Source organism: Camellia sinensis, chromosome 5 (genome assembly GCF_055761805.1).
Source record: "Camellia sinensis isolate YWXY chromosome 5, ASM5576180v1, whole genome shotgun sequence".
Lineage (NCBI taxonomy): Eukaryota > Viridiplantae > Streptophyta > Magnoliopsida > Ericales > Theaceae > Camellia > Camellia sinensis.
In genome coordinates, this window is record NC_138965.1 from 130,223,679 (window position 1) to 130,295,767 (window position 72,089).

The 72,089-nt window shown below is 37.8% G+C and overlaps 1 pseudogene across 1 annotated transcript; it reads left to right on the forward strand.

Moving 5' to 3' along the window:
• Positions 1–23,949: 23,949 nt before the first annotated feature.
• On the forward strand, positions 23,950–25,830 carry LOC114296896 (putative UDP-rhamnose:rhamnosyltransferase 1 pseudogene; annotated as a pseudogene). The gene has a single exon (XR_014330134.1). The product of XR_014330134.1 is annotated as a putative UDP-rhamnose:rhamnosyltransferase 1 pseudogene (transcript).
• The last annotated feature ends 46,259 nt before the right edge of the window (positions 25,831–72,089 follow it).

The window sequence follows — 72,089 nt, forward strand, 5'->3', positions numbered from 1 at the left end:
CTTGGTGTATAGTGTAGGGAAAAAGAACATACCATTCTTCTGGGATGGCCCCCCTTTATATAGATGGGGGGGTGTGGTATTTGTTTGGGCTGGACCCATTGTAGGCCTTGTTTAGGTTAACCCCCATAAACTGATATATATTTTTTTCTGGCTCCCACAATTGCCCCAAAACTTTCATTGTCTGCGGTAGAAGGAATGAGAGTTTTTTTCTTGCCAAGTTACGCTGTTCAAATAGCTGTTAGGTGTTTTGATAAAGAACACTTTGGATAAATGAATAAAATGTATGAATGAATGACTGCATGTGTGCTTGAATGTATGCATGAATGTATGTATAAATGTACGTATGTCTTGAATGTATGTATAAATGTACGTATGTCTTGAATGTATGTATAAATGTATATAAGTCGATCATAGGATGAGGGGGGTGAGCTAAAACCTAGAAAGGAATACAAACAAATCATAACGATAGACCACGGTATTCTAACCCCCAGGTATGGGTGTAGGCCGCGATATTCTGACCCCGGGGTATGGGTGTAGGCCGCGGTATTCTGACCCCTGTGCATGGGTGTAGGCCGCGATATTCTAACCCCCGGGCATGGGTGTAGGCCTTTGCTAATGGCGCTCTGTGCCGAGTGCGAAGATTGCGTTGTAGTCGAAGACTTTTACTTATTTTAAGTGGCAACCAAGTGCCAATATGGCAAGGACTTTGAATAATGCATCCTGTACCGAATAAGGTGGACATGTTAACCACCAATAATATTGCTCCGCTTGTATGGAATTGCCAAGTAGATATTGGGCCAACTATTTAATTGCCGAGTTGCAAAGTTTGCGTTTAGTCTAAGGTAGACTTGCCCCATTGCCCTATGTTGCAGGGAACATTCAGCTTTGGTAAAACTGATGGCGCGCAAAAATATGCGAACTGCCGACTGCCAAGTGTGTAATGTATTGCCCCAAAACTGGCGCTTGCTTCGAGCTATGTGAAGAGGAGCGGGAGTTTGTAACTCAAGTAAATGTCGTCGTAATAATTGGACCAAGTTGGCCGAGTATGCATATATAACAGAGGTGCCGAGATGATGATCAGCTGATATGCCCCAATGGAAAAACGAAAAAATGACTAAGATGTCCCAATGGGCAATAAATGGCCAAGGTAATTCAATGAATGATTAGGGAAGACGGATGATTATTTCCCCACCCCAAGGTCCTGCTGTTGAAATTGCGTGCCGATCGGATAGGATTTGACCGTTGATTTTGCATGTAATTGTTTTGCTGAATTATGTTATTAGGCAAATAAAGTTGCCGAATACTATGGCCAATGTTGCGGCATAAAGTTGACAATGCATAAAGTTGACAAATAATGTTGTTTAGCTGAAAGGAGTTGATGCACGGCCGAATAATGTTCATGCATAATGTTGAATTAATAATGGTGCCAAATAATCTTGCCGAGTAAAGGTGATGCACTGCCGAGTAACTAGTGTCAAAACATCGGTGTCTTTCGTATATAATGTGATTGTGCCGAAAAGTTGGTCAGCTACACCTGGGTCGGTGACTGTGCTGATCTTTTAGTCGGCGATTTTTCTTAACTTCGCGGTGTGTCGGCATCACTTCGGAGTTGGATTTGCTAAGAACATGGTTGGCAATGGTTGCTAATTTATTGAAGTTGAGATTCTTGTCCAACATATATTTGTCCCATTGCTTTTGAATAAGATTGCTTATTCGGAAGGAATAAAATTGACTTGGGCCAAAATTGCCGAATAGGCCGATAACAATTTGAAACGGATTCCGTGCCCCTGTTTGGTGCCGTGGCGAAATTGGAATGAAGTCGAGACAAAGTAGGGTGCTTAGCGATATGCAAAGTGAGCCATTGCGCTCAATTTTTGAATAAAATCTGCAAATTTATTTATTTATATTATATATATATATATATTATTTTTATTTTTTTTGTAGCTGAATTTGCAAATTCTGACTGTACGGATGGACCCGGAATGCGTTAGATAGCTAGAAAGGACTATTGGATCGCTGTGATCAGACTCCTGATGGCGTAATTATAGCCAAAATGGATCTAACGGCTCATATCAACAGGGTGTAATGCAACCACGAAGCACATGTTTATTTCTTCATATCTTGCTGGATCGTCTTCTCCAGCAAAAGAATTCATTTTCTGGGCAAACTTTGAGCGGCCCATACGGCTTCGTTTGAGCTCCGATTTTGACGCGGTTTGTTGCGTTGGACTCATCTCAATGAGTTCTTCACGGTGGTATGGGAAAAACTTGAGTTTGTCTGCTTCGAAAATTTCAGTTGTTGGAAAATGTGAGCGGTATCGCAATTTTCAGCATACTTTGGTTGCTTCTTGACTTCTCGGGTTGGTGGGTTTGGACTCTTTGAACCGATACGAATCCTGTGGTATGTTCAGATGTGGATTTCGGCAAGCCAAGATGCTAGTTCTATGCCAAGTTATTAGTGCCGAATAAGTCACAAAGTTGCCGAATATTGTTGCGGAATAATATTGTAAACTTGTCAAATAAGGTGTCGAATAAGAAATGTTGCGGTGTAATTTTTGCTAAGTTATAAGCCGAGTTGATCATATGCATGCAGCGTTCATAATGCCGATGAATTCTATTGCCGAATAAGTTGACATATAATGTTTTGAGCCAAATAATGTAGATAACGGGGCGGGATTGTCCGATGCTAACGTATGGGCGGCCGGGTAGTCTTGCGGCCAAGTAGTGTTGCTGAGTAAGCAATGAGCCGAATAAGTCAATAAGTTGCCAAATCGTTCATTGGGCCTGTGGATGTAAGTTGGCTCGTTGGTGGTTTCTGAATATACATAGTTGTGATAGCCGAATGTAAAAGAAATTCAAGTTGGGGTGAGTGATCGGTGAAGATGGATGATTATGGCCTAGCTCTAGGAGCCTGCTGTCAAAATTGCACGGTGATCAGACACGATTTGACTGGTGAATTATCATTTAATGTTCCCAATTGGCTGGCCTATTGATCCCAATACGAGACTTAGAATTTGCAAAATTGGACCGTACGGATGTATTTAGAAAACGTGAAATAGTTGGAAACGACTATTGAATCATTGTAATCGGACTCAAGATGGCGTCGTTTTAGCCAAAATGGATCTAACGGCGCAGATCGGTTGAAAGTTTTGCTCCGCGAAGCACTGAACAACTTCTCTTGCATGGTTTTGCTGGATCGTCTTCTTCAGCAAAACCGTCGACTTTGTGGGCAAATCTTTGACCGGCTCGTATGACTACGTTTTAGCTCCGATTTCAACGTGATTTTTTGCGTTGGATTTGTCTTGCAGCCTAGTATTCATTTCATCACTCATTCGCTGCAATCTGCCATGTCTTGGATGCCGTTGGACTGCCTAAAGTGGACTAAAAACAAGATGTACGGTTGTTGCATATGCATAACGCATAATATTCGGGCCGTATTCGTGACCAGATCCACTGAGCCGAGCTGGAGTGATGTTGAGAGGGTTAAAGAATTGCCGAGTAGCCTTTGTACGAGGTATGACACCACGGAGCAACTTTGTCGCTTTGTTGGGAAATTTGCTATGAATCTCGACACTGGCGAAGTGCACATGCAATGGCTTAAATGCCAAATAACTATTGCCGAAATGATTTAGTCGCCTTGTCTTCTTTGTCTTTGTCGAGAGCTTGGTTAGCAATGATCACTCATTGGCTCTTTTCTTATGCCAAAAATATTTCTTTATACCTTGGTCTCTTTATTTTTGCAACGTGGTCGATTGGCTATTTGATGTTGCCGAATAATTTAATTGGAGTGCTAGCGCCGAACTTCGAAGGCAGAGATGAACTGGCAAGTTGATGGGCCCATGGTGACGCCGAGTAAATAATACCATCATTTTTAGAAATCTCGATGTCGAGGTGACAAAAATTTGGGTTTGGTTTGAAGTATGGGTCGGCCTATATAATTCCGTCAGCGCCGAACTTGTTGCATTCAACGAAGTGGAGGGGCCCGATCCTGGTGGGTAATTTCTTGGTGCTTTATTTTGCCAAAAACCTTGCTAATAGATGAAATAAAGACCCACTGTAATCATGAGGTGCACGTTGCCTTTAAGCCGTGGTATGGAGATGGCAGCGTTGCCGAGAAGATAGGATGCGTAAGTGCCAGTTTTACGTGCGTTTGGCGGTGCGTGTTCGGTGCTGTCTTCTCGGCATTGTTGTTCAAACGGGCGTCGTACAAAGGGGCAGGTAATTGGAACGGCCGGTGAACGTAGAATGGTTTAGTACAAAGATCCATGTGTGGTCATGCCGAGTAGCCTTCGGAATGGTTTAGTGCAAAGATCCGTGCGTGGTCATGCTAAGTAGCCTTCTGTAAGGTTCGCCGTGGCTAGACTGGATTGAAGAGATGCCGAGTTGTGTTGCAACGATGGGCAACTTGGGGAGTGTAGTGATACCGAGGAAGGTGGAAGAGCTGCCGAACATGGTTTGCTAAACAACCTTTGTTGGAATAGTTGTGATTCTAGTGTCAACCCGGCTGTCGGCAAGACTTCTTTACGCATGCAATTTGTTCAGTTTTACCGAGATTTTGGTCGGCATCAAAATGAGTCGTTCATGACAAATGAATTCTTATGTATATATATATATATATATAGATAGAGAGAGAGAGAGAGAGAGAGAGAGATTGCCTCAGACTAGCACAAATTATGAAGTAAAACCCTTAAAAATTGTTTTACAATAACTCACAGCCCTGTTTATGTTAGTTTCATCTGGAGAAAGAAAAAGTAAAAAAGTGAAGACCAATTTTGTTTTTAACATAGGTACACAGTTGCGTTAACAATCAACTGCAAGGTAAGTGTTGAGAAACAAAGAATAAATAGATAAATGGTAGACTACATATGAACTACATATGAATTTGGCTGAGCAGTCCCATTTGTAATGCCGAAAAGATGTTGTCACCAAGAAAAGTATGAAATCCATATTTAGAGAGAATGAAAATGTAAAAGCAGATCCACATAATATATGCTGACTACTCTTCTCAGAATGTCGAGATAGATATTAAACAAATGTTTGGACCAAATCTATGAGCATCAATATATAGTGGACCAAATATATAAGCATAAATTCAGAAATGAGATTTAGAATAACAAGAGAGTTGACAAACAACCCAATAAATAGTTACTGTTGCTGAGTTGGTTGATAGACAAGCCAAATAAAGTGCTAAATTAAATGAGCCTTTCAGTTTTAACAGCTTACTCTGATCTCATTTCGATCCCGCTGAGAAGATAGTGGTGCCGAATATCCTGATTAATAAACTTTTAGAGAGAGAAAGTAAAGACCCAACTGTGGATTCCATAAAAATTGCTAGTATAGACATATGTATATCTCAAGAATTAATTATAAAATAAACTCCTTTGAGGCAAAAACTAAATAAACAATCCTGGGGTGGGTTTGGCTGAGCAACCTTTTTGATAATGCCGAAAAGAAGCTCCCACAAACATAATCTGAAACCCATTTTTAGAGAGAGAAGATGAAGATGCAAAAGTAAATCCATGAGCACTATTTTATTATAACACTTTTCATCAAGATTTACCATGAAAAATGAAAGAGATTCCATGGAGTTTGTCAGTACACACAGATATATGTATACAATTCAAGAATCGATTTTACAGTAATTTTATAATAAGTTTCATCAGAGAGAAAATTCAAAGCTTAGCTGTGGCTCGTGATAACCATCAAAGTGTTGTAGAGTGTTTACTTACAGTAACATGTTTGTTGTGTTCTTTGTTGATCTCATTCAGTCGTTCCCACAGACGGCGTCAATTGTGAGACCATGAAATATCCTCTCATATGGATTGTAGAGATCCAACGAAGAGATGAACTTGGTTCTTGTATACCTGCAAAGATGAGCATGATCGGCGCCACCCAACTGGGGTTGTCGGCCGGAGGCACTCCAATGGTGAAGTCAATCACCTATTAGGCAGAATGAAAGTGTAGAAAGTGTAGAGTGCTTGGTGTGTAGTGTAGGGAAAAAGAACATACCATTCTTCTGGGATGCCCCCCCCTTTATATAGATGGGGGGGTGTGGTATTTGTTTGGGTTGGACCCATTGTAGGCCTTGTTTAGGTTAACCCCCATAAACTGATAAATATTTTTTTCTGGCTCCCACATATTATTATTTCAAACTATTTTTATTAAGATTTCTTTTATTTTGACGTAAAATATTATTTTTTTAAAAAAAATATTCTATTCATTTTTTATTATATGATTGAACAAAATATAAGTAAAATATCTTGCATTATAATTCCAAAAACAACTTGACATTAAAAATGTGTAATTAGATTCTTTTAGTGCATTTGACATTTTTAAATAGGTGTGCTAAGTCTTCCATACAATATAAAACTTTCATTTCAAGGGTGAACTAAATGCCGAAAAATAAACATATATTTTTTTTGTGTAAAATTAATTAACATGAAAAATATTATATATCGAAACAAATGAAACCTAAATCAACTTATTCTTGGTGTAAAAGTAGAAAAATCATCTGATAGGATCTACACAATTTTTAGATAATTTTAATTAATTTTTTCTTGGTTTGAGATTCTTTTAATAATTTAAAAGTGATTTCTTTCTTTTAATTGATTTGTCATTTCCCTCTTATTTTCTTTCTTCTTAATTTTGTTTGTTGGTTTTTGTTTTTGTTTCATTTTTTTAAAATTTATAAACTGAAGCATTGTATAGGTTTTTGGTGGATAAGGAGAATGGGGCGGAGATTAATGGTCCGGGGAAAATCGTACCCTATTAAGGGGCCGTAGTGATAATATAAAAATGGTCCCTGTTGAGAAATGGGGATAGGGAGAGGGATGGAGAAGAAAAATTAAAAATAGGGATCGGAAACGAAGAGTGTAAAACTCGTCCCGTTGTCATTTCTATTCTTTTTTATCGTTTTTCTAGAGAGTTTCACACCACCACCATCTACCGCCACTGTCGCCACACCACTACTATCACCATGCCGTCCACTCACTATCATCGCCGTCATTGTTTGTCTATTATCACCGCTATCATCGTTTGGCTACTACCACTATTCACCAATCACCATTATTGTCGATATATACCCTTCCGTCACCAATCAACACACCACCACCTTCCTCTATCGCCATCAACATCGCACACTTCTTACTATCTTCTTCCTTTGTTTTCATCACTGGTGACTTTCAAATCTAGCCATTTTCAACTTTGATCTTCATCAATGACTTCAAATCTAGCTATTTTTACATGCCAATTTGATCATGACATGGTTGTCGAAACTCCTATCAATGAGATCGAGCCCCTCTCTCTCTGTATATATATATGTGTGTGTGTGTGTGTGTGTGTGTGTGTATTGATGGATCTCCATCAGTCTGTTTATAAATATCTAGTTAAACAAGATCAGTTATTTGTAAAATCCGTATATTAATGAATAAGTTTACATTGATAAATTTATCAGTATTACTTTTTTTCTTTTTTTGTATGTTTAAGTGTATTAGTATGTTCCTATCAATAAATAAGTGAGTATGTATTATGTGAGTGTGAGTGTGAGTGTGAGTGTGAGTGTAAGAGTGAGATGCTGTAATTGATTAAATAGTTTGAAAAAAATTGATGAGTGCTATCAGTAATAAATTTATCACTGATATTTATTATATTCCTCATGTTTCTCCCTTTCTCTTGTCACCGGCCACCAAATTTGAGGAGGGGGTGGGAGTAACGAGTAGTGAAGAATGATGTTTTTGCTGAAAAAATGGTTGGATAATTGTCAAAAATCATTAACATAAAAATTTTGCTAGATGTCGAAGATGGCAACAGGAGATTCGCTGACAATCAAAGATGGTGGGCAGAAATGGTTATCGGTGATCGAAATTGGCAACCGGACATGGTTGTTGATAAATTGGAGATGAAGAAAGAGATGATATTTTGGGTATATTGATAGCTAAAAAAAAAAATAACAGGATTTATAGGTAAATAAATCTAGTCAATATAACAAATCCGTAAGTGCCCCTTATATTAACTAGTATATTGTGGGGTGTATGGCTTGAATAAATTTAGACCACAAGTTAACATTCTTGATAAAATTCTAGGAAAAAAAAATCTAGGACTATAGAATTTGTATACAAAATGATGTGCCTCATTTATAATCATTAATTGAAAATCAAAATGTCCATCACTTTTATTTATAATCACAAAAATATTATTACCACATCATTTCTGCCACAACCCAAACCCGCCCCTATAAGTTTAACGTCATAACCGGCCAGTAATCCGTAGATTACCTATGGCCTCAAAGACAAAATTTCAAAATTATTTAATTTTATCAACGCCTGAAGCGGAAGCAAAACAAAAATGATGATGCCCATCAAGCTGTGCGTACATGATCAACTGCAGCAATTAAAACATTCTTAACATACTTTCATATATACATGTACGAAGACATATTTTATATCATATCTCACACACTACGTGAAGGACTCCTAACCAAGTACAAAGATTATCCCAAGCTTGACAAAACAAAACAGAACAAAGCCTCTACATAAAGGCACTCTTGGGTGGCTTGACAAAGAGGTGGACTCCTGGGCAAACTCTAATGTTGATCCTCCAATTGCTCACCTACACCTACATATATATAAATAAATAGTGAGCTAACGCCCAGTGAATAATACCAAGGTAAAGAGGTTATATGAATTAGATTCTTAATTAAGTAATTCATATTTATGCATAACACATGTAAATCTAAATCAGAACGACTTCAAGTTTAATCCATTATGTTCAAGGTGTATCAAAAGGGCAAAACAACTTCAGGTCCAAGTTCTCATTCATACAGAACGACCTCAAGTCCAAAATACTCATTCATACATAACGACCTGGGGTCCAAAATACTTGTCCAATGATATTACAGAACGGCCTCGGGCACAATCATAATACAAAACGACCTCAGGTCTATCATTTCCGTATTCATATCTATGCACATATTTATACTGAGCGATCTCAGGTCCATCATTTCCGTATTCATATCTATGCGCATACTTATACTGAACGACCTCAGGTCTATCATTTCCGTATTCATATCTATGCGCATATTTATACTGAACGACCTCAGGTCCATCATCTCCATATTCATATCTATGCACATATTTATACTGAACGATCTTAGGTCCATCATTTCCATATTCATATTTATGAGCATATTTATATTGAATGACCTCAGGTCCATCATTTCCATATTCATATCTATGCGCATATTTATACTCGTGATCATGATCGTATTCGTATTGAGACGGCCTTAGGCCCATTTCGTGTCCTTGACACACATATTAGACAGCCTTGGGCCCATTTCTAATCAACCATAGCCTTTGTCAAATATATAGAATAGCCTTTAGGCCCATTTCATATTCATTCAGAACAACATTTGGTCCATGTAATCAAATATACAGAACAACCTTTAGGCCCATGTCATATTCATTCAGAACGACCTTTGGTCCATGTAATCAAATGATTTCGTACTATTCAATTTCATTACAGAGTCTAGCACAATCAGACGAATAGGATGCTCATTCATAATTCGAATTCACAAATCCAAAAAAATTGCACATGAGTAGAATTTAAACATAGCATATATGAACATATATTTACTAAAGTATTACTCACAGTGTTCAGATGTCTGGTTCACCCTTGTAGTTGACCCTACACAATTCATAACACACATAGAAATCGGGTCACAATACAATTTATTCCGTTCTTAACTTGTTTAATTCTCTTAGGCTTCTTTTCTATTCTTTTAATTTATTTATAATGTTCAATGTATGCCTAAGAGTGCTTAGAAATAAAAGAGAACAGAAATCAGGACATGAAACAGCTTTTCAAATTTTTTTGAAACAGGGTTCCTCACTCAAGCGCAACATTGGCCACTCGAGCGGACCCCTTGGCTGGATTTCAGAGTGCTCTATGGCTGGATTTCTTCCTAAAGTAGGTCATTCCTTTACTCGATAGGATATTCAATTAAGAAGAAGGAGCAGCGATGAAAAGATGGCAAAAGATCTTTTATTATCTGTCCCCCTTATCCCCGGATCTAGCTAGCTTGAAGCTGACCAAACGCTTTCTTCATTTTTAATGAGCTTTAGCTTTCCTTGAGTTGGTCGTTGGGTCCTTAGGATCGAAGTAAACCTCTCCTTGCATTCTACGCTCGAACGGCAACTTCTCCACTCGAGCGATGAAGTCGATTTATGGTTTTTCTAGAATGTTGTTTGTGCTTCAAAACATAACTTTAAATGACACAACTTACATGTTCTGTCCTATATATCAACCATACAACTTCTAATATGGTAAAATGCCAATTCTATAGGATTTGAAGCTCAAATCTCCAAGGATTCATTATACAAGCCCAAATTATTTCAAATTCATTTCCATAACTTCATAACTTATGCACATCAATTCTACATTTCATAGATTGTGCATGCATGTGAAATGTAGACTCTAATTTCATCTCAAATAGTGGAAATGACACTCAAATTCATGAGATTCAATAAAATTATGTATGCATGTGCGATTTGGTGCCAAATTCTCCAAGTTTCAAAAATCATCTTTCTTTATTTTATGAAACATAAATTGAAGCTATAAAGTCCTTTCAAAAATATTTGTATGTATGAAATTTAATTCAAAATCAAACTAATTTTTGATTCTCAAATATAAATTGTAATCCATCTCCAAATTTGTCCGAATTTAATTTAATTCATTTTCTTCACATCAAGCCCAAATCCAAACCCACAAATTCTAAAACATGAATTGAAATTTCAAAATATAATTTCAAGACTTGGGCTCATACATGGCTTGTCTAAAACCACACAAGCTCTTACATAATCAAGAAAATATGATCAATTTTAAATCATTTACTTTACATCAAAACTCCTTTAGTTTAGAAATTAAACTCATTTGTTCATAATCTCATAATTTTCCAAGACTTGGTTCTTATTTCATTAATACATGAAATCAATTCCAAGAAATCTATGATGCATGTACAATTAGAATATTAAAACTTACAAAATTTCTTCATGCATGTAGAAATGAAACCCAAATTCATACAAGACTACAAAAATCAAACTCAACGTTACATAATTGATTCCCAATTTAACTTCCATAAATTTGAACCTAATTCCATTTATTCATCACTTTCCTAATTTCTTTCTAACTATATGAAATTGAACCCAATAGTCTCTCAATTTCAGCTTTTAGTCAAATTATTTATAAAATCTAAGTTTCAATTTCTTACCTAAAGTCTTTCAATGGTTGAATTTCTTGAGTCTTTTCTCTTTTCTACATATTCCCTTGCTTTCCCTTAGCTCTACTTCTACATTTCCAGCAAAAACTTGTTGAATTCTCTCTCTCTCTCTCTCTCTCTCACACACACACACACTCTCTCCCTCTCTATCTCCCCCCACGGGTTTGCTCCCAGCAGAACACCCTAAGGCCATGTTTGTTTAGGCGGACTGGATTAACATTCCCATGACTAATAGTCCTAGGATTACGAATCCGTTGGATTATGTATCCTATCTTAATTAATAGTCAAAGTTTAAAATAATTAGTCCATACTTCAATTGTTTAACCAAACATCGGATTAATAATTTTATTGGACTATTAGTCCAATCCCAAGCTCATGTCCACCCAAACAAACATGGCCTAATGGCCTTCATTCAAATCTTTCAACACATACACACATGCACATTTCTCATGTTGACACATATTGCACACGTGCACCTTGATTGAATCTTCCAGCACAATACCTGTATACACTCACAAATTTGGTTTCTCAGTACACCCACCAGCTTTCTCAGCACACTACACATACGCTCCCAAATTTTAGACCACTCAATTTATGATTAAAATTAACTTAATTAGGCAACACTTGATCTTAACACATCTTGAACAACACATAACTTAATTAATCATAACTAGTCACAAATCCCACATAATTTAATCAGTCTAATTTGACTTCTATTATAGCCCAATTAATTATATTTAACTTTATTATTCTGAATCAAATTTTTAATCAGACTCCAAAAGGTTTCAAATATTAAATTAAACTTATTTCCAACCTCAATTTTGGTTTCTTAAATCGTTAAGGCCTTCAATTTCATATTAAGTTTCAAAATTTTCATCAATAAATTGCATATTTAAATTGAGCACTTCATAAGTAAATTTAATTCCGAATAATTACAATTCCAAATCCTCACAATTTAATTCACTTAATTAACTCCAATTCGGACTGAATTAATCAAATCTCAACTTTACTAAACTGAATTGAATATTTTATTAAACTTCCATATGGTCCGATACTTGAAATTAAACTAAATCAACTCATCAATTTTACCTCCTTAAGCCATTTGGACATTCAATTTCTAATTCCAAATTAAATCCTTATTAAAATTAAATACGAATCAGACTCCAAAAATTCTCATAAATCCCAAATTACTTTAGAGTAACAACCAATTAGGATCCAAATCTCCTTAATCAATGAAATAGAAAATCACATACATAATGAAGTTGACTTAATCTAAGATTTATGCTAATTAAGCTTAATTAATTCATTACAAATCGTAATTTTATCAAATTTCACCGTAGGCTCCCAAAATCATGTTAAACATAGAATGGCATCATGTTGCCGAATGCAACAAACGGAACAAGGACAACGTGAGTCTCTGTCTTCAATTTTTTCCGGAGAAGAGAGTTATATTTATTGAACTTGTGAAAGTTTTGACTAGCAAAAGAAAAACAGAGCAATACTAGTAAAAAAAACATTAGATATAGGCACACCATCTGAGAATGCAAACATGTGTTGCATGACCTCCATTTAAATATTGGCACAGCATCTGGGAATGATTCCTATTCGTTTCACTATATTGCATATTCATCATTTTATGGCTTATTTTAAAAAATAAAATATGATTTATTTGTGCGTGTGATAATATATTTTTATATAATTTAGTTTTATTATTAAAATTTAGAAGATCAGCGATTGAGAAAGAATTTGTTTGAAATAGTAGACTATGAATATGAAAGATAATTTGGATGAATATCATTCCCCCACATCTTCTCCTTCCTCGAGATCCACCTTCATTATATGAGATCCACCATCGTGATATTCAATGTTGATTTTATATGGTGTTTTGACCATGTTTGTTTATCAATGTGGGAAGGGGGTTGGGTTTCTATGGCTGTGGGTTTCACCCACAGTTTGTTTGGTGGTGTTTTAAGAGGGGACAGTAATAGTCCAACGAGTTTCGTAATCCCCTCAGTAAGTGAGAGGATTAGTTTGGTTGAATTCTGAATGAGATTAGAAAAATAATGAACGAGTTGAGTCTATTTTATATAAAAATATATATATATGTTTTATTTTTTTTTACCAAGTGCACCTATTTGTTTTAATATTTGTTTTAGTTTTTTTTTTAATAGAGAAATATTTTTTTTTACTTATTTTATATAAAAATAATTTAACAATCCCATCACTAATCATCTTCCATACTATTATCATAACAAACACATTTTTACTTAATTTTCTCACTAACAATCCCCATACTTTTACTTAATTTTCTCACTAACAATCCCCACATTAACAATTTCTTTACTAACCATCCTCTCACTAACAATCATATCTAATCTAATCTGCCAAACAAATATGACCTTTAAGTAGATTTGTCGGTGTCACATGATTATATCTTGGGAAATCTTACAATACATATCTTTGTTGAGGTGTCTATCTACCATATATGTCGCATTTACGATGATTGGCTATTGTTTATGATTTATTATAGTATTAGTTATGACATAATTATATATATATATATATATATTGTGGCGTTATTGTTTGTAATTATTTTAGTTATCACTCCAAAAACATTTTGACTATATCTTATATAGTATTTGGTTATGATTTATTTTTTTATTTTTTTATTTTTGAAAAATTATCCAAAAATCCCATATCAGCATCAGTAAACCCATTTAGTCGTAATGATGTACACATACACGAGTAGATCCCATCGGTGATAACGTTATCACCAGTAGGTCCTATTTTGATTTGTATTTTGATATTATGGACGTTTGTGCCCTTTCCTTTACTGGGTCACACAAGTTTAAGGATCACGTCCATATCCATCATGTGTGATATGTGATTGTGTTTGAGAGGGGAATATCGTGAAAGATTTGATGACCATAGTCGCCGCGCAGAGGTTTTCACATATATGTAAGTTCACAGTGCGGCATAACGAGATCGCATACCCATTTTGCTATAGGATTACACCAAGTTCATCAGTGCAGCGTCGTCATCAGGTACGTCGTTGTAGACGTCCCCGAACGCCCCGGGAGGGTGAGTCCCGTTCTTGTTCATTTGGGGTTACTACAGCTCGGACTCTCGAATTTGTCACGGTTCTTAATCTTGAACCAAAGAGTCCAAATCCGGCAAATCGTTTTGAGAAACAGATTTTTTGAAAAGAAGTGCCAAACATGGACTGCTTCGCCAGATACAGAGTCGCTACCTAAATATTTTTTTTTTATGGGGGAATTTAGGAAACCCTGACTCGGTGCCGAAGGCCACATGTCCGTCATCACCAAAGTTGTCTTGGCTCGGGAGCTTGGGTACGATCGGGGAAGGTCAACTATGAGCACCCCCTTTCGCCCGGTCCGAAGATCGGCCTCTACTAACCATGATATCCGGTTTTGAAAACGTTATGTGTTCTTATTCCGGTTATTAGCCTAGAATTACTATGTTATGCGCACAGCAAACAAGTATAGACTAGATTGCCTAATTTGGAAACAAGCATTGCATATCCGTTTGTTTTGAAAAGCGCTTTGGAATTTGCTACTCGCAAGTAGGCTAAAACACAGATTTCAACGAGTTTTTCCAACTCAAACAATCCAACCTTCACCCACAGGCATTCAAACAGTTTATAACACATAAGCATCTAGCCACATGGTAAGCATGCTATCATGTTAACATTCACACACATGCGAGATGCTAAAGCATAAATACTTACATCGTACTCCGTGCCAAAACAATAAACTAGTTAACAAACATGCATGTCCTAGTTCATGTTAAAATGACTAATGCAACACAAGCAAAATGTGATTAGGATAGGCTCGGCTAATCTACGATGACATGTGAAATGCTACAACTAACACGTATTCAATTTGAAAATTGAAATACAGATGCAGTTAGAATGATGCGCCGAGCCTGGTGCATGTAAGACAAATGAATGAATGCATGCATGCATTGCATGAGGTATGCTAATTTAAACGTGCCCTAATACTAACCATCAAAGCAGGTAAATAAAAGGGAAGAAAGAAGTGGGGATTGGAAGACATACACATCACTCACACACACTTATTACAGATTTGCCCTCGCCCGGAGGGACCAAATAAATAATACAAATTAATTAACTACGCAAGCTAATTAAATATTACAAATTGCCTAATCAGTTAACAAACTAATTTAAACTAGGAAAAGCAGTAAACCGCCTCGGGAGGAGAGCCAGATGCAGCGCATGCTCGGGTCCTGCTCGGAAGTGCACGGCTATGCATAGTCTGCCTCTGTTTTCCCTGCTCTGCCTCTCTTAAGACTGCCAAAGTCTCAAGGATGCCTCTCTGGATACTGGGAATCACCACCGGCTGAGTAGAATTACCACCGGCAGTGAATTGTGGTCACCGGCACAAAATGAATCCATCGGCTGCTGATTTACTGCCGGTCGGCAATGTATACTGCCGGTCGGCAAAGAATGCTTGCAGAACCTGCAACTCACAGCAGCAGAGGACAGAACTTGCATGGCAATACAATTCAAGCAATGTATGCACCAATCATGTCCCCTATCATGTTTGTGACTCAAAAGGGCATGTGTCTCGATTCTCGAACCGCCAATCACGCATTCCCATGCATGATGGCCCAAAGAATCAAGTGTGCAACTTTCATGTCAAATGAAATGCAAACCAAACAAACGAACCAAGGCCCAATTCCTATCACCAAGTCAAGGAACAAGGCATGCATGCAAGATGCAATGCAACCTAAGCATGCAAGCTAAGGATGCAACATGGCATGGCAAGACACTTATGCAAGCATACAAGCAAACATGAGGCAATGCAAACTGATGAAAAGGTGGACTTAGACATGATTTAGGCAACTCTAAATGGGCCTAAAACAGTGGCCAAAAACCAAGGAATTGGGATCAAACATACATACACACATGCAAGTAAGTTGGACCAACACTTAGGCATTAAATAAGCAACTCTAAGGCACACTTGAAAAGGGATATCAGGGACAATTAGCATGCAACATAAGCTCTGAAAATCATGTTAAAACATGGTGCCAAACCAAGCAACAAGGCAAGCTAAACATGCAACAATGGTCCAAGCATTCAAGGCTCACCAAAGAGGCAATGGACTACACTTAGTACAACCACACATGGCAGGACTTAGGCAACCAAAAACAGAGTTTTAACACATGAAACTAAGCCCAAAAGACCAACTAGATAGCATCTAGATAGTTTGAATTTAAAGGCATGCATAAATGCTAAAACATGGAGCATGCAAGGCAAGCTTCCAAAGCTTCAAAGAGGCATCCAAGGCAAACATATGAGCATGTCAAAGGGACTGAAATAACATGTAGGGTGGTTCCAAACCACTGAAATGATGCAAGCAACACATACTACGCATTCACATACTTGAAGCATACAAGTTCAAAAACAAAGGAGCTATACTACGCATGCCAAGATCAACCCAAACAACTATGGACAGACCTAAAACATGGCAAAATGAGCACAAAACCTTCACAAGGCTAAACCTAAAACATGCTAGAGCAAAGGCTAACAACCTAAGGCATATTAAGGCAATAACAAGGCATTACATGGTAGGTATGCTAAGTATGCATGGTGTACCAAAACCAACACACAACAAGGTTATATCATGGCATAATAAGCATGGAAAACAGCCAAGACATGATCAATACACACTCTAACATGATGCTCCCTCAAGAGGCCAAAAAGGGTCCCTTTCAAGGACATCAAGGAGAGGGGGTGGCCCTCCCCTTTTGGAGACTTCAAGGCACCATCTCCGCCACTGAAATCCCTCAAGATTTCAGTGGTGAAAATGACCAAACACCAAAGTCTCGAAACTTGCACAAAAATAGCACAAAAAGGAGCCTTACAAGGCTTAGGAGGGGTCAAACGAACCCAAACCAGAAAACACTCTTAATAAATAATCAAAAGGGCTAAAAAACAGAACTTTTTTGTATTATACAATAAGCACGAAAACAGCTCTAAGATGGGTAGAAAAGCAATGCAAAAATGGGGAATAAAAGGGAAGTTTCTCAGCCTTGTAGATCACCTTCACAAATGATGCTCCAACAGCCCTCCTTGGCTTGAATCCAGCTCCAAAACACCAAAACCAGCCTCTTAGAACCTCAGTAGCTAAGGGAAGGTGAAACACTATGTGTTTGTGTGCAATAGTAAGACACAAACACAATTAAACACACACAAAGGTAAAAAGAGAGAGGTATAGAGATAGAATGTGTATGGATTCTAACCCTAGAACTCAAAACCCTAATATGGCTGTCTAAACTCTCTAAAGTGTCTAACCCTAAGCAAGGGAGAGAAGGGCTCCTCTTATAGAGCTTCTTGTCTTGTAAAGCTTACAAGACAAGCTTCTAAAGAGAGAGATCCCACCATACACGTATATGGAGGGGAGCCAAATGCAAGACAGCTGTAATAAAATATCTGCAAAAGCAGATGAACAGTAGTCGGCTGCCCAAAAATGCCATTTTGGCAAAATGGAGTGCCAGCCGGCAACAAAGAATGCCGACCGACAATATACATTGCCGATGGCAACTAAACACCAGCCGGTGGCCTCTGGCCATGGCCGGTGATGTGTGGGGATGCCTCACAAGGCATTCCCTGCCCTTCCAAGGCAAAACACAAGTGTTTAGTGCAAAACCAGACACTAAACAATCGAGTTCGGAGATCCTGAGGCAAGGCGCGTAGCCGAGACCTCCGGGAACTCCAAACGAACACAAACAAGGGTAATCACCAAGTGTTCCAGTGGTGACGTCCAAGTCTTGAGGACGGTCAAAAATGGGGTGTCTACAGTCGTCAACGTTGAAAATGATGTTGTATACTCTCTGTTTTTTCCGTGTATATGTGTGTTTCATATGCTTTCCAAATTGTTTGTGGCACCTCCACCCCCGATGCAGTTTTTACCATGTCCATTTCGCAAACTGTGTATGGGGGAGATTTTGGAGTGGTTGTGGACGACACACATACGGTCGTGGTTGTGTATTGGTAACTTCTTTCTAACATTCTAAACTGTGTGCTACGATTTTGTATGCAGAAATGGATGACATTATTATGTTGCTGCGCTGTTTCCAGTCCACCAAAGTTGCATATATTTTGAAATCTTCATACACATTTGTCGAGCTGGTTAATTTTGTGTGTGACAAATTTGTTGGGCTTTCGCCGGGTAATGTTTGCTTGTTCCTTAAGAGTCCGGGTTATAACAATTTATCCTTACAAAATGATGTAGCTATGCAAAATATGGTTCACCTTACATACTCTTTCCGCTTGCAACTAATCAACGTTATGGTTGAGTTACGTGGTTGTGTAAGTGTAGCATCCAACGATGATTTTGTTGACAACAGTCCAAGCCTCCCTACGGATGGTGTCAAACGGGGTGTTCGCATGATGGATATGGATTACGATGTCGATTTGTTGTCAAGTTATTGTCTGCATGATAAAAAGACTTTCCTATTGGCCACATGGGCTAACGAAATTACTCATGTGGGACAAAGTTTCAAAGGAGGAGCGCATGAGTTTCGGACGGTTCTTTGCAAATACGTGCTGGAGTGTGGTTTCAAATTCAAGTAGTTGAAGAACGACTAGGTACAAATTACTACTGTGTGTTCGCTGCGGGACTCGAAGGGTTGCACATGGTTCGTGCACGCGCGAGTGTTGGATGTTAATGGGTTTTTTTACCTTCGTAAATGGAACAGTGAACACATTTGTGGCATCGCTATTAGCACAATGAAGAACCGACTACTCGGATCAGACTTGGTGTCCGACATTTTCGCACAACGTATACGCAACAAGCCTTTAACTAGGCCGATTAATGTTGCATTTGATTTGAAAAAAAAAAAATTTATGGGCTTGAGATAAGTTACCGTGTTGCTTGGTTAGGTGTTGAAAAAGCTAGAGGCGAGTTATTTGGCCCTCATAGCACATCTTTCGACTAACTACGTTAGTACAGTGGGGCCGTGATGGAACACAACCCAAGTACTTACATCAATATTGATTGCGATGAGCATGACAACCGTTTCGAACGATTTTTTAATCATTCATAGCATGCATTGGCAGATTCAAACATTGTTGCTCATTACTTTTCCTAGATAGCACTTTCTTAAAGGGGAGATTCAAAAGGAATTTACTTGCTGCCACGACTAAGGATGGAAACCAAGGTACGTCTCACACTTGTAAAAATCGAGTACACAAGTCACACAACCATGATTGCCCAATTTTTCTATCACGTTAATATGGTAATTGTCACACATACAACCTTCCCCGACACACAAAGCTTACCAATATGATTCCATACAGGATTGTTTCAAGTTGCATTTGCGATTGTTGGCTCAGAAAACGCAACAAACTAGTCATGGTTTTTGCAACATCTTCGTAACGCGCTCAGTGAGGACAGGACGTTGACATTCATATCGGATTGTCATGTTGGGCTCATCGAGGCAATGCCCATTATCTTCCCGAATGCTCACCATGCATTTTGCATGCAACACCTTCAAAGGAACTAAAGGGACAAGCAGAAATATATGAACAATTTGCATCGGATTGGATTGATAGCCAAGTTCGACAACTGTGCTTATGCACCAACCATGAATGCATTTCAAGAGATGGCTGGAAAGTTCACCAATTTCGGTAAGAAAATTGCAACCGATTTTCTCAAAAATCTACCCCCACGGCATTGGATGAACGCTTATTTTAGGTGCGTATCTTTACAGGTTAAACTTGTACCTTTTGTTTTTAACATACCCCATATTGTTCTATAAGACATTACATCCACTAATGCCGCCTTTAGATAGGCCAACACCCTGTAATCCAGGGGCAACCGATATGGCAAGATGTCCTCTAATTCTACTAAATCATTCAACAACTGGATTGCTGAGGCACATCACCTTCCAATAACCAGATTCTTGGATAGTATCAAAACACAAATAATGTGACAGATGTCCACCAGAGGGGAAGCTTCAAGTAAACGGCCTGGTGTGATCTACTCACAGTCCGTTCGAGCGCAAGAGTGACGCTCGAGCGTCCAAACACAAAATGATTACCGCTCGAGCGCAAGAAGTGACACTCGAGCGTAGAATATACACTACCAGTAGTTTTACTGACAGATGACCATCGCTTGAGTATAAGAATGGCCGCTATGCATCGCTCGAGCGGAGAATACACTCTCCCAGTAGTTTTGCAGGCCTGCAAAAATACTGAGAGTTCACAAAGCCCGTTCGAGCGTAAAAAGTGACGCTCGAGTGAAGTAAAATTCTGGGTAACAAATGTTTGGAAACTAAATTACCAACCTATTTCAAACGCAAACCAATACAACCCAATAGCCAAACTCAAGAGGAAAAAGATGAATAAGACAAGAACAACAATACAGAACCATGAAATCCGAGTCCAGAATATCAAATGGGTCGGGTCTAAAACCATAATCGCTATACATTTAGGGAGTGTTTGATAACCAGATTTAGCACTTAAAATTGAATATATTAAGTGATAATCAATTAAACTTATCTGATAACCATAATTAATATCATTTAAAAATTTAAGTGCCTCTTAAAATGTAGGCTAAAATTTAATAAAATTATAAGTCATATGAAACTTACTTAATTCGGATTGAATTTATAAATACTAAATATAAATATTAATATATACTATTACAAACTCACCACCACATCACTACTGCTATTGCTACTACTACCACCACCACAACCACCACCGCTATCATGTCACCCCTACTATTACCACCATCGCTACTACCACTATCGCCACCACCATGTCACCGTCACCGTCACCACTACCATTGTCACCGCCACCACTATCATCACCATTGTTATTGTTGTCATAAGTGCCACCATCATTTTACTACCACTACATCACTATTGCTAACACAATCACCACCGCCATCAACGTTACCGCCGCTGCCGTTGCCGCTACCGCCGCCACCACCATCACAATATAAAAATTGAAATATACAATTTAAAAGTAATAAATTTTAAATTTGATCTTATACATATCAAATAATTTATTTTTAATTCAGCACTTAATTTTTTATTAAATCACTTTTTAATTTTAAAAATTCAGCATTCAATTTTTAATATTTAACTTTTAGTCTTCAATTTTTAATTTTTAATTTTTAATTTTATCAAAGATTTTATTTTAAAAATAATTTCCGTAAATAAGGAACATCGTTGTCATGCTCTCAGTCCAGCTGCTTTAACCTATCAATCTAGAACCTATTTTTATTTTTATTTTTATTTTAATTAGAAATTTTGGATTCGCGCCATACGCGTGTATAATTGCAACGTTGCCATGCTCTCGGTCCAGCTGCTTTCACCTATCAATCTAGAATCTCATTTTATTTCTTTTTTATTTCTAGAATATCATTTTATTTCTTTTTTATTTTATTTTAATAATTTTGGATCCGCTCAATACACGTGTATTATTGATTAATATTATAAGAAAATATTTAGGATACTAATTTTCTATAAAATAAATGATTAAATATTTTACATGAATGTAAGATTTATAATTTTATAAATCTCACACTTATGTGAAGCATTTGATTTTTTATTTGATAGAAAATGTGAAGCTTAACATTTTATTATTATGCGAATTATATGTAAGCAAGAGAAGAGAGAAAAGATAATCAAATATATGAGAAGTGTAAGTGATACTTTTACTCCCATAATTTTTCATTTGCATCCCACCAAAACATACTTGCACTCCCATTTGTTAGTAATTTTTTTCCCTTCTTCGATCTGTATGTAGTTCTCCCTTAATAATACATGTGCAGTCTACGTCTGCAACTTGGTACCCTATTTGTACCTAAAAATTTCTCTGTATATATAGACATAGGTATCATCTGGCATAAAAGTTGGGTTGTTTTTTTTTTACTAAATTAGTCACAAAAAGACAAAATAGGTTAAAAAATTAATAAGACAAAATATCAAATCTAAATCATAATTATTTTACTTTTTCTCTAACAAAAATTTAAAAAACACCTAAAAGAACTTTTTAATTGGGGTTAAAATAACTAAAAATCAAAAAAACAAAAAGCCAACCTAACTTTTCAAACAAATTATAATGAGTAGTATAAAATTTATTACAAATTAATAGTTATATATATGAAACATAGTATGTAAAATTATTTTGTTTTATATATATAAAAAATATTATATAAATTAATATTATATATTATGTAAATATATAATAATTAAAATATTATTTAATTTGTCAATTCATTAAAAACTGTCTAAATCATAATTTGTCAACTCACTAATTTGTTAATTCACTATTCAATTTGTTATTTTATTCTTAAACTACTCAAACAACACCCCACACGCACTTATGCTGCAACCGTTACAACACAACCCAACGCAAGAAGAAGGTTGCTGACTCCACTAACAAAAATGCTTTAGACCACTAAATTTTCAGTTACAAAGTCACACATTTTCTCTCTCTTTATTCTTTCTCTCTCAAAGAAAAAGAAAAAAAAAGTCTCAAACAACTATTCACATGGGTAAACGTACATAATACTTCATAATATTATAATTATCGAAGAAAGTGGATAAATAGGTAGAGTAATGTTAAAGACTCTAAATATTTTATTAAATTTTTCATATAGATATAGGACCCACACAAATGTGATTTGTGTGGATATATGTTTGTGTAAATCTCACACCTATATAAGAGCTTTAATAAAATATTTAATAAATTATTTACAGCAATGCTAGGTATCATGAAAAAAAATTTATGAAAATAATCATGAAAATTTTGTAACCATTGAATTACACTTAGAATAAAGCACCATGTACTAATCAAGCTAATCCAAAAATCATAAATCTTTCATAATTATTTTTAAAAAAAAAAAATTCACGATCCCTAACTTTTCTCAATTATTTAAGGCCTCTACCATTTTTCAAATAAGCATTGTATTGAATAATGATCACCAAAAAATATTTTATAATTTCCCTGAACAAACTCACATGTACCCCATCCCCCTATAATTACTGTTGGTCATTTAAATTTATTTGTAATTCCTCCTATAAATAACCATGTTAACCACGACGCAAAATTTGCGTTTACACATAAATAATGTTAAAATAATCAAAAGTTTTGTTCAAATTTTAAAAAAGTATTTAGTATTCTAAATTAGACTTTATTGATTAAAAAATTATAAGACATAATATAATAAAATAGAGCAATGTTATACATAATTATATATTTTTATTTTATTTTCTCATTTTTAAATACAAAATAAAAGGCTCATATCAATAAATACACATAGAACCTATACACTTGTATCTAAAAATGAAAAAAAAAAAAAAAGTAATAATAAGGATTCTGTATAATATTTTTCAATAAAGTATAAGTGCATGCAACTTCACTATTTAATCAATTTTATTTTTAAATCATGATTTAAATGAAACATGTTAACTAAACATATTTTAAAAATGCAATTCAATATTATTTTTAAGAAAAATGCCTCATACACTCACTGGGGTCGACCCCCAGTGAGGTGGCAGTCCATTATTGGGCAAAAAAAAACTTTTTTTTTTTTTTTTAAGTTGCAGCCAGTGGGGACGCGACACCTCACTGGGGGTGCGACCCCCACTGGGAGTATGCAGCAGTGTTATATTTTTAAAACTCCTCTCTCTTTTTTTTATTATTAATCAATTAATAAATTACTTTTTCTCTCATCTCTCCTTTCACATTTTTTTATATTCTATACATTAATTAATAAAAAAAAATTATAAATCATTCCAAAATTATTTTCAAAATTCATAATTAAACAATTTTTTTAAAATCATAATTCAAAAACTGAATTTAAAACACAATTCCACACTTCAATCATAATTTTAAAACTAAACAAAAACTGATCCAAGTTTCCTTCTATAAATGGATGATACCGTAATTAGGTTACACACTCCCGGCTTCTATCCAGACTCTTCCACTCAAGCCCCAAACAAACAATGGAGAGAGACATTCACGCTGCCCTTGTACCGTTTGTCGCATTCGGCCACTTAATTCCATTTTACGAGCTCTCCATCGCCTTAGCCAAAGCCGGTATTCATGTCTCCTTCATCTCTACCCGAAACAACATTCAGAGACTCCCTCCACTCCCTCCCCATTTGTCATCCCTCATCACCTTCGTCCCCCTTTCGTGGTCGACGGTGGGCACGAACCTTCTCCCAGAAGGTATCGAGGCCACCGCCGACATCCTCCCCGACAATTTCGAGCACTTAATGGCCGCCTTCGATCTCCTCAAACACCCCTTTAAGCAATTCGTTATTGAACAATCACCCGATTGGATCATCTCCGACTTCGTTTCTTACTGGACTGTTGATGTAGCCAAGGAGTGCCATATCCCTCTCGTCATCTTCTCTGCTCGCTCTGCCGCCACCAATGTGTTCTTCGGCCCACCAGAATATTTATCCGGTAATGGCCAGAGAAGACTGAGGTCGTCGCCGGAGGACTTGACGTCGCCGCCGTGGTGGGTCAGTTTCCGATCATCGGTACATTATCGTCGTTACGAAGCAATCGGAGCCATTGCTGGGTTCTACACAGCAAATGCCTCGGGAATTTCGGGTGCCGAGCGAGTCGGTAGAACACTTGATGGGTGTCGAGCTTTGGCGATTCGTAGTTGCAGAGAGTTTGAAGGTGAGTATTTTGATTTGTTCGGGAAGATCATGGGTAATAAGAGGGTGATTCCGACTGGCGTACTTTTGCCGGAAAAACCCAAAAAAACACCCACCGCCGCCGCGCATAACGCGGAGTGGAGTAAGATCTTCGAATGGCTGGACGAACAGAAACCTAAATCCGTGGTGTTTGTTGGGTTCGGAAGCGAGTGTAAATTCTCCAGAGACCAAGTTTACGAGATAGCCTCTGGGTTGGAGTCATCGGAACTGCCATTTTTGTGGGCTCTGAGAAAACCCAGTTGGGCTTCCGACGATCTCGACACTATGCCGCCGGATTTCGGTCGCCGGACCTCCGGTAGAGGCAAAGTCTCAATCGGATGGGCACCGCAGATCGAGATTCTGGCTCACCCATCAATCGGAGGATCGTTGGTTCACGCCGGTTGGGGTTCAGTGGTCGAATCATTACGATTCGGGCATTGTATGGTTGTTTTGCCTCTGATCGCCGATCAGCCATTGAACGCGAGGTTGTTGGTGGAGAAAGGTTTGGCGATTGAAGTGGAGAGAGGTGAAGATGGGTCGTTTTGCGGGAATAACATAGCTCTCTGTCTGAGAAAATCTATGGCTTCCAAGGAAGGAGACGAAATGAGGACTCGGGTAGAGAAAGCTGCTGTGATTTTCAGGGATCAAAAGCTGCATCATCAGTACGTTGATGAGTTTGTTGAGTATCTGAAAAATGGGAAGTGAGATTTGGGTTTTTAAAGGTAAATAAATGGACTGTTAGTTTGAGTAGATTGAATGTTGTGGAGATAATGAGAAAAACAATGAAAAATGGAGTGTGATTTGGGCGTTTAAAGGTAAATAAATGAACTGTTAGTTTGTGTGGAATGAATGTTGTGGATAATGAGGAAGACAATTCCAACACAATTTTTTCTTCTATTTTTAGATGAAAAATCTTGGTTTCCAATTTTTTCAATCGTATTTTATTGTGGTTCGCCATACAAAAATTGTTCATTAGATGATAATATTGCCTACTAATATTAGTATAGCAAAAGTTAACTTCTTATGTGATTATTTTTAAGTAGAAGTGCAACTCAAATATGATTCAACTCAAGCAAACCGAGTTTAATGTGAAATTTTTAAATATTTAGACAACATATTTTTGAATTTGGAAATTTGAAGACTGGGCTTTTCAAAGATATTAAGCAATGCGAGCAACTCAAAATCGAATGATATATGTAAATATAATATATATATATATATATATATAAATTATTGACTGTTGGATATTGTTAGAATAATTTGAATGTTTTTTTTTATCGTATTCATTATATATATCATATACACCAATAACAAAATGTGGAATCTATTCTTTCCTTTTTGTCACTCAAAAATGATAAAACCACCACACACTAACACATCATTTCCTCGGATCTCATTTCTCTCTTTCATAAAAAAAAATGTTGCTAACGTTTAATTTTAATAAATGAATTAGCCTAGCTAGTAAGGGTGTGCAAATAACCGATTATCCGATCAATCCAAACCGACTTAATTATAGCACGGACAGTTTTGAAGCCTTGAACGGTCGGCTATAGTTTTTTTCTTTTTTTTAACAAACAAAAATTGGGAAATGTATTAAGGAGAAAAAGTCATTACATCTTGATGAAGAAGAGAACGGTCGGCTGCAGTTTCAAATTTTCAAATTTTGTTGAGATTTGGTCTGATTAGCAAAATTGAATAGGTTATTACAACCATAATTAGCAAAATTGAAATTGATTAAATCGATCCAACCGTAATTATTTTATATTTTATATTTTATATTTATATTTATATTTATTTGCGTTGTCATTTGATAGGTTATTACAACTCTACAAATGCCTACTTTGGAAAGATGGTAAAAAATGACTTTTTAGCTTTTAACCAAGGATAATTTTATTGGAATTGGGGTCACTGCTGTGCCTTTGGCACAGCAGTGACTGTTGTGCCTCATTTTGTGGTGTATTATGGATTTATTTTTATAATCTGAACCGTTCATGTTGTAAGGTTTGTTGAGTAGGAGATGCCAAAGCTTCGGAGTTTCCTCCACATTAAAAACATGATAATCGTGGCCAAAATCTTTTTCTAATCTGGCTCTTTTTACTCCTTCTAGATTCAAAAACTACAGTATCTTGGTTTTGTAAGAGAGGAGTAGAGGAACCGATTTCAGATAAAATATTTTCTTGATAATTTTGACTCCCACCATTTTTAGATTTAAAAGGAAATTTTTCTTCATGAAAAATTGCATCACCTAATTCAAAAATTATTTTGTTTTCAATATCAAAAAATCTATATGTTGTACTATTTGTTGCATATCCAAGAAAAGCACAAGTGGTAGCTTTCACACCTAATTTAGGTCTTTTAGGGTCCACAAGTCTAACAAAAGCTAGACAACCCCAAACCCTCAAATATCTTAAATTTAGCTTATGCCCTTTCCACAACTCAAAAGGTGTAACTTTTGTTTTTTTATGTGGCACTCTATTCATAACATAACATGCAGTTAAAATTGCTTATCCCCACAAATTTGAAGAAACACTTGCTTCAATTAGCATAGCATTTGTTAAATCAGTTGAAGTTCTATTTTTCCTTTCTGCTACACCATTAGATGCAGGTGAATATGGTGTAGTAGGTTCATGGATTATTCCCAAAGATTGAGCAAACGAGTTGAATCCAAAAGATTCATACTCCCGGCCTCTATCACTTTTATATCTTTTAATCTTTTTACCGAATTGATTTTCAACTTCAAGAAGGAATTCTTTAAATTTTTCAAAAGCATCAATTTTATTTTTCGACAAGTATACATGAGTGTATTTTGAAAAATCATCAATAAAAGTGATAAAATATCTATTTCCACCACGTGTTAAAATTCTTTCAAATTCACATAAATCAATGTGAATTAATTCTAGCAATTAAGTATTTCTCACCACACTTTTATGAGGCATTTTAGTTATTTTTGCTTGACTGCAAACTTCACATTTCTCAAACTTATTTATTAGGTTGGGAATTAATCCTAAACTACTCATGACTCCCACATATCGGCTATTAATATGACAGAAACGAGCATGTCAAAATTCATAGAAGACAGCATGCAAACAGAAACACGTGCTTTCTTATTCTCAACATTGAATTTAAACATTCCATCACAAGCATACCATTTCCGTACAATTATGCCTTTTTTAGTGATTACATATTGGTCAGATTCAATAGTCTGCTTGAAACCAGCTTTGTTGAGCAAATAACTAGACATCAAATTTTTCCTCATAGACGGTGTGTATAACACATCTTTTAAAACAAGCACACGTCCAGAGGTAAATTTTAGCTCAACATCCCCACACCCGAGCACCTTGGTTAAACTGGAGTCACCAAGCATAACAATCCTCTCCTCATTAAAAGGAGTGAAATCTTTGAAGAAATCTTTATCATAGCAGACATGCCTATTGGCACCAGAGTCTGCCCACCACCCTTCCACAGATTGAACCATAAAAATATCTATAATCATAGCTAAAAATGGTTTCTCGGTAACATTAGCCTGTGGTCGAGACTGTTGTTTTTGAAATTTGCAAGTTCAAGCAATATGTTCACTTTTGCCACACACAAAACATGCCACATTTGTCAGATCTTGTGAAAGGGGTTCTTGGTTTCATTTCTTTTGCCTCGGGTAATTTTTATTTTGTGGCCTTCCAGTATTTTTCCAGATTTTCTTAACTGGCTTCAAGTGACTATTTTTATGAAATCGACCTTTAGGTAAAGTATTTCCAGAAATTAAATTTACCTTTGCAGTAGAATGCTCTTGTGTCATAAGTGCATCTTGTCCTCGTGCTTCCTCCTCCACCCGAATCCATGTGATTAGAGTTTCCAAGGACGTCTCTTTTTGCTTGTGACGCATTGACTTCTGGAACTCCCTCCAAGATAATGGTAGTTTGTCAATAATACCTGCCACAATAAGATTGTCTCCAATTTTGATGCCTTCGGATCTAACTTCAGTCACTAGCATCTGAAAGTCTTGTACTTGCTCCACCACCGATTTTCCATCTATCATCTAATAGCGGAAAAAGCAGCTTGCTGCATATTTTTTAGCACCTGCCTCTTCAGTGTCATATTTATTCTGCAAGGCTTTCCAAATTTTCTTAGCAGTGGTGTAAGTAGTATCATAATAATCATAAAATTGATCCGAAAGACAATTCAAAAGATAATACCGACATTTATACTCATCTGTGTTGTATTTCTTGATTTTTTCAAGATGAGCGGCATACTCCTCGTCAGTCATCTCTTCAGTGGAGACTTTGTTCAGATTTTTCTCGATCAGGATATAGGCCACCTTGAAGAGACTGAGGTAGAAAAGCACCTTGCTTTTCCATCTCCTGAAATGGGCTCCTTTGAACCGGAAGGGCTTATTGAGATCACCGGTATTCTCGTTGGGTTTCTCCAATACTAGCTGTCACGACCCAAACCCGGCCCTATGGGTTTAGCACCGTAACCGGCCAGTAATCCGAGATTACCGAAGGCCTGCAGAACAGTAATACAGTAAAACAGAGTACGGGGCCTGGCGGAAGCCAATACAGTAAATAAATAGTGTCCATTGAGCTGTGACAGTCTGTATGCAAAAAGGCTTTTCATACATTCACACATAAACAGTACAGAACAGTATGTACAATATTCACATCCATTCAACTAGGGACTCAACCCTACAGAACAGTACAGAAAACATTCCGTCTGTACAAACAGTACGGTCTATACAAAACAGTAAAACGGTACAGAAGGGGGAAAAAAAACAGACAAAACACCCCCAAGCCATAGCATGGCAACTCGGAACCTCGCAGTGAGGCACAAAGGCTGGCTTGACAAAACTGGAGTAACCCTGACGCCTCTAGCTGCGGTCTGGTGCCTGTACACCTACATATATATATGAGCAGTGAGCTAAAGCCCAGTGAATAACATAAAGCGTAAAGGGGTTTAGAATGAATGTCCTTACAGTATGAAAACAGTTCATTTCAATCAGTCATTCAGTTGTTCAGTACAGTAAACAGTCATATGTGGTACATCCATTAGCATAACAGTAACAGTAGGTCTTGAAAGACCGAACAGTAATGATGGCCATCAATCAGTAAACAGTAGTGGTTCCACGAGGGAACCGACAGAGATCTCTGTAACAGTAACAGTAACAGTAAACCGTAGGTACTAAGGATGCCACAGTACAGTTCAGAAATAAAGGACATACATTCATTCAGTAATACCAGTTCAGTAAACAGTTCAGTTCAGTATTCAAAAGATATCAGTTGAACATATCTTTACACAATTGTTACTCACAGAGTTCTGGGCTACGGTATGCTAGAGCGTGTCCCCCCAGTCGCCAACCCTACACAGTTCACAGGTTGAACACACACTAAGCTACACAGTTGGGAAATAGCATAACTTAATCCCTAATTTGCCTTGGTGTGTTCTACAACGATATCCTCATCAAGATGTCTTAAACTAGGCCTAAAAATGCCTAGGATGGGATGAGGATGCAAAAATGCGATCAGAAAACAGTTACAGAATTTTCAGTAAAACAGAGTCCCGCTCGAGCGGTCATGCAACAAAGGTACACGCTCGAGCGTAAATTTTCCCGCTCGAGCGTACCGTAAAGTACTGGATGGGTGAAATCCCCGCTCGACGCCCGCTCGAGCTTGAGACATGACTCCGCTCGAGCGCCCAATCTTCCGCTCAAGCGGACTGTAAAACAGTGCAAGATGCTGGAAGCTCGATTTTCCCGCTCGAGCGGCACTTCCCCCGCTCGAGCGGACGACTGAAATCTGGAAATCCCAGATTCGAGCTCCAGGTCCAAAACCAAGCTCAAAAGCATCAAAACCAATCCTCTTGGGCCCATTTTCTGGAAAACATTTATAAACACATAGAATAACATGAATCAAGGTTCAATTTGAGAAATCAAAGCCCAAGGGTGTTTTATTCAAACCCAATTTCAAACCATTTCCTCAAACATGACATGCATGATCTTAAATCCTTTTTAAAGCTTCAATGCTGTTTCAAAAGAGCTCAAACCTTCAAAAACAAGATGAACTCATGGAGTATGACCAAAAGATGGACATGCATGTGAGGCATTATGAACTACAACCTCAAAACTTCAATATATGTACATGCATGCAACAATTAAGCTACAATTCGCCATCTAAACCATGTTTGGCTCTACACTCCTTCAATATGACATAAATCATGCAAGATTCAACTTAAAACATGAATAAGAAGACAATGGAGCTACCTTAAGTCTTGTATTTCAAGAAGGGAGCTCAAATATGCAATCACTTCAACAATTTCTCAAGCAATTCCAAGCAATTCAAGATGAAAACCAACTCCTCAAGCCTCTCTCTCTCTAGGGTCGGTTGAGGCTCAAAATGTGAGAAGAAGTGTGGGTTTAATCAATACGTGGAGTGTTTACAAGGCTCATGTGTGTGTGTGTGTGAGTGGCCCACTTAGTGGCAAGGTTGTAATTAAATCCAACTCTTTAATTAGCTTATTTAATCTAATTTAATCATACCTAATCAATTTTCAGATAATTGTACAATAAAATCACGTAAATTACGAGGGTCACAGAACACTAATCGGTTTCAGATTCGGCCGCCGATAAGGCCTTCAATTAGCAGTTTAAACATACGAACATGAACAGATAATCATACAATCAAACAGATAGAATGAAATTAACTAACATATACTCAGTCAATTCAGTTCCAGTTTCAGTCAGTCAGTTCAGTACTTTTAATCAGTTCAATTATCGGTCAGTTATCAGTCATTATCAGTTCCGTTTAACAGTAACTGGTGATCAATCAGTCATTAATCAGTAATCAGTATGAGGGTTGTTACACTAGCTCCATGAATTTTACTATTTGAATCTCTTTTAAATTGTTGATGATAATTATAAATAAAACACTAGAAAATACAAATAAAAAAAAATTACAATAACTATTGTAAGAGCTGAGACGCGGGAAATTCGCCCTCTTTAAGGAGATTCAAGCCCTCTGCGGTTAGGCAAAGCCTCACACCGATGCAGTAGAAAAAACCTGGACTTGTCCCTCCAAGATACAACAGCCCGACTAAGTCGTATGGTTCACCAATACTGCACAATTGGTTGAACCCAAAACTTTATCACATACACTATTTATTTCTTTGCCTGATAATCTCACACAAACATAATAAAACAACAAAATTTTCTACTTATCTTTCAAGATAAGAGGTTAGCTCAATTTATAGGAGATGAAAGTTTGGTGGACAAGTTTCTTGGAGGATTCTTGGAAGTTGCTTGGAGGATAAGTATAAGAGAGGAAGCTTGGTGAGAAAGTTCCTTGGAGGCGACTTGGAGGCAAAGAAAAAGACTTGACTTAGGCAAAGACTTGGAGAGAAAGAAAAGAAAATCAAACCTATAACACATTATAATATTAAAATATCTGCTAACACATCATTATTTTTCACCATCTCTCTCAAAAACTCAACTACACCCCCACACTCTCTCTCCATTCAATTCATTGTTCTTCAATTTCTCTCTCAGATACCTAAATAAATCACGACTTTTGAATTCTAGAACTCTAAATTTGTATCTTCTCTCTCTGTCTCTCATCCTCTCAAGCACAGAAATCTTAGTTCTAATTTACATCTATGGCTACTGGGTTCAAGCGAAGAAGATATTATTGTAAGAAGGAACGATGGTGGCTGCTGAAAAAACGAAGCGAGTGATGGCAACTGTTGTATGTAAATATTACAGATCGATCACAAATCTATGTAATACAGGTTTGTCATTCATTTTTTTTTTTTTTTTTTTTGTGGTTTGTTTCCTCTACTCTTCACAAAGATCTACGTATGTAAATATATATACATAGATGTATGGATATACTACGATTTAAAATGGAGTGGAAAAAGGAAAACCAATAATTTGGGATCATACAATCTATATTGGCCAAAGTTAGATCTATAATTGTTTTTTTTCTTTTATCTTTTGCTTGTTTGATGTAGTTCGGTTTCGTCCTATCCGACGATGAAACTGATCAAACTGAGTTCTGCAGTTTCAAAGTATACATCGGCCGAGAATAGATGAGTCTTTTTCAATCCGATCTAGCCGGGTTAGGTGACGGATTGATGGGAAAACCGAGCCGACTCGACCAGTGCACACCCCTCCTAGCTAGAAAGGAAATCAAACTTATTGGTGGGTCGTCTAATCCAGGCCTAGCCCAAGTTTAATTCTTTGTATTCAAGTTGGGCCTAGGTAAACAAGTTCGGATTGAAAATTGGGCTTGAATGGGCCTAAATATTTAGTATAGCAAAATAAAACACAATGAATTAAGCACAAATATTGTGACAAAATTGATAAAAAATAAACTAACTAGCATTGGATTTCAGATTATATAGAGCATATAAAATAAAACATGTTAACAACAAAATATTGTATAAACAGAAAAATTAGCATTTAGAAGTAGCTTGTTAGAATTTTGAAGTCACATTGTCACTATTTAAAAATTATTTTTCCTCCCTTTGTGAATGTATTAGCAGACTCAAACGATTCTAAGATGAAATTCAAAGAACTCACGTCAATCCTTTTCTAGTACTGACGATCTCCAAATTAATTTCACAAGTTGACTTCAATATGAGTTTAGGATCAATATTTATTCTAGTTGTGACAATCTGGAGGTCAATATGAAATGATGGAATAATATTTTTAAAAACTTTCAGAGTTGAGGGTAAATTTGAGATATTGAGGGGGTGTGAACAGATAAAATTTTTTGATAATTATGGGTGGAAAATTTTTAAAAAGAGAAAATTGTAAAAGAGCTCTAAATATCTTGGACACGTCTTAAAATTAGGAAATGTGAATGATAAAAGTTGTTTTTTAAAAAATAATTTTCCATATTTTTTATTTTTAGTAATTTCTTTTCATATTTAGTCAAAATATTTAAATTTTTAGATGCACCTAAAATTTAAATATTTGGGATTTTTTTTTAAATCACTAAAGACAAAAAAAAAGATAAAAAATAAAACTAGTATATTTTTATATTTCTTGCCTTTAGTGAACATTTTTTTAGATTTTTTCATAAATATTTTTGTTGTTTGGTTTTGAATTTTTTTTCTAACAAATTAAAAATTAATTTAGTGATAAAATGAAAAAAAAAAAATAAGAAAGTCCAAATTGAAAGTGATATTAGGTGATAGTTAAAGGGGGTAAAATGATATGAGGTGATAGTTTAAGATAGTAAAATATAAATTATCCAATTGATGAAAGGGTATTTTAGTTATAAAGGTCTAAATTAAAGAGAGAAAAAAAATAGTATATAACGGGGGTTAATTGTTATTTTTTTTAAAAAAAAAAATTCATGTATTTAATTTTTTTTTAACTAATAGTGATTTTTTTTTTTTGAATTGATATGTTAACACGACACAAATTGAAACTAATACAACATAATAATACAAAATAATGGATAGGTTAGACTAGTGATGACGAGTGATTATTTGGTGATATTAGGCTTTGTTTCATTAATAGGATTAATAGTGAAGGATTAATAATTTTATGAATTAGTGTAAAATTTAGTTATCCAATTAAATTGGTGAGAAAATCATTTATTATTATGTATTCATTTTATTTTTTTCTTTCATACTTGAAATTATGATCCTAGCCCCTCTCAATATTAAAAATTTACTAATTCCGTCAGATTGAATGTCTGCTGTACATGTAATCTAGTTAATAAAATGTGCAATTAAACATGAGATTGTAAATTTATAAACTAACAATTCAAATCCTATGCTATAATCCTACTAATCAAACATGTCCTTATAGTATTTTTCACAACATTTATCACTTGACACTTACCAAATTATTTCTCAAAAACACAAAAAAATATTGAATCTCACTATTTTAACCAATGAATATCAAGTTGAACCACAACCCTGCATTGTTTCAAGAGCAAAACATAATTTGTTAATGTTGAGATACTCTTACATAAATTTAAAAGGTTTGGGCTTCTCTAAAATTGTCATATCAACTTGAGAGAGCGCAGGTCTCGTTTGGAAACATTTTATTTTAGTAATTTTTTTACTTTTTACAAAAGGATATACAGAAAACAAAAATGCTTGGTAGCTCTAATTACAGTCACCACTAATGATGTGGCAGTGGATCCCATCCATTGCCACAGTGTATGTTGTGCTTTTTTTTTTCTTTTTTCTTTTTTCTTTTTTTTCTCTTTTTTTTTCAATTTCTACCTCACTAATGGTGGATTTAGAGCTCCTTATTTAGAGCTCTAAATCATTACTGATGCAGAAAAATAGAAAGAATGATGTGACAATTTATATTGACTTTATGACTAAAATGTATAGTTGACAAACGAGATAGGCTTGGTAGACTTATTTTAAAATCGACTCTGCTGATTTGAGCTATTCACATTTTTGAATTTGTTGAGTAACATATTCATGCAAAAAATAAGATGATTAAACATTGATAATTATATGTTTGAATTATATTTGTTTTAGAAATATAGACGATAAGTATAATTTTAAAAATAATCGTCTATTTTTATATTACAAATTTAATTAAAAAACATAACTATCGATATTTGATTATTTTATTTTTTATATAAGTATTATATTCAATAAACTTTAAAATATAAACTGATGATACAGTTTGTTCCCGTGAATGGATCGGACTGGTCCAAGCTCCTCAAGCCCAGGTCCAAATGATCAAGCCCACCGGATAACCTGCAAACAAGTTCAATGGGGAACGGGGTAGTCCCCCAGTGAACCCTCCGACGAGCAAGTCAGGAAGAGAAATAGAGTGTAGAGGGAGAGATTAGAGATAGAAAAGCTTAACATTCTTCTTGTCTTCAACGTTTGCTTATATCCTTTGGTAATCATTTCGCTGTCCCTTCCGACCTGCCCTCCTCGCCAAAAGTCTATGCTGTAACTTACCTTGTTCAGGGTAAGGGGGTCCTGTTCCGACGGAGAGGTGTTGTCGTAATAAATGCTGTGATGGGCTGCATTAATGGTGATGTGCAGTGGCAATAACTTTGCAGATCTTTGTCTGCTGATGTGGCTCGTCCTTCACCTGCCATGTGTCTGAATGTCGTTGGCTCTTTATGCCGTGTTGGACTCCAGCTGTCCTGGACCTCACCAGCTGGGTTATGTATTGGGCTCAAAGTGATGGGCTTGGATTGTTCATAGTGATTCGTGGCCTTTATGGGCTTATGCACGTCAGTAGTCCCTCATTCTCGAGTGCAGCTTTAGTCCAACGAAGGGAATATTAATGAAGTAGATGAGAGTGTTAGGGACTAGCAGGATGCAGGTCGACCGGCAGGGGTGACCGAGGGGGTGAACCGACCGGGAGGTGGTCCGATCGTGCAGGGCGACCAAGTGGAAGGGCCGATCACGGGGAGGACCGACCGAAAAGGTTGGCCGAGTGGGAGGGTCGACCACGAGAAGGGCCGACCGCGAAGGGTGAGGTGGAGGGGCGTGGGGCTCGAGAGGCGGCGTGTCACGTGGTGATTTGAAGTGGAAAAGACGGGGGTCGTGGTCGTACACGTGATAACATCCTGCGGGGGGGAGATTAGGCGTTAGATCAGAAATGAAATGATAGGTCATTATGGGTGTTGAAAAGACGGTTTTGGCGGATGATTTGAAAAGTTTTCAAGCTGGCGAAAATTAATTGGGATCCTTGGAATACGGGCAAACGTGGGCTTTTGGCATTATTCGATTCACCTACTTGTTTATGAAAAATCAAAATATTCCAAGTGTGAATTCCTTTGTTGCTCGCGATACACCTCTGCAACACTTTTTCAACTTCCTTGCACCTGCATCCGAAGCGATTCGCAGGCATACCATAGAAATGGCCCAAGAAGAAACTACGAATGTTAGGGTGGATCCACTTGGTGATGATGATGTAGTGGAGTTAGCACAACAATATAGGATGAAGAGGGTGGGGGAGTCGGTGGTACGATCCCATGGTTCCACTATGATAGCAGCTCCAAAGCCAATCAGCCAGGCAGAACCAGATCACTGGCATACAAAGGTAGATAGATCAACGGTTACTGCAGCGAATTTGGAGGCCATTCGCAAAAAATACCAGGTGCCTGCTAAAATAGAGTTGTTGTTGCCGATGTCGACGGAGAGGCCATCCGACGCCAAGCCAGGGGAGTTTGTCCTTTATGAGGAAGCATTGAAGGGAGGACTGAGGCTGCCCGGCTGCAAGTGGTGGTAGATGTCTTGAATCGTTTGGAGGTAGCGCCGGGCCAACTAATGCCCAATGTGTGGAAGATCTTACTGGCCTGTGCAAGTGCGTGGCCGAAGGCGAAGGAAGGGGCGGCCATGACAGTAGACAAATTCTTCGCATGTTTCAAGGCCTCAGGGCAGCAAGAGACTTGGGTCACTCTGCAGGCAGCGGCAGGGAAAGAGCTGGTGGCAGGGCTGCCGTCGTTGATCAAGGGGTGGAGACCACAGTGGTTCTATGTATCTGCCAATGGAGGGGTTGGAGTGCGCACCATTTGGAAAGTGCCCACCAAGTCTATGGAGCCAAAGTTGGGAGCAGCAGCAGAGGAGAGGGTGAAGAGGGTAAAGGAATGGAGGGAGAAAGAAGGGGCCAGGTGGGATGAGTTCGTTCAGCCATCGGCTTTGTTTGAGGCAGGGTTGGGTCCACAACCGAGTGGTGGGGACCTCGACCGAACAGAGTTGGAGGCAAGGAGGATGGCTCAAGAGGCGGAGGATCAGACCATCCTTGCCAAAGCCCAAAAATTCAAAGAGTCTCAGGCAGACCGACCGCCAAAGCTGGTTGTAAGGGAGAGGATCCGACCTCGCCCCAAACCCTTGGGGGAAAAAAACTTAGGTGAATTTGTGCCACGACCGCCCCCAATAGATCCTTTGAAGGAGAGGTCGTTGAAGGAGATGGAGGTGTTGGGCGTAGTGAAGAAGAATAGGAGAGTGAGGAGGAGTGAAGAAGAGCCTGCCCAGAAGAGAAAGAGGGAAGTGAGGGCAGAAGAGACCAGTATGGCAAAGGAGGCAGAGAGGGGGGAAGTGAAGGAGACCCCAGGAAGAGTAATTGCCCCAGAAGTGGTAGAAATTGCCTCAGAGAGCATGGAAGTCGTTCTAGTAGTGGCGGCGATCGCGAGGGTCGCCCCTAAAGTGCAAGTAGAGGGTGGGGCAACTGGCCCTAAGCCAAGGAGGAGAGAACAGCCCTAGGGGGGTCCTGCACCCCAAGGAGGGGGAGTCAGTCTGACTACTGCGATCTACCATGTTCGTGCGGTGGTTGGGCGGCTGGAGGGAGAAGAAGGCCCAGCCAGGGCAGGGGCAGACCGCCTTGTGGGGATTATAGAAGAGGCAGCTTTGCGCTCAGCAGCCAGATTCAATGAGGCTGAACTGCTGAGGGGGTTATGCTGCACTCAAATGGAGGTAACCACCTTAGCAGGGGCTCTGCTGAGGAAGGCGGGGGCTGCAAAGCTCAAGGCAAATGAGGCCAAGGCTCAACTTGCAAGGTTGAAGAAGGAGAGCGCAAACTGGGAGAGTGCCCACGCTGAGCTGCAAACGGTCAAGGTGGATTTGGAGAACACACGCCGCCAGGTTGTGTCGCTCGAGTTCCAACTGGCTGGCGAGCAGAAGAGGTTGGATGAGGCCCAAAAAAGCCTGCGCGGTCGCGGTTGAACGACATGAAGAGGCGATAAGCAGTAATGAAGAGCTGGTCAGGCAGAAGGATGAGGCAGACGTAAAGATTGACGGTCTGCAAAAGGAGTTGGAGGGCGAGTGTGCTAAGGCAGTGGAGGAGAATGAGAGCCTTCAAAAGGAGTTGGAAGCAGAGAGAGCCAAGGCGGCTGCTGAAAAGGAGAGCCTTCAAAAGGAGTTGGAGACAGAAAAAGCCAAGGCAACTGCTGAAAAGGAGAGCCTTCAGAAGGAGTTGGAGGCAGAGAAAGCCAAGGCAACTGCTGAAAGGGCGACCTTGGATAAGGAGTTGGCGGAGGAGAGGGCTAAGGCAGCCTCTGGAAGGGCGGCTTACCCCGATCTTTATGTGGCAGCAGTGGACCAGTTCAAGGGGTCTGCTGAATTTCAGATGGCAGTAGATGCCGCGGTCGCCAGTAGCTTGGCGAGGGAGGAGTCTGGGGTCGAGGACGACTGCTGGAGGAAGGACTGAGGCAGAAGTGATTGAGAGCTTCCAGTGGTCAGACTTTTATAAGCACGAAATGGCTGAGTTCTGGGACAGTGGTTGGAAAATGTTCAAGCGTAAAGCTGAGGAGCTGTTCCCAGACTTGGACCTGAGTAGTGTGAAAATCGATGACGACGATGTGGCCCAAACCCCCCTTGATGAGGGTATTGAAGAAGAAGACCTTGTGCCCAGTGAAGAGGAGTAGTTTGAAGAAGAAGAAGAAGGCCTTGCACAGACCTTGTGTGTTTGTGTTTGTTTTGTTTGTTGTTTTGTTTTGTTTTTTGTTTTGAATGGCTGTAATGAACTCATGTACAAATTTCTGAATAAATAAAATTGCAATTATGTTTTCATTTGATTGTATGTGCTTGTGCAACTGAAATGAATGAGGCGTGGGCGAGGCGTGTATAACTCATTGTGAAGTGCAAAGTGGAGTTAAACTTGTAATAAGAACTAAATTTAAGAACTCCTCAGTGTAGAATGAAATTGAAGTTGTAATAAAAACTCAATGTAGGGTAAAGTTAGGAACTCCCCAATGCAAAGTGAAATTTAAAATGTATTAAAATTATAAGTTTGTGTTTGCCACACTGCTGAAGTAGATTAGTGGTTTATTGGAGTGAGGCTTGGCTTGTAAGGAAACAGTCTGACTTGTAAGAGTTTGATTGAGAAGAAAATAACCTGACTTGTAAAGAAAACGTATAAGAACGTCTTTAGAATTTGACTAAGCAAAGAGTGGTGTAAAGACTTGGACCTGGAATTGTGACTAAGTGTGTCTACTAATTCCACAAGCATGAAGTTTGCATAGATGGCTTTGACCGAGCCCTGCATGCGTGCTCAGTTGGGGCTAAGCTATGATTCACTGACGTTGTAAGGAACTCAGTCTGAACCTGAAATTGTGGCGCTCGGTATGGCTGAGACTTGTTATGCTTAGGCTGGCTGAGGCTTGGTCTGGCCAAGTGCTTCATGCTCAGTCTGGATGAGGCTTTTAGTGCTCAGTCTGACTGAGGCTTTTCGTGCTCGGTCTGGCTGAGGCTTTTAGTGCTCAGTCTGGTTGAGGCTTTTTGATGCTTGGTCTGGACGAAGCTTTTTAGTGCTTAGTTTGGCTGAGGCTTTTTGTGCTCGGTCTGGCTGAGGCTTTTTGATGCTCAGTCTGGCTGAGGCTTTTTGATGCTCAGTCTGGCTGAGGCTTTTTAGTGCTCAGTCTGGCTGAGGCTTTTAGTGCTCAGTCTGGCTGAGGCTTTTTGATGCTCAGTCTGGACGAAGCTTTTTGATGCTCAATCTGGCTGAGGCTTTATGATGCTCAGTCTGGCTGAGGCTTTTCATGAGTGCTGCAATCAAAACGTCATTGAGACTCCATACAGATAACTGAGATATATAATTGTTGGCAGGGAAAGTGTAACCCAGTTAATCAAAAAGTTACATTGCATAAGGGGATATCAAGAATGTGTAAATTTGTCGGAAAAAAAAATACAATAACTGAGCAATACAAAAGTAGGAGCTTATTGAAAGTAACGTTTCAGGTGTTCGGCGTTCCATGGATGGGGGAGGTCTCGACCTTCCATGTCCTGAAGTCGGTAGGTGCCCGGACGTGATCGGGTTTCACAACGTAAGGTCCATCCCATTTGGCTGTCAGTTTACCCTCAGTTGGATTTTTGGTAGCAAGAGTTGCTTCTCTCAAGACAAGGTCCCCTACAGCGAACTCCCTTGGTCGGACTTTGCGGTTGTAGTGTGTTCTCATTTTCTGTTGGTATGAGGCCAGTCTGACAGCGGTGGTCTCTGAGTTCTTCAATTAGGTCCAAGTCTGCCCGATGGAGCTCTTCGATTAGTGCTGGATCCGGATGTAAAACCCTGGGAGTAGGCAGACCGACTTCTACTGGAATAACCGCCTCAGCGCCGTATGTTAAGCAGAAAGGGGTTTCCCCAGTGGAAGTCCGAGCTGTAGTTCGGTAAGCCCAGAGTACATTCGATAGTTTCTCAGCCCAAAGTCCCTTAGCAGCTTTGAGCTTAGTTTTGATGATCTTCAAGAGAGAACGGTTGGTGACCTCGACTTGGCCATTGGCCTGGGGATGACCGGGGGAAGAGAAACATGGTTGAATCTGGAGGTCGGCACAGAACTTCCTGTACTTGGCGTTGTCAAATTGTTTGCCGTTGTCGGAGACGATGGCCTGAGGGATGCCAAATCTGCAAACGATCGACTGCCAGATGAACTTGGTTGTGTTCCGCTCGGTAATGGTGGCAAGGGGTTCTGCCTCTACCCACTTGGTGAAATAATCAATGGCGACGATCGCAAACTTGGTCTGGCCTCGGCCGGTGAGAACTGGACCGACCAAGTCGATCCCCCATTTGGCGAACGGATAAGGGCTGCAAAGTGTGATCAACTCTGTAGGAGGAGCATGGGGGATGTTGGCAAAACGTTGACACTTATCACATTTGAGCACGAAATCAGTCGCATCTTGATTGAGAGTTGGCCAGAAATAACCAGTACGGAGTATCTTGTGGGCTAGAGACCTGCCGCCCGAATGATTACAACAAATTCCCTCATGGATTTCCCGCATTACATAAGTTGCTTGAGCCGAATTGAGGCATCACAGGTATGGGTGTGAAAAACCACATTTGTACAAGACGCCACTGACCAGGATGTAATTGGACGACCGGGCCCTGACTTTGGCGGCCTGCTGTGGGTCATCTGGGAGTTCCCCCGTTGTCAAAATAGGAAGATGTCGGACGCCCAAGGGATAGGTTCGTTTTGGAGGAACTGCACTTCTTGTAGGTCGGGTGAGATGGCCGGGTAGGCTAGGTATTCGAGGCGGACACTGTGGCTGAGGTCGGACTGGTCTGCAGAGGCCAACTGAGCCATCTCATCTGCCTTGGAGTTTTTCGCCCGAGGTATGTGCTTGATGTGGAAGGTATTGAAGAGGCGAACAAGGGGGAGGGCCATATCCCTGTAAGCCCGCATTGTGTCCTCTTTGGCATCGAATTCCCTCGTAATCTGGCCGATGATGAGCTGGGAGTCGCTGAACACCCGGATGTGGCTGACTCCAATGTCCTTGGCGAGGCGGAGTCCTGCTATCAATGCCTCATATTCGGCCTCATTGTTACTGGCATTAAACAAGAAACGGAGAGCACATTTGAAATAGCCACCCTCAGGGGCGGTGAGAATGAGGCCAGCCCCACTACCTTCCCTGCGGGATGATCCGTCGACGTTGAGAGTCCATGAATGCGGGTCTTCTAGCTCGGTAGGGGTTGGTGGGGGTGGAGGCGCAGCGGTGTAGGATTAGTGAATTCCAGGATGAAATCCGCGACAGTCTGTCCCTTAATTGCTGTTCGAGGCCAGTAGGAGATGTCAAACTGACTGAGTTCCACTGACCACTGCATGAGTCTGCCGGAAAGTTCTGGTTGTTGCATGACCTTCTTCAAGGGTTGGTCGGTGAGAACCACTATGGAATGGGCCTGGAAGTAAGGACGGAACCGTCTGGAGGCGGTGACCAAGGTCAAGGACAATTTTTCTAATAGCGGGTAATTCTGCTCTGCTCCCCTGAGAGCCCGACTGATGTAGTAGACCGGCCGTTGGACAGAGTCGTCTTCCCTGATAAGAGCTGCACTGACTGCGGTGCTTGAGACGGCTAAATAGAGAAAGAGGGGCTCGCCCGTAATTGCTTGTGAAAGGAGGGGGGATTTGCCATGAACTGCTTCAACTACTGAAAAGCTTCTTCAGATTCAGTTGCCCATTCAAAAGTTTGCCGAAGAACTTTGAAGAATGGTAGGCACTTATCTGTTGCGCGGGAAATGAAGCGGTTGAGGGCCGCAACTCGGCCAGTGAGCCTTTGAACCTTCTTAACCGTTCTGGGTGACTGCATCTCAATCAAGGCCTTGATCTTTTCAGGGTTAGCTTCAATGCCTCGCTGACTGACCATAAAACCCAGAAACTTCCCAGATCCTACGCCGAAGGCGCACTTCTCTAGGTTGAGCTTCATTTGGTACTTGCGTAGGGTGGCGGCGGTCTCTCGCAGGTCGAACAGATGATCAATAGAGAGTTTGCTCTTGACTAGCATGTCGTCGACATATACTTCTATATTACGACCTATCTGATGATGGAAAACGGCGTTGACCAACCGTTGGTAGGTGGCCCCAGCATTCTTCAATCCGAATGGCATCACGCGGTAGTGGTAGGTACCTCGGTCGGTAATGAAGGATGTATGTTCCCGATCGGACGGGTGCATCAGGATTTGGTTGTACCCAGAGAAAGCATCCATGAAGCTGAGCATTTGATGACCGGCCGTGGCGTCGACCAGTACATCTATGCGGGGAAGAGGATAGCTGTCTTTGGGGCAAGCTCGGTTTAGGTCAGAGTAATCAACACAAAGTCGCCATTTGCCATTGTTTCATATAAGTGGTTGGCCAGGTTCTGAGCCGTTGATGTAAATTATGAAATTGATAAGAAATGGAAAGTGGAATGGAATGGAAATGGGTTATGAATCGGTTTATGGAAATTGAACATTTATCAATTGCTAATGTCTTAGTCATTGCTCATACTGTGTTTAGCATATCTCTACTGGGCTGTGGCTCACCCTTTATGGGACATCATTTTCAGGTACAGGTAGCATGCCACCTCCAAGGACATAGCTTGGGAGGCTAGAGGCAGACGGATTGTTTTGCTTATTTTCTTTTGGTGTATTACATGTAAATTCAAGCCAAGGGCTTTATGTGTATTGAGTTAGTACTCCTTTTTGTAACCAAGTGTTAACTTGGAAAGCTGTAAGCCCATAGGGCGTTTGCTTTTGTTGTTAACATGTAATATAGTTGTAAGAATTACTCTGATGAATAGAAATGGTTGATTTCTTTTATATCAATGCATGTCTAAAATGTTGGGTATTGTGTATTATTTTGAGGGTGTTACAACTTGGTATCAGAGCGTACCGGGTTCGAATACTTTGGGTACGTGGGAAGTGATTAGGATCACAATGGGTTTGTCTCGCTTGATAGAGACTTAGATGTAGTGTCATATGCTATGTGCTTAATTGATAATATGCTTATGTGACTATGTGGGTATGGGATTTAGTTTCTAGGATGTTGATTGGATCCTTGGGTTTCTGGGAGTCTTGTTGGAAAAGCACTTGATCAATGCTATTTCTAACCGGAACTCTAGTAACGCCTCGGGACTATCATTATCCGGAAATGAAATTCGTAAGTGCTTATGTGTTTATGTGCTTACGTGGAATGAATTACAGTTGTCCATGTATTAAGACGCGAGTGTTATAGCTTCGGCACATTTGTGAATGTGCTAATAGTCTTGGTTACCTTTATTAGGATGTCAGGATGAGGGCGTGGTAAGCGTGGCAGGCTTGGTAGGCGGGAAGTGCCTTTATCGGATGATATTCCGACACAGCAGGAGGGGGTTGGTCAGGCCAACGTGGCCGAGCCAGCGGGTCAGCAGGTTGTGGGTGCCTTGGCCCGAGAGATAGCTGGAGCCTTGGGTATTCTCAGAGCTGAGAATCAGGTTATTGAGGAAGGGCCTTCTTTCTTGAAGAGGGAATTCTTCCGGTCTAACCCGGACGAGTTTGTTGGGGATCCGAAAGAGCCACTTAAGGCTGACGAGTGGTTGGAACAGATGAAGAAGACGTTCGAGATGCTAGGCATCGAGGACGGAGCTTTAAAGGTGACCTTGGCATCCTTCCAACTGAAAGGAGATGCGGGTCAATGGTGGAAGTACGAGAAGGGCGGTGTTGGTGGTGCATGGGAGGCGTTTGTGAATGCTTTCCAGGAGAAGTTTTTATCTTCAGCTAGAAAGGAGAAGCTGAGGGAACAGTTTTGCTAGCTTAAACAGCAGCGCTTGTCAGTGGCCGAGTTTGAGGCTACTTTTACTAGTCTGTCCAGGTTTGCACCTGAATTGGTGGCGTCCGAGGAACGCCGTTGCTTTGAGTTTGAGCGGAAGTTGAGGCGTGGACTCAAGCTGAGGATTGGAGGGTCGTTTATCCGGGAGTATAGACGTTTGGTAGATGCTGCTGCTCATATGGAGATTATGATGCAGGAGGAAGACGAGGGGTAGAGAGGCTCCAAGAGGAGCCAAGATGGTCAGGGTGATGGCAGGAGACAAAGGGGTTCTAACCCTCAGCAGTCTCAAGGTGGTGTGGCTAGATCGACCTTTCCAGTGCCGAGCGCGAGCTCTGGGAGAGGTAGTCAGGGAGGCTTGACTTGTTTTGCGTGTGGCCAGCTGGGTCACAAGTCTTCGGTTTGCCCGCAGAAGGGAGGGGGTCAGCGAGCTGCTTCTTCTTCAGCTAGACCTCAGGGCCAGAGTTAGAGTAGAGGCCAGCCTTTATCTTGTTATCAGTGTGGTCAGCCTGGGCACCTGAAGAGGTATTGCCCGCAGTTGAGTGCTACTTCAGGAGCGTCTGGTTCTAGACAGACGCAGAGTTATCAGCTAGCTCAGTCTGTGCAGGCCTCGAGGGCCAATCCAGGAGCTTCGTCATCCCAGTCAGTGCAGCAGTCTTTTGCTCCTAGAGGTGAGCAGGTAGATCAGGGGCCTACAAGGCGCGTGTATGCTGTTGCCGCGCAGGACCTAGTACCGGCTCCATCTGTTGTGAGAGGCACCTTCTTGTTTTGCAACTCGGTTGCTAATGTGTTGATTGATACGGGTGCATCTCATTCTTTTGTGTCTGCTGCATTTGCATCTATTTTGTAATTGGAGTTAGCACAGTTAGCATCTCCTATATGTGTAGTATCGCCTATTGGTGGTGAGTTGATCTTGAAACAAGGTGTTAGAGGTTGTGATATAGAGGTTGCCGATCATAGGCTTCCTTTTTCTTTTGTTGTCATGCCTATGAAGGGTTTTGATGTTATTTTGGGTATGGACTGGCTATCGTCATACCGGACTGTTATTGATTGCTACCGCCAGAGGGTCACGGTTTGTACCTTGAGCGGAGAGTGTTTCCATTTCTTGGGGGATCGGGTTGGTAGTGTGTTGCCACCGATGTATGATCCGCGAGGGCGGAGTGAACTTAGTGGTCTACTTGCTAGCTTTTTGAGTGGTGAGTGTGATGAGACCCAGACTGTATTGCCGAGGGTGGTTTGTGAGTATTCGGATGTTTTTCCCGAGGATCTCGTTAGTTTACCACCCCACCGAGAGATAGAGTTCTCTATTGATTTAGTGCCCGGCACAGCGCCGATTTCTATGGCACCTTATCGTTTTGCCCCAGCCGAGTTGAGTGAGTTGAAGATTCAGCTCCAGGAATTGCTAGATAAGGGTTTTGTTCGCCCTAGTGTTTCGCCGTGGGGAGCACCGGCCCTCTTTGCTAAAAAGAAAGATGGTGCCTTGAGATTATGTATAGACTGCCGGAAGTTGAATCGGGCTACGGTCAAGAATAAGTACCATATGCCTCGTATAGATGATCTGTTTGACCAGTTGAAGGGTTCCCGTTGTTTCTCTAAGATAGACTTGAGATCGGGTTACCACTAGTTGAGGGTTAGGGAGGAGGATATCCCGAAACGGCATTCCGTACGCGGTATGGCCATTATGAGTTTTTGGTGATGCCATTCGGGCTTACCAATGCACCGGCAGTCTTTATGGATTTGATGAACCGGATCTTCCGGGAATTCTTAGACCGTTTTGTAGTCATTTTCGTGGACGACATTCTTATCTATTCGCCTTCTGAGGAGGAGCACGAGGAACACTTGAGAGTGGTGCTTGAGTTGCTTAGAGCCCATAGGCTGTATGCCAAGTTTGGGAAGTGTGAGTTCTGGCTAGGAGAGGTCAAATTCTTAGGCCATGTGGTATCCGGGGAAGGGGTGTCTGTTGATACATCCAAGGTAGAGGCAGTGCAAGATTGGGCACAGCCTAAGAGTGTGTTTGAGATCCGCAGTTTTCTGGGATTAGCTGGGTATTACCGTCGGTTTGTGAAAGATTTCTCCAGGCTAGCTTCGCCGTTGACTAGGTTGACGCGAAAAGGGGTCAAGTTTGTGTGGAGTGAGACTTGCGAAAAGTCGTTCCAAGAGTTGAAGGTTAGATTGACCACCGCTCCGGTTTTGGTTATTCCGGAGAGAGGGTTGGGCTATGCAGTCTATTGTGATGCTTCACGAGAGGGTTTGGGTTGTGTGTTGATGCAAGAGGGGAAAGTGGTAGCTTATGGCTCACGTCAGTTGAAAATACACGAGAAGAATTACCTTACACACGACCTAGAGTTAGCAACAGTGATCTTTGCCTTAAAAATTTGGAGGCACTACCTTTATGGTGAGAGGTTCGAGGTGTTCTCGGACCACAAGAGTTTGAAGTACCTGTTTACACAGAGAGACTTGAATTTGAGGCAGAGGAGATGGATGGAGTTCATTGAGGACTACGATTTTGAGTTGCACTATCACCCGGGAAAGGCCAATGTTGTGGCCGATGCCCTTAGTAGAAAATCCATTAGTGATGTAGCTTGTATAGCCATCCAGAAATGGGAGATGTTGGGTGTGCTTGGTGAGTTTGATTTACTTCTGGGTGAATCTGTTGAGGCTGCGGCCTTGTTTTCTGTTGTTACACAGCCTACACTTGTGATCCGAGTGTTAGAGGCACAGAGAGATGACCTTGAGGTGGAGTCCTTCCGAGAGAAGATCTCCAGTGGGAAGGTTGAAAAGGGTCTGACGGTGTATCCCGACCTAAGTGTGAGATACCGAGACCGTTTGTTTGTGCCGGAGTCTTGCCGAGAGGAAGTACTCCGAGAGTTCCATCATTTGCGCCTTACGGTGCATCCGGGAGGCACTAAGATGTATCGGGATTTGGGTCGCCAGTTTTGGTGGCGGGGTATGAAGAGAGATGTGGCTGTTTTCGTGTCTAAGTGCCTTACTTGCCAGCAAGTGAAGGCCGAGCATCAAAGGCCAGCGGGTTTGTTGCAACCCTTGCCTATTGCCGAGTGGAAGTGGGAGCATGTCACTATAGACTTCGTTGTTGGTCTTCCGAGGACTCAGCGGGGTAGTGATGCCATTTGGGTGGTTGTAGACCGGTTGACTAAGTCGGCGCATTTCATTCCTATGCGCGTAAGAGATTCGGTAGATCATCTCGCCGACTTGTATATTCGGGACATAGTGAGATTGCACGGGGTCCTAGTGACGATCGTCTCAGATAGAGATCCTCGTTTTACTGCTAGGTTGTGGCAGAGTTTGCAGAGTGCCTTGGGCACCAGGTTGACCTTTAGTACGGCTTATCATCCTCAGACTGACGGGCAGTCCGAGCGTACTATTCAGATCCTTGAGGATATGCTTCGAGGTTGTGTCCTTGACTTTAGTGGGACGTGGGAGAGGCACTTGCCCTTGGTGGAGTTCGCCTACAACAACAGTTTTCAGTCTAACATCGGTATGGCACCGTTTGAGGCCTTGTATGGCCGACCGTGTAGGTCTCCAGTGTGTTGGGCCGAGGTGGGTGATGCACCTTTGTTGGGTCCGAAGTTGGTTAGAGAGACGACGGAGAAAGTTGAGCTTATCCGTAAGAGGCTTGTTATAACCCAGAGTCGCCAAAAGAGTTATGCCGACCGTAGGAGGAGGCCTTTGGCGTTTGAGATAGGTGATCATGTTTTCTTAAAAATATCACCTAGGCGAGGTTTGATGAGGTTTGAGAAGAGTGGGAAGTTATCCCCTCGGTTTATTGGTCCCTTTGAGATCCTCGAGAAGATTGGGGAACTTGCTTACCGTTTGGCTTTGCCACCACAGTTGTCCGGGGTTCATGACGTCTTTCATGTTAGTATGCTTTGGAAGTATGAGCCGGATCCGTCCCATGTGTTGGATTGGACCGACTTGGAGGTAGATGAGGATGCCTCGTATGAGGAGAGACCGGTTCGGGTCTTGGATAGGCGGGATCAAGTCTTGCGAGGCAAGACCATTCCCTTGGTGAAGGTTTTGTGGAAACATCACGGAGTGGAGGAAGCCACTTGGGAACGTGAGTTGGAAGTCCGTGAAAAATATCCGGACATGTTTATTGATGTGTAATTTTGTAATGTAATTCTGTAATCTTGTTGAACTTTAAGAGCATTGTATATGTCTTAAGTTGTAAAACATTGTGAATGTTTTGGTTAATGGAAGTTTGTTTTAACATTGCGTATGTTAAGTATATTGTGGAAATGCAAGCATAACATTAATGTTGCATGTGTTAAGAAATTGTGAGAAACAGGTTGAAATTGGTAGATTTCAAAAGAATGCATGTTGATAATGCAGGTTGTTATGAATAACGTGTTTTGCCTCTTGAAAAGAGATGGGATTGACCGGTAATGGGTCGGGTTGTTTAAATATTATGTTATAATATTGTTGAGAATGGAGAAAACCGGTTTTTGAAAAACTTGTGTTTAATTTCGGGGACGAAATTCTTTAAGGGGGGAGGTTATAGCGATCCCGGTTGTCCCTTTACTATTCTGTTATATTCCGGACTCGGTTTCGTGAAGTTGGTAGTTGTGTTTATCTTGTTGTCATCCTTTAATTCCGCTTGATTGAGTTTTAGGATGTTTTGGGCAGGGTTGTTACAGGTTGGTTAGGCCTTGGTTTCAATTCCTTGTTGCCCAGTTTTTAGGCGATCCGCTCGAGCGGGTCTTCTTGCGCTCGAGCGGGGATTGCATAACCCCAGTATTCCGTGTCCCTGCAAAACTTCTGCAGGTGTGATTTTTACGCTCGAGCGGGTTTCTTTACGCTCGAGCAGTAGCGCTCGAACGGGTTCGTTGGCGCTCGAGCGGGTAGCACTTTCTGGGTATAAGTTCTGGAAGGGGGAAATCTACGCTCGAGCGGATTGGTTTTCGTGCTCGAGCGGATGTGCTTTATTCTTGTGTCTTGGCGCTCGAGCGGGCCTTTTTGCACTCGAGCGGACCTAGTTTTTGTTCTTGACGCTCGAGCGTTGTGTTTTCCGCTCGAGCGGGAATGTCGTATATCAGTTGGCTGTGGGGCAGTTTTAAATCACTTTTTCTCATCCTTTCTCTCTCTTACTTTTTCGAAAAAGCCATTTGAGAGCCTCTCTCTCTAAAACCTTGCCTTCTCTCTAGATATTGATCTAGCTAGGGTGTTTTCCTCACCTTTGGTCTTTACAAAATGGTTGTTGATCGTCGAGGGCTAACTTTTGATCCGAGGAACTCGTGGTTTGAAGCAACTTCGTTTTCACCATCTTCTTCTTTGGGTCTCATCTTTTGAGGTAAGGGTTCCTACTCACAACTATGGGTTTTGACCTAGATATTTGGGTATTTTGTTAAATGGTTGATTTTGGGAAGTTAGGGTTTGAAAATGTTAAAAAGGGGTTTTGTTATTTTGATTCAAAAATATGTATTTTGGGTTTCAAAATAATGATTTTGTCGTTGGTTGTTGATATATAGGCCATTAGGTCAATATTGGGAAATGGGGTAGAAAACCCTAATTTGTGGAATAAATTAATTGGTATAATTAATTTGGGAAAATTGTAGCTATATGGAATTGAGTTGGAAATAATGAAATTGGTTCATTATATAGTTGAATTGTGGAGTTAGATTTATTAATCGCTCACTTTTGAAAACATTGATATTTTATCTGTTGGAGCTTTTATTATCTGTTTAGAAATAATTGCTTGGACTACCGGTGGAGGGTAGTTTTGATTGTTGTAGACAATGTATGATGATTAGACAAACTAAAACTAATCAATTGGATATGTCATAGAGTATGACGGTTGACAGAATACATTAACGTTATGTATTGATTGATTGTGTATATGACCTTTGTGTATATATGCATTGTGTGTGTGGGAGGAGATAGGAGATATACTCCACGGTTTAGGGAAAGATAGGGGATGGACCTCTAAACCGGATGTTGTTTGGGAGGAGATAGGGGATGGACTCCACTGATACAGCTCATATGCTTGTCAGATAATGTGTTGATACAGCTCATATGCTTGTCAGATAATGTGTTGATATAGCTCATATGCTTATCTTTGGAAGTGTGGATACAGCTCATATGCTTGTCATTGGAAGTGTTGATATAGCTAATATGCATATCTGTTAGAATGTGGATACAGCTTGTATGCTTATCTGTTGAGATGTTGATACAACCAGTATGTTTATCTATTGTAGAAATGGGAAATGTTTAATATGAGTCATTGTTTCATATAAGTGGCTGGCCAGGTTCTGAGCCGTTGATGTAAATTGTGAAATTGATAAGAAATGGAAAGTGGAATGGAATGGAAATGGGTTATGAATCGGTTTATGGAAATTGAACATTTATCAATTGCTAATGTCTTAGTCATTGCTCATACTGTGTTTAGCATATCTCTACTGGGCTGTGGCTCACCCTTTATGGGACATCATTTTCAAGTACAGGTAGCATGCCACCTCTAAGGACATAGCTTGGGAGGCTAGAGGCAGACGGATTGTTTTGCTTATTTTCTTTTGGTGTATTACATGTAAATTCAAGCCAAGGGCTTTATGTGTATTGAGTTAGTACTCCTTTTTGTAACCAAGTGTTAACTTGGAAAGCTGTAAGCCCATAGGGCGTTTGCTTTTGTTGTTAACATGTAATACAGTTGTAAGAATTACTCTGATGAATAGAAATGGTTGATTTCTTTTATATCAACGCATGTCTAAAATGTTGGGTATTGTGTATTATTTTGAGGGCGTTACAATTCCTATGGTTTGTGATTTTCCTGATGTGTTTCCTAATGATCTACCCGGGGATTTGATTGATAGGGAAATTGAATTTACCATTGATATAATACCTGGAACACAACCCATCTCCAAGACTCCATATAGGATGTCGACTTCTGAATTGAAGGAATTAAAAGTTCAACTTCAAAAACTTTTAGACAAGAAATTCATTCGGCCAAGTACCTTACCTTGGGGTGCTCCAATGTTATTTGTTAAAAAGAAAGACGGATCTTTGAGACTATGTATTGACTATCGGTAATTGAACAAGGTGACCATTAAGAACAAATACCCTTTGCCTCGAATAGATGATTTGTTTGATTAACTTCAAGGAGCCCAAGTGTTTTCCAAGATTGACCTCAGATCTGGGTATCACCAGTTAAAAGTTAAGGCAGAAGACATAGAGAAAACTGCATTCAAGACTAGATATGGACATTATGAATTTTTGGTAATGCCTTTTGGGGTAACAAATGCGCCTGCAGCTTTCATGGACCTAATAAATAGGGTTTTCAAACACTATCTCGATGAATTCATTGTTGTGTTTATTGATGACATTTTGGTTTATTCTAAAGACTGGGAAAAACATGGGAAACATCTAAGAACTACTTTGCAGATTTTGAGAGAAAATAAATTATATGCTAAATTGTCCAAATGTGAATTCTGGCTCGACAGTGTAGCATTTTTGGGACATGTAATCAATAAGGAGGGCGTTTATGTTGACCCTCAGAAGATTGAAGTTGTTGTGGATTGGCCTAGACCGACAAATGTAATAGAAGTTAGAAGTTTTTTGGGACTCGCTGGTTATTACAGAAGATTTGTGAAAGACTTCTCAAAGCTTGCAATGCCATTGACATAATTAACACAAAAGAATGTACAGTTTGATTGGAATGGTCAGCATGAATCAGCCTTTCAAGAGTTGAAAACCAGGTTGGTGACTGCACCGATCCTAACCATATCTAATGGTACTGATGGGTTTCAAATTTACAGTGATGCTTCGTATAAAGGGTTGGGCTGTGTGTTGATGCAACATGGGAAGGTAATTGCCTATGCTTCTCGACAGCTTCGTCCTCATGAAAAGAATTACCCTACCCATGATCTGGAACTAGCAGCTGTGGTATTTGCCTTGAAAATCTGGCGTCACTACTTGTACGGGGTAACTTTTGAAGTGTATACCGATCATAAAAGCTTGAAATATTTCTTCACCCAAAAGGAATTGAACATGAGACAGAGGCGATGGTTAGAGCTAATTAAAGATTATGATTTGCAGATCTTATATCACCCAGGGAAAGCTAATACCGTAGTAGATGCCTTGAGCCAAAAGTCAATGGGAAATTTGTCATGTTTATTTACCAGCCAGGAAGAACTGTTATACGACTTGGAGAAAAATGAGATTGAGATCGTGATACGTGAACAGGGTGAATACTAGCCGCTATGTCCGCTCAGCCTACAATCACAGAAGAAATCAAAGAGAAGTAACTTGAAGATGAATACTTGAAAAAGGTTGTAAAAGAACTTGATTCAAAGCCGAGGCCAAGATTTGTGTTTGAGAATAATCTGCTGAAATTTCAAAATCATCTTTGTATACCTGATTGCTGTGACTTGAGAAAGCGTGTTATGTCTGAAGCCCACAACACAAAGTTTGCCATGCATCCGGGAAACACAAAAATGTATCATGATTTGAGACAGAATTTTTGGTGGCTTGGAATGAAAAAGAGTATTGCAGATTTTGTGGCTAGATATCTACATTGCCAATAGGTTAAAGCTGAACATCAATGACCCGCTGGTTTGCTACAACCACTTCCAATACCGAAATGGAAATGGGAGCACACAATAATTGATTTCATAGTGGGATTGCCTCGCTCTTCTCGAGGTATGGACTCTATTTGGGTCATTGTAGACCATTTAACTAAGTCTTCTCATTTCCTACCTATTAAATCTATTTACAATGCTAACAAATTGGCCAATATTTATATGACTGACATTGTGAGATTGCATGGAGTGCCAGTATCTATTGTATCTGACAGGGACTCAAAGTTTGTGTCAAGATTTTGGCAGAGTTTGCAACAGGCTTTGGGGACTGAACTAAGGTTGAGTAGTGCCTGTCACCCTCAAACAGATGAACAAACTGAACGGACTAACCAAACTTTGGAAGATATGCTCAAAATGTGTGTATTAAACTTCCAGGGGAATTGGGAGACCTATTTACCGTTGGCTGAATTTGTGTACAACAACAGCTACCATTCAAGCATTGGAATGGCTCCTTACGAAGCTTTGTATGGAAGAAAATGCCAATCTCCGATATGTTAGGCTGAAGTAGGTGATAGACCTTTGTTAGGACCGGAGCTTGTGTAAGAAACAACAGAGAAAGTGAAACTGATCCAGCAGCATCTGAAAACTACACTGAGCCGGCAAAAGAGTTATGCCGATGTTCGACGAAGAGATAGAGAATATGGAGTTGGGGATCACGTATTCATAAAAGTAGCCCCAATGAAGGGTCAAACTCGGTTTGGTGTGAAAGGCAAGTTGGCACCAAGATATATTGGGCCATATGAAGTCCTTGAAAAGATCAATTTAGTAACCTATCGATTGGCCCTACCTCCAGTTATGGAGCATATGCACAACGTATTTCATGTGTCAATGCTTCGGGAATATTTGAGAGATCCACTCCATGTCATTGAACCAACATATGTACTCTTAAGGGATAATTACACTTATGAAGAAAGACCTATTCAGATTGTGAACCGCCAGATCAAAAGATTGAGGAACAAGGAAATACCGCTAGTAAAAGTTAACTGGCAGAACCATGGAGGAACCTATCCTACCTGGGAAACCGAAGAAGACACGATGAAGAGATACCCTGAGTTGTTCCCTCTGAATCCAGTATTCTTCCAAAACGAAGGTAACTCGAGTTTGGAGGACCAAACTCTTTTAAGGGGGGAAGGCTGTAACAACCCCGATTCCTGATTAACGTTAATCTATGGCTAATTATGCTTAATTGATGATTAAGGTGAAATTCTGAATTAAATTACATGTGTGCGTTGCATAAAGTATGTATATATCTGTTTAACGTAGGAAAACATGTTTATGATTTTCTTTCAGTTTGAGAATTAAAGGCCTTATTGGCATCCGAATTAGAAATTGGCTTAATTTATGTATTAATTAAGATTTATGGAATTTTATGGTAGGCTTAATTGAAATTCAATTTGGAATGATTAAATTAGATTAAACTAATGTCCACTAATTAACCTTAATTAAACACACTTTGTTTAATGGCCTAATTAAGGCCTTAGTGGCCTCATTGATTACATACATTCTCCCACTCACTCCTCTCTTCATCTATGTGCATCCTTGAGCTCTTCAAACACCAAAAGTGAGGGAGACGAGAGTGAGAAGGAAATTGGATTCAAACCTTGGAAATTCTAGGATTATTGGTGAATTAAGAAGAATTAGAGAACTCTAACTTCAACCCTTGTGAATTCAAGTCACTAGGTAAGGCATCAAGCTCTTGGTTGTGTAATTGAACTAGATTTTTGCTAGACTCCAAATAATTAAAGGATTACATGTAGGATTTGAGCTAGGTAGGAGGAAATCAAAGCATTCCATACATGCATGCATAAATTCCCATGTTTTGAGTTTAATTGTCAAGAATCCTATCATGCATGTGCTCATCTCACCTACATATTGAGAATTTACCATGTTTTTCCATCAATTCATCGTGTTTGATCATGTTTTGAAGTGTTGGGCTTCAAGAAAATCCATGCATGTTATGTTCATAAAACATTCTTGAGTTTCATGTTGAATTTTGTTCAATTAGCAAGTCTTTAGGCCATAATTTCTTGAATTGATCCTTGAGACATGTTGTTTTATGAGTCTCCATGAGTTTTCCAAAGTTTTGGCCCAGGAAAGTTGAGTTTGGTACCTTTGAGGTTGAATATTGAACTTGTGGATCAAATCTGGAAATTCCAAAAATTTGATCCACGCTCGAGCGGAGAATTCACGCTCGAGCGAGCACTCTGAGTACGTGCACTTCCGCTCTAGCGACGAGAGTCACGCTCGAGCGTGAAATGCATATGCTCAGAAGTTCATATGTTTTGCAGTCTGCTCGAGCGAGGGAATGCACGCTCGAGCGAGGGTCTGAGTCTCACGCTCGAGCGGGGATCGAGCGTCCGTTGAGTGTGAAAAACATGCAACCAGTACTTTTTCCAAAGTTTGCAGTCCACTCGAGCGAGGGAAGTCACGCTCGAGCGAACCTTCATACCTTGCATGTTCACTCGTGCGGGGAAATCCACGCTCGAGCGTAGACCCTATTTTCAGTAAAATTTGAGAAATGTTTCCAAGTGCATTTTTGCATCCTCTTTCCATCCTAGGCATTCCTAGGCCATGTTTAAGACTCCATATGAGGTTAGTGGCTAGTAACACGCTAAGAACAACTAGAATAAGTTATATACAATCCAAGCATGTGTATTCAATGTAAGAATCTGCCATGTTATGTAGGTCACGTGCCTCAGAATAAGTGAATTGCCCACTTTGCCATCTAATTGGAGCTACCAATTATCTGTGAGTAATAACTCTGTAAAGTTATGTTTGACTTTAATTACTTTCTAATGGTATGAAATGACCAGTTTTCTAAAATACTACGTTTTGTATGAATGAATGACTATCCAAGTTTTCTTTGAAACGTAATTGTGGTATCCTTAGCAGAGGCCCTCGCCCAGGGGATATAATACTGTGGCTTATGATCATGAGGCCCTATCCCGGGGGATAATACCGTGGCCCAGGCCCTCGCCCGGGGGAAATAATACCGTGGCCCAGGCCCTCGCCTGGGGGAAACAATACCGTGGCCGATGTATGAGATATGTTACCCGGTACCGGAGGTTCCTTTATGGAACTTGATATGCTTGACCAAAAAGACATGATCACGCTAATGGATGTACCACACATGATTTGAATATGGATAAGATTATGATTCTATTTCTGTTATCTGAATATTACTGTAATTTGCTTTGAGATTTGAGATATGTTATGGGCATCATTCATTAAAGTTACTCTGTTATTATTCACTGGGCTTTAGCTCACTATTTATATTATGTATGTAGGTGAGCAAGCACATGACCAGGCCCAGAGTTGACGGCCTATGTTTCGATTTTTGTCAGCCAACCTTTGTGCCTCCCGAGGAGGTTCCGAATGAAGTCAAGATTTGTGGCTGTTTTTGTAATCATATTATAGTTTGTTGTCTGTTAAGTTTTGTGCAAGATTTTTGACATTACGCTGCTAGGGGTGATATGTAATTGTTATGTCTCTCAACATCACCCATAAGTTTATAAAAGTTTTAAATTATACGTTTCATGTATGTCTTCACAGCTCAATGGACTTTGTATGTTTTGTATATTTGCTTCTGCGGCCCATAACTACATGTTATTATGTCAAGAGGCCTTCGGTAATCCAAGGATTACTGGTCGGTTACAACACTAAACCTATAGGGGCGGGTTTGGGTCGTGACAGCAAGGGTTGTAACAAACCCGCTGGCCTCTTATGCTCGGCATTCACTTACTGACAAATAAGGCACTTCGATACAAACACGGCTACATCCTTCTTCACACCTCTCCACCAAAACTGGCGATTAAGATTGTGATACATCTTTGTGCCTCCCGAATGCACCGCAAGGCGTGAATAGTGAAACTCTCGGAGTACTTCCTCCCGGCAAGACTCCAGTATGAACAAAAGGTCACGGTATCTTACATTTAGGTCGGGATGCATATTTAAGCCCTTCTCTACCTTTCCATTGGAGATCTTCTCCCAGAGGGATTCCACCTCAAGGTCACCCTTCTGTGCTTCTAACACTCGATTCATAAGTGAGGGTTGTGCAACTACCATAAACAACACTGCAGTCTCAATGAACACGCCAAGATGCAAGTCAAATTTACCAAGAGCACCCAGCATCTTCCATTCCCGGATGGCGATACAAGCTACGTTGCTAATAGATTTCCTAGTCAAGGTATCGGCCACAACATTGGCTTTTCCCGGATGATAATGCAACTCAAAATCATAGTCCTCTATGAACTCCATCCATCCTCTACCTCAAGTTCAAGTCTTTCTGGGTAAACAGATACTTTAGACTCTTGTGATCCGAAAACACCTCAAATTTCTCTCTATACAAATAGTGCCTCCAAATCTTCAAGGAAAAGATCACTGCCGCTAACTCTACGTCGTGAGTAGGGTAGCTTCTCTTATGGGTTTTTAACTACCATGTGCCATAGGCTACTACCTTCCCCTCTTGCATCAATGCATAACCTAAACATTCCCATAAGGCATCACAATTCACCGAATAACCCAAACCCCTCTCCGGAATAATCAGAACTGGAACAGTGGTAAGTCTAACTTTAAGCTCTTGAAATGACTTCTCACAAGTCTCACTCCACACAAATTTGATCCCTTTCCTCGTCAATCTGGTCAACGGTGAGGCTAGCCTAGAGAAATCTTTCACAAATCGACGATAATACCCGGCTAATCTTGAGAAACTATGGATCTCGAAAGCATTCTCAGGTTGTGCCCAATCTTGCACTGCCTCAATCTTGGATGAATCTAAAGCCACTCCTTTCCCAAATACCACATGGCCTAAGAACTTAACGTCCTTCAGCCAGAATTCACACTTTCCAAACTTAGCATATAGCTTGTGGGCTCTAAGCAACTCAAGTACCACTCATGAGTGTTTCTCATGCTCTTCCTCGAAGGGTGAATAAATCAAAATGTCATCCACAAAGACGACAACAAAACGATCTAGGAACTCTTGGAAGATCCGGTTCATCAGGTCCATAAATATAGCTAGGGCATTGGTTAGCCCAAAGGGCATCACAAGAAACTCATAATGGCCATACCGCGTACGGAATGCCGTCTTCGGAATATCCTCCTCCCTTACTCTCAACTGATGATAACCAAACCTCAATTCTATCTTAGAGAAGCAACAAAACCCTTTCAACTGATCAAACAAATCATTTATGCGAGACATTGGGTACTTATTCTTAACAGTTACCCGGTTTAACTTCTGGTAATCAATGCAAAGTCGTAACGCTCCATCTTTTTTTTAGCAAAGAGAGCCGATGCTCCCCAAGGTGAAGTACTAAGGCGAACAAAACCCTTATCTAATAACTCTCGGAGTTAAATCTTCAACTCACTCAACTCGGCAAGTGCAAATTTATACGGTGCCATGGAAATCGGTGTCGTATCAGGCACTAGATCAATAGAGAACTCAATCTCTAGATGAGGTGGCAAACCAATAAGGTCCTCTGGAAAAACATCCGAGTATTCACAAACCACTCTTGGTAATTCGACTCGGACTTCATCACACTTATCACTCAACAAATTTGCTAGAAGACAGCTAAGTTTACTCCGTCTACGCGGGTCATATACCGGTGATAAAAACCTATCCACCCGGTCTCCCAAGAAATGAAAACAACCCCTGCTCAAGGTACACACAGTAACTCTCTGACGGTAACAATCTATAACAGCCTGATATGACGATAGCCAGTCCATACCCAAAATAAAATCGAAGCTAGACATGTCAATCAACACAAATGAAAACGGAAGTCGACGACCAGAGACCTCTATATCACAGCCCTGACACCCCTACTTTAAAATCATCTTACCACCAATAGGTGACTCTACACAGATAGGAGATGCTAATCGAGCCAAATCCAACCCCAAAATCAATGCAAATACAGACGAAATAAATGAATGGGATGCACCCGTGTCAATCAACACATTAGTAACTGAATTGCAAAACAATAAGGTATCTCTCACTACTGAAAGCGCTGGTACAAGATCTGGCGCAGTAACAACATATACGTGCCCTGTAGGCCTCTGATCTACCTGCTCGCTCCTCGGAGCATAGGCCTTATGCACTAACTGAGCCAAAGAGGCTCCCTGATTGGCCCTTGAGGCTTGTGCTGACTGCGCTGGCTGGTGACTTTGTATCTGTCTCGAACCAAACGCACCAGGTGTGCCACCCAACTGTGGGCAAAACCTCTTCATGTGCCCCGCCTGCCCACACTGTTAACAAGTAAAGGGCTATCCTCTCCCCTTACTCTGGCTCTAAGAACGAGCTGAAGATGGTGCAGATCGTTGCCCTCCTCCTCTCTGAGGACAAACTGGGGACTTGTGGCCCAACTGACCACATTTGTAACGAGTCACCTCTCTCTGACCATGTTTCCTAGAACCCGAACTCGGTACTGGAAAAGTGAACCTCAACTATGCTCCCTAGGATAACTGGGGGTTAGAACCTCTCTACCTCTTGCTGTTCCCCTGATTATCCTGACTCCTCCTAGAGCCCCTCATTCTCTCTTCCTCCATCTGCATAATGGTCTCAAGATGGGCCGCCGCCGCCGCCTCCACAAGGCGCCCATAATCTCTAATCATGGGTCCGGCCACTCTAAACATGAGCCCGGTCCTCAATCTCTTCTCAAACTCCAAGCAACAGCACTCCTCAATCGCCACAAACTAAGGTGCAAACCTAGACAAGCTAGTGAAAATGGCCTCAAACTCAGCTACTGGGGTGTTCAGTTGCACTAACTTAGAGAACTGGTTTCTCAATTTCTCCTTAACTGTAAGCGGCAAAAACTTGTCCTAGAAGGCGTTGACGTATGCCTCCAAGTCACCCCAATGTGCACACGCATATACTTCCACCACTGACCTACATCTCCCTTCAACTGGAGAGATGTCAAGGTCACCCTCAGCTGGTCGTCCTAGATGCCAAGCATCTCGAACGTCTTTACTATCTGCTCTAGCCACTCATCTGCCTTCAGTGACTTTTTGGGATCACCCAAAAACTCATCCGGATTTGACCGAAAAAACTCTCTCTTTAGAAAAGACTGCCCTGCCTCAGTTATTTAGGTCTGGACTTGATTCTCAGCCCTGAGAATGTCCATGGATTCCCACAATGCCCTAGCCATTTCGTGGGCTAAGGCGTCCATGGCCTGTTGACCAACCGATTCAGCCACATTGGCTTGACCGACTCCTTCTTCTTGTGCTGAAATTTCATCCAGTATTAGCATCTCTTGCTACCTAGGCATACCATGCCTACCACCATGACTACGTCCTGACATCCTAATGAAAGTAACAAAAGAGATTAGCACATTTATAAATGTACCAAAGCTAACTCACTTGCGTACTAAAGCGATGGACAACAGTAATTTACTCCACGTAAGCACGTATTCAAATAAACACATACGAATTTCATTTTCGGATAATAACTTTCCCGCGGCGTTGCCAGAGTTCTAGTTAGAAACATCAGTGATCAATTGCCTTTCCAACAAGACTCCCAGAAATCCGTGGACTCGATCAACATCTTGGAAATTAAATCTCATATCCATCTAATCACATAAACATGTTATCACATAACATTACTAGCATACAAACATCTCTGTAAAGCGAGACAAACCCATTGTGGTACTAACTACTTCCCATGTACCCAAAGTATTCAAACCTGGTACGCTCTGATATCAAGTTGTAATGCCCCAAAAATAATTACAATAATTCGACCCAACACAATATACATAAGACAACATAATCAAAATAATAAACTTCTATTAACCTGAATCGTTATACAAAAGTGACACATGCGATATACATTCATAAATAGTTCATCATGAATCTACAGCATGTGTTACAAGTGGTAAAGATGAATGAAAGTTAAACATATAATTATATGCCCTAAAGGCTTACAACGTTCCAAGTCATTGCTTAGTCACAACAAAAGAGAGTCTAACTCTATACAGTTTAAACCCTTGGCTATACAAATAAGCACAAAAGTGAAGCCCATGCTCCAAACTCCTTTCGAGCTACTGCCTTGGCGAAAGCATATCATCAACACCTGAAAATGGTTTTCCCAAATAGGGTGAGTCAAAGCCCAGTAGGAATAATCTAACACAGTAGATGGATCTTAACAAAATTTTAAGTATAATGTGCATTTACAATGGCAGTAAGAAAACATTTATATTCTATGTCATCACAAAGTATCACATTCATAACTCAGTCCCTTTTTCTTCTCATCAATTCAAGTTAAATTGTTTCATCTCAATTTATGAGCCAATTTCATTACCTTTTAAACAACCCATCTAACATTACAATTCAATGGTTCCCAAATTAACACAATTATCACACAAGCACTTCAATTTTCCATTTTACGAAAATTTGGTCCGCGGGATCGGCAGACATGTATGCGCGCAGTTTTGGGACTTTCACCCTAGACACACAGGCCAACTTAATTTCAATGGAGTCCATCCCCTATCTCCTTCCAAACAATCCTTTCAAACAATCATACATATACAATGTATTTAAACATAGTCATATTCAATGACAACTAACAAGAGATTAGTTTCAATTCACCTAATCCTCATGCAATTTCTACAACAATCATAGCTATCCTCCACCGATAGCCTAATACAGATATTTCTAAACAGATATTAAATCTCAAAACAGATAATTTATTCAAATTTAAAAAAAATGTGAGATAATGCATATCTAACTCCACCGTTTACATCAACATTCATCCAATTTTCATATTTATGATACCAATTTCATTTACTTATACAAACTAAATACTTGAACCATTTTAGGTTAACTTCTCTCTTCTCCAAATGCCAAAATCAACAATTGTGACCTAACACAACCTCATTTTCAAACCCCATAACTAATTATATCACATTCACTAGAAATCCCTCTTTTGATTTTTCATCACAAACCCTAGGTTTGTCTAAAATACTCCCAAAACTCACCATTGTTACACAACAACCAATAACTAAGTTAAAAACCATAAAAAGGTGTAGAAAATCCCTACATAAAGCTTAGAAGACCAAAGGGACATTTGCAGAAACTTCAAAGATGCCAAAATCAAACTTTAATCATATCAAAATGTAGCCCTTAAGATGCTCTAACTTTTTAACAAAGACAAGTGGGTAAAGATATCACTAGAACTAGGTGAAAATGTAGAGAGAGAGAGAGAGAGAGAGAGAGAGAGAGAGACTCAAGATCTAGATTTTTGGAAAATTTTAATTAGAGAGAGAGAGAGAGGAATGAAAAAGTGAAGCAAAAAGTCGTCTTCACAAACTGATATACATACAGTTCACTCGAGCACAGAATACACACTTTCAGAAGTTTTGCAGGCAAAGGATATCGCTTAAGCTCAAGATTGGACGCTTGAGCGCCCACCCGCTTAAGCGTAGGAAACACCGCTCGAGCATAGAATACACTCCTCCATTATTTTGCAGGTCTGCAAAAATATTGAGAGTTTGCGAAGCTCGCTCGAGCACAAGAAGTGCTGCTTGAGCGGAGAAGCATAAATATGGGCAACAAAGGTTCGAAAATCAAGCAACCAACCTGTTCCAAATAAAGCCGATACCATCCAATAACCAAATTTAAGGAAGAATAAGAGGGAAAAGACATGAACAACCATACAAGGCTATGAAACTCGACTCCAAAACACAAAATGGGTTGGGTTTAAACCAGAAACGCTATAGTTTTATTATGTGGAAATTTTGACCAAATTTCCCATTTGAGAAATACTTATTTTTTATATATTTTTCATCGTATATTTTGTTTCGTCGTTGTTAGTTTTCTTTTATATAGTTGATATATTTATTTAATTATTATGATATTTGAAAACAATTATCTCCATATACAAATAAACAAATAAGACATAGTGTGTTTAATTATGTGCATAGATTAAATCAATTTTATTTTTTATGTTTTTGTCGATCTTATTGATGTCTTAATATTAATTTATATTTAATTTTTTATTTAACATGAAATTATTTATTACAAAACATTTATATTTAATTTAAATTTCATATACCTATATACAATATGTATGAATAATTCAAAAAGAATATTACAGAAAAAAATAATACTCTACATAATTAATTTATGTATTTTCTTCTTAATTTAGTCACAACGTACTTATATTTAATTTTTTAAATAAATTTTGTATAATTCTATTTCTACATTTTTTTTCAAATAAATATAAAATTAAAATTAAAATTAAATAATTGGAATCAATTTTAATTTTATATTACTAATTCTCTTTCTAAATTAACTAGTATTTTCAATATCAAAATGAGTGTTTATTTTTCTATCTTATAATTTAATATATATCATATAAAATTATTATACGATAATTACACTTTTACAACATAATAGAACTAAAATTATCAAAAATAAATAAATAATTAAATTAAATTTATTATATATAAGTATTCATGTAATACTTTTATAGAACGATAATGTTAATATTATTAAAATAAATAATTAAAATTAAAATTAAAATTTTATTTTAAATCAAAATTAATTTTATTCTTTTGTAACACGTATCATAATATAAAATATTATTAAATTAATTAAAGTTAAATTTATTGTGATTTTATATCAAATATCATATTTTTATAAATGATTTACATACACGTGTAACGTTCAATTAAATATTGATTGATTAAAATAATGAAATTCAATACTCTTTTTTGTTAGATTTTTAGAAGATAAATTGATAAATATCAAATGATAAACATGCTAAAAAGTCAAAAAACAAAATTGACAAATGCCAAAAGACAAAACAGACTAAAAAATCAATAAGACAAATTGTCACATCTAAATTATAATTATTTTATTTTTTATTTCACAAAAGTCTAAAAAAATAAAAAAAATTTATCCTAAATGAAACTTTTTAACCTAAAACTAAAATAATTAAAAAAATTAAAAAGTCAATCCATATCCCAAACCAACCCTTACGCCATGTTTGGTTGAGGGATTTGAGGAGGGAATTGGAAAGGGAAAGGGAAAAGTTAGGTGAAAAGTAAATAAAATATAAATACATTTCACCTAATTTTACACGCCTTTTATCTTTCCTTTTTCAAATTCCTCCCTAAATCTTCCAACCAAATACGGCGTTAACCTATCAATCTAGAATCTCCTTTTATTTTTTTTATTTTAATTAGAAATTTTGGATCCGCGCGATACACGTGTATAATTGCAACGTTGTCATGCTCTCGGTCCGGCTGCTTTAACCTGCCAATCTAGAACCACATTTTATTTCTTTTTTATTTTATTTTAATTATAAATTTTGGATCCGCGCGATACACGTGTATAATTGCAATGTTGTCATGCTCTCGGTCCGGCTGCTTTAACCTACCAATCTAGAACCACATTTTATTTCTTTTTTATTTTCTTTTAATTAGTATATCAATCATGTTATATACGAATAAAATAATATATTATTTATTAAAAATATAATAATTATATTTAATTTTTTTATATTTTGTCTCTTATAAATAAATTCTTTTATATAAGTGTAAAAATTTTGTTTTAAATGTTTCTTTACTATAACGTTCCTGTTTGGTAGGGCTTATTTCAGCTTTTAGCTTAATTTAAGTTATTTTGATGTGTTTGGTTCAGCTTAACAATACAGTTTATAACTTTTTGTAAATTAAAAATCAACTTATTCTTTGAGTGGGAGAAGAGAAGCTTAATTTATAAGTCAAAAATCAATTTATATTCACAGTTATAAGCTATAAACTGTTAGCTTATAAGTTATAATCACTTTCCTACCGCTCTACCAAACGGGGGCCAACATATAGTATAAATAGATTAAAATTATTGTATTGACAATTAATAATTAAAATTATGTTTTGTTATAAAAAAATATGACATAATTCTAATATTTCACTGTTTTAGAATAAAAATATATAAATTTTAAAAAATTGTCATATTGGTTTTTGAAAAGGAAAATAATTAAAGAAATTTTTAAAACTTAATAAGTAAAAACGAATCATCGTAATATGTAAAACCGCTAAAATCACGGCTAAACCAGCAAATTATTCAAACCAAAAATGATTTAGCTCAATTAGTTAGGTCAAAAGACCAACCAACTTGCACAAAAATTAATTAATTTAAAGTGCCACTAAATATGAAAATCAATTTATTGATTTAAATTTAAAATTGACACAATATATATTTAAAATTGTAATAATATATCCCATAACTTATAAGTTTTAAATAGAAATTTAAAATTAGTATAATTATCTCATAATTTTTGTATTATGGAGCGGTAAGACTGACATTGAGATTATTAATATATCTACATATTTTATAAAAGAATACTTTTAAGGAGAGATATTATGAGAGTTTCTAAATCTCATACAAAATTATTTTTGAAATTAAAATCGCTATGTAAAATTGTAAAATAAAAGTAAAATGGAAGCTAGTCAATAGGGATTTTCTTAATTGTTTAAAATTAAAAAAATCAAAAATATTAGTATGAGATATTGACAATAAGGGTTCTCACCAAAAATCTCATTTTGTTTATATAAATTGGAGCATAAGATTCACTTTATATAAGTGAAATAATTCACTTTTTCCTTCTTTTTTCGATGTGAGATTGTAAAATAAAAATTAAATAGAAGTTAACCAATGAAAATTTTCTTAATTGTTTAAAATTAAGAAAATTTAATAATTTATATAAATGGGAGTATAAAATTCACTTTATGTAAGTGAAACAATTCACTTTTTCTTTCTTTTTTCAATGTGAGATTATAAAATAAAAGTTAAATGGAAGCTAACCAGTGATAATTTTCTTAATTGTTAAAATTAAGAAAATTTAATAAATTTAAAATGAGGATTTGGAGCAACTAGAAAGCTTCTCTCTAGAACCCTTTTTTTCTTATAAAATACTAGCATATCACCCGTGCTATGCACGGGTTGTGTTTCACCACTTTGTTTTTTTTTTTCTTCTTTTTTTATACTATATTAAAATTTAATATTTTGATACTAATCATACGTGTTGGATTTTTCAAGGAATTCATATGTGATAGACTTTTCAATGAATTTTTTTCATGCTTGTTCTTAATGCATTAAAATGTTATTATGAAGGATAATAATCATGTGTTGGATTTTTCCAGGAATTCATATGTACTTCACAATTATTTCTATATATGTAAATTGTGATTTTTAAATGTCTTTTTTTTTATATTATATTAAAGTGTAATATTTTGATAATAATCATATGTGTGGGACTTTTCAAGAAATTTTTTTTTATAATTGTTCTTAATGTATTAAAGTGTTATTATGAAGGATAATAATCGTATGAGTTGAGACTTTTCAAGGAATTCATATGTGTTGGACTTTTCAAAGAATTTTTTTATACTTGAGGGTTGGGAGAAGTTAATAAATGCTAAGGTTTTTTTTTCAATAAAAAATCAGGAAATTTAGATTGGGATATTGGAGCTCCCACAAGACTTGGGGTGTTAGAAACCCCATTTTTCTTAATATATAGATAGATAGACAGATAGATAGATAGATAGATAGATAGATAGATAGATATATCTTTTTATTTTTATTTTTATTTTTGTGTGGTTTCTATTCGAGTATTTTTTTTTTCAATTTATTTAAGATAGAGTTGTGAGTATCTTTTTTTTTTAATTTAATTTATCTGTGGTTTCCATTTGTTTTTAATTATTATTATTTAGGTAAGTTATGATGTGAGTTAGATATGTGATAGACATGTGAGTTTTATTGATTTAAAGTTTATTTAGATAAACTTTAAAGATTTTTTTTTTTGTTTTATAGTTTTTTTTGTTATGTTATAATATAATATATAAAATATAGGTAGATATCTACAACTTTAATAAAAAATATTATCTGATTTTTTGGGAAGAGAAAATGAATGCAAGTTTTAATATTTTTTTTGAAAATTTGTGAGAGAGATTAGGAGGGAGGGATTATGAAATATTTTTGTTATTAAATAAATAAATCAGTCAATAGTTTTTTTTAATCTATTTTGTAAATTAAAAATCAATAATTTTGGAAAATTGATTAATTTGTCTCATTTAGTGATTTAAAATTTTGATAGATATACATAAAATAAAATACATAATTATATTATTAAATCATAATTCAAATTTAGATGCTATATCTTTTTGAGATCTATAGCTAAATTCTTATATATATTTTTTTTATTTTTGTGTATAACCATAGTGTATGAGAGAAATTGAAAAGGGTGTTGTAATAATTATGAGAGAAGTCAAAAGAGATTGTGGGTTGAGAGAAGTCAATAAACCCTGAGGTTGGGTTGGGAGAAGTCAATAAATGCTGAGGTTTTTTTTTTTTAAATCAAAAAATTAGAAAATTAGGATTAGGAGATTGGAGCTCCCACAGGCCTTGGGGTTAAAAACCTCCTTTTGCTTAATATATAGTATAGATAAGTGAAATAACTTACTTTTTTCTTCTTTTCCCCTGATGTGGGATTGTGTAAAATAGAAGTTAACATGTTTGGGTGGGAAGTTTATTTCAAATCAAGCAATCTTAGTCATTTAATCTTTGATTAGATCAATCTTTAATTTATTTCGAATCAAACAAATCTAACTAATATATTTTGATAAAGCGCTAAAATTGTAATTAAATCAATGAATCAGTCAAACCGAAAACGGTTCACCTATTGACTAGGTCAAAGGACCAATCAATTTATATAAAAAATAATTAATTTAAACTGTCTTGAACTGAAACATACACAACACTACAATATTAAATAAAAGTATAATATTTATATAGTGAAACAACTCATTTTTTTTCTCGTTTTCCTGATGTGGGATTGTAAAAAAAAAGTTAATAGTTGTTTGGATGGGAACTTCATTTCTAATCAAACAATCTCAGTCGTTCACTTTTTAATAAAGTCAATCTTAGTTCATTTCAAATCAAACAAATCTAGGTAATATATTTTGATAAAACAGCTAAAACCGCGGTTAAACAAATAAATCGATCAAATCGAAAAGGATTCAGCCTAATCGGCTATGTCAAAAGACCAACCAATTTATTACAAAATTAATTAATTAAAACTTTTAAATTTTATTTTAAAATTTAAACTATCTTGAACTGAAACATGCACAATACTACAATATTAAATAAGAGTATAAAATTCACTTTATATAAGTGAAATAACTCACTTTTTATTCTTTTCTTTTTGTTCTCGATGTGGGATTGTAATTATTTTTAAGTTAAATACTATGAGAGTTTCAAAATTTCATACAAAATTATTTTTAAATCAAAACCTCTATATGAAATTGTAAAATAAAAGTTAAATGGAAGCTAGTAAATAAGGATTTTCTTAATTGTTTTAAATTAAGAAAATTAAAAAAAAAAAATTGGTATAAGATATTGATCATAGGGTTTCTCACTAGAAATCTTCTTTTGCTTATATAAACGGGAGCATAAGATTCACTTTATATAAGTGAAACAATTCACTCTTTTCTTCTTTTCCCGGTGTGGGATTATAAAATAAAAATTAAATGGAAGTTAACAAACGAGAATTTTCTTAATTGTTTAAACTTAAGAAAATTCAATAATTTATATAAATGGGAGCATAAGATTCACTTTATATAAGTGAAACAATTTTACTTTTTTTTCCCTCGGTGTGAGATTGTAGAATAAAGGCATATGAAAGCTAGTCAATGAAAATTTTCTTAATTGTTTAAAATTAAGAAAATTTAACAAATTTAGAATGGAGGTTTGGAGCTTCTAGAAGACTTCTCTCAAAATCTCCTTTATAAGATTTACTTTATATAAGTGAAACAATTTACTTTTTCTTTCTTTTCCAGTTTATTTCGAATCAAGCAAATCTAACCATTATATTTTGATAAAACCGATAAAATCATAGTTAAACCAACAATTATTCAAACCAAAAATAATTTAGCTTAATCAGTTAGGTCAAAAGACCGACCAGCTTACACAAAAATTAATTAATTAAAACTTTTAAATTTTATTTTATAAAAATTTAAATTGTCAGTAAATATGGAAAACAAAATATTAATTTAAATTTAAAATTGACACAATATAAATTTAAAATTATAATAATCTATCCCATGATTTATAAGTTTTAAATACAAATTTAAAATTATCATAATTATCTCATAATTTTTGTATTATGGAGCAGTAAGAGTGAAGTTGAGATTATTAATATATCTATATATTTTACAAAAGAATATTTTTACGGAGAGATATTATGAGAGTTTCTAAATCTCATACAAAATATTATTTTTAAAATCAAAACTTTTATATGGAATTGTAAAATAAAAGTTGAATGAAAACTAGCCAATAGAATTTTTTTTTAATTGTTTAAAATTAAGAAAATTTAAAAAATTAGTATGAGCTATTGATCATAAAATTTGTCACTAAAAATCTCATTTTGCTTATATAAATAGGAGTATAAGATTCACTTTATGTAAGTAAAATAATTTACTTTCTCTTTTTCTTTTGATGTGAAATTATAAAATAACAGGTAAATAAAAATTAACCGATGAAAATTTTCTTAACTATTTAAAATTAAAAAAATTTAATAATTTTAAAATAAAGATTCGAAACTCCTAAAAAATTTCTTCTTAAAAATCCATTATATAAGCTCATTTGGAAAGTAGGTTGGCTTTTTAGTTTTTTTTTACTATTTTAGCCTAGGGCTAAAAAGCCTGATTTGGAAAGGACTTTTGACTTTTTTAAGCTTTTTAATTTTTTTGTGAGAGAAAGAATATAATGATGATGAGTTAGATATGATATTTTGTCTTATTAAATTAAAAATTTATTTTATTTTTTATAACTATTTTACCTAAAAAAAAACCTCAAAACCAAGTTTCCAAACAGAGGCATAATAAGTAGATGGAAAATGACTCATAGCTCGAATTCGGCTCGAAATTCGAATTTTTTTTTTTGCATTTTCTTTCTCTTCCTTTTCTTTCTTTCTTTTCTTCTTCTTCTTCTTCGTTGAACACAGGAGAAAAGCAGAGAAAGAAGAGAGGGGAAAAGAAAGAGGAGGAGAGAGAGAGAAAGAGAGAGGAGGAGAGGAGATCGTCGCAGCACCACCGCCGTCGCCTCGCCGCCGCCGATCGTCGCAGCACCAGCGATCGTCGCAACACCACCGCCGTCGCCTCCGGCCCCGCCTCAGCTTCCTCCTCCCCCTGTGATTATGCCCCCTCCAGTCCTACTCCTTCCTCCTCCTCCTCCTCCTTCCTCCTTCTTCTTCTTCTTCTCTTCTTCTTCTCCGAATTTGAGCCAAATTCGAGCTACCTATCGGAACCGTAAGTAGATATAGATTAGAAATTTTGGATCCGCGCGATACACATGTATAATCGCAACGTTGTCATGCTCTCGGTCCAGCTGCTTTCACCTATCAATCTAGAACCTCATTTTATTTTAATTAGAAACTATCGGTAAGATACTATGTACAGCATGTAAAAAACATTAATAATATATTTTTATACAAAATAATATAAATAGTTAAATTTTTATATGTAAATTATGAAAATAAAGAAGATTAAAATTTACAATTTAAATCCCATAATTTTATCATAATTTATTTATTATTTTTTAGGTTATCAAAAATTTAATCATGTAACTTTAAACCTCCCTGGTTAGAATTGTAAATTTAAGTAAGTTTAACCCAATCAAATTAAGTCGAGTTTAAAATTTTTTAAAGATTGAACAAAATAGTTTTTAATTAAATGAGGTCCTATACAAAAAATCAAAAATTCAAATTAGATTTTTATGGACTTGAGTAGAAACACCAAATAACTTGAGCAACCAAAACAAAATTATATATATAAATTATTTGCTAATTTATTTTTGAAACAATAAATAAAATTAATTAAAATTTTAATATTAATGAACAAAAAAAAAAAGCAATATATTTACGATTTCCAATACAATTTTTCTTGAAAATATTTTAAAAAATACATCTTTTAAAAATGGATCATCGAATAAAGAGTTGTTTGGAAAGTGCTATATTAGCTCACTTTTTTTATTTTTTTTATCTTTTTTGAGTCATATCACATATGTACTTTTCTACACAACTTTTCATAAAAAGTAAAAAAGTATAATTAATTATCTTTTTTGAGTCACATCATATCTTTACTTTGCTATATATATTTTCGTAAAAAATAAAAAAGTATACTTAATTAACACTTCCCAAACTACCACTAAGTTGATATGAAAAATATATATATTTTTTATAATGGCATAAATAATTTAAATATGATTTTTTAGAAATTCCTTTTAATTTAAAAATTACAATAAAATATTAAATAGAAATAAAAACAAATTTCTTACAAATAAAAATATTTTGAATAAAAAAAAGTAAGAAGAAAATTTAATATGATATTTTCATTTAGTCTGTAAATAATTATAGATGAATAATAAAATATCACCTATAATCCTTTTTTTTTTAAATAAAAAAGTTTAACGAACTATCACTTTTAATATGAAAAAAAAATTAACCTTTCTTTCTAATTTATTTTAGCAAAAGTAACTTTTTAACCATTTGAGCCAAAGATATCTTT